Below are 72089 nucleotides of genomic sequence, written 5' to 3' on the forward strand. Positions count from 1 at the left end.
TCAAAACTGTATCTAAAGAATGTTTTTCTTACTTCTCTTATTGGTAACTTCTCATCTACCATCATTGTGTTACAGTATAGCAGTTTAGGAAGCAAACGTTTCACAGTGTAGGCTGCTAGTCAGGGGAAGCTGGCATTTTCAGGGTTTAGCCTGTTCTAGCCCCTTGGGTGTAAAGTGCCCAAGGGCACCCAATCTCCTGTGTGCTGTGACAGTGGCTTCTGACAGCTCTGGAGACTGTGCCTAATGGTGCTAAATGAGGTCTACTGCTGTGCTGGTCATCAACACAGTTCAGCTCCCAATTGAGGGATTAGAAAGATCCACATAACAAAGAGAAAACAACAAAAGACTGTGTTAAACTGGGATTTAACAGGTGTAGGCACGCATTACAATATACTATAGTATCTATACAGTGCCTTGAAAAAGTATGTATGTCTTTCGATATTGTCCCTTTTTGTTGAATTACTATACAAGTATTGTACTGAATATCCATTTACAGCATAATTAATATTTCTATTGTAAATTCAAATGCTCAAAACTGAACATGAGTGAAAGACATTTAATTTCCACAAAACTGCAAAGAAAAAAATTATTTGCAAATGTTTATGCTTCATTTAAAATTCAATAAAAAGGGACATCGAGGGAAGGGGTGAATATATTTTGCAAGGCATTGTGTGGGGGATTATGTAACAAATGTACTCACCTTACTATAACCAAAGATTAAGATACAGTAGTTTGTTCAGTGAACAGCATGGAAGTACTAACTCTAACATGTTCAAAGTTTAAATAATTTAAACATTTATGATGTATCAGCCTCAAATTACCAAGGACAAAAGTAAATCTCACTATCTGTAAGTTTAAGCTCTACAGTACACACTCTCTATACATTTTAAGATGGTTAATTGCTAATCAGAAAAACAAGATGGAGATCCATCTCAGTCTGCTTATACAGATAAAGGTTGCAGCTGAATAAATGGGATAAATGGGAAAGGCTTGCAATAATTTAAATTTAATTCATTTTGTACATGGAATAAATTGTTTTGTTTACTTGTAGTAAACTTCTTTGGTACATTCAAATATATATATATCTATAGGTTTTAGTTTCCTGCTGTATGGATTTGTCTACCTCGTTTTACCAGAACACTGATAGATAAAATAACACACGTAAACACTTGGGAAATAAATGTTAAAAAGTCACTAAGAATCTCTATGATTCAGTCTGTCAGATTTTGCTTTGTCTTTGTCTGTAACTCCAGTGAAAAATAAACTTGAAATGAAACTGAAGTCCAAAACAGAATCTTCTTTTGTAATGGTTTAAAAAAAGTCCTCCCTGTTTTAAATTATATCTGGCAGTTTAAAATATAAGCAGGCAATCCAGACCTCTCTTGTGTAGAATGTTAAGAATTCATACTGTAGCATTCAACTTTAGTTTGTATGGGACAGCAACAAACAATAACAACAGTATTGTATGATTTATTCTGCCCTTTGTTATTCTAATTTGTAAGCACGTCAGTTGTTAAGTAATAAAAACATGATTTCCAAAGCATTTGATGTGTACTTTAGAAAACTGAAAATTGATCAACCTACTAATAAATGTCAGGTGTAGAAAGATAAATACCCAGCACTGTCAGTATTTTTCTGTTTGCTCATCCATGCTCAGAAACCTTCAGAAAACCCATGTACAGTATGTACTTTAATGTTCCTTTGAACTCTAGGCATCGAGAAAATAAAAAAAAATCAAAGATAAGGCAATGCTGTTCTCCAGAAGTATCGAACATTTGTTCTGTGAATAAAATATCAAAATAATTATGAAAAGTAATGTATGGCATACACAGTAAAAAGAACAAAAGTTAGAATGGGAAAACCGACTTCAGTCCTTGAGGGTTATTCATGTCTTTTAGCAACAGGAAAATTCTTGCAGTTACCAAAACAGTACATTAGATAATGCTTTCCATCTTTGTTTTTATTATTAAACAATTGTCTCTCAAAGAAGGCATCTTTTGTAGCACTGCACTGTTGCTCTTACAGTTTTGTTCAGAAATTAATTATAAAATTAAGATAAGGTGCCTAACAGGAGTGTGGGCATTACGGACTTATTTTTCTGTTGGTGTCTAGTATATCACTGCATCTAGACTGCCAATTTTTCTCACCCAAACGTCCTGCTTTTCCAGTGCTGAAAGACATTTGTTAAACAATACATTGCCTACTGTACTTCCTGAGTGCATCTAGCACATTATGATTTTAAATTTGGAGTTTTGAAACTTAAGGAACCAATAAAGGACTTCCTAATCTATGCAACTTCCAATAAATGTATTTGCAGAATGTTAATACTAAATAAGTCATTTCTTAATAAAATAAAACATAGTTTAACTACATTTCAAAGGAAGTGGTTATACACCTTAAACAACTGCATTGGAATAGATTTAAAGGTTTATTACTTACATGATGAACTAAGTCGTCAGGAAATCTACAGATTGATATTGCCTGTCTAATAAATATACTGTATGTAGAACACAGAATGTTTGTTTAAATTGTTTAGTGAGGATAGGTTAAACACAGTAGCTCTGATAACACAGATTAATCTGTTAGAGGGCAAGTTTTTCTTATCATCTAACCATCTAACTCTTGAAATACAGTTTTAGCACTAATGAAAGTGAACAGTATGGCCAAGTAAGTCTAAAATAACTATGACTGCAATCAATAAAAACTGTTTATTTATGGAGTGGCTTCTTTCAAATTTAATAAACTATGAAGGCAAAAATCTGGCAAACAATTGAGTCTTAAAAATAATCACTGCTCATCAAAATGCATGGGTACAAATTACTGTGATTCTCTGTAGAATTGCATAATTCCTTACTATCATGTAATCAGTTGCCAATGTTATTCACTGCATAAATATAGTTTAAATATTTATCTGTTGTAATTAAGTTAAGGATCTTACTGCAAGATGTGGATTGGAAAACAAGAAAAATCTGTATTTAATTAGAAATACAATTCATTTCAACAACCAACATTGAAAGGTTTAAACAAAAACAATATTAAATATACCATCAACAGAGACTTTGGACTCAAAATTAAATCCTACCAGCACTGCACACTTGGCTGTAATTCATGTAAGTTAATAGTAGCAGGAACATGACATCAATAATAGAAAATGCCTAATATTATTTGCCAACAATAATTACTAGTACGATGCGTTTTGAGCTCAAGTAACTAACTTTTATTTTGGATTGGACCAAAGCACAGATGAGTACAGTACTGTATATCACAGTGATAAGGGAAACATGTTTTAAAACATGTAACTGAAAATTCTAGTAGCACATGTTGAGGTCTGGGGCATCTAGACTACTGATGGTTTTGGTAGATTGCAGTTATCTAGGAAACAAAGAAAACTAATTGCAATCATACTGTATCCAGTTACCCACCAGTTCCCTCATGCATTCAAAGACCATGTAGGCTAGGTTACCTGATGTCTCTATATTGACCTTATACTGTACAGTGTGTCTGTATTCCTGTGTATACAGTGGGTGTTTTCCCTCCTTGTGTTCTACTGTATGCTCTGAGATAGGGTACAAGTTTTCTTGTGATAACGGATTGAAAGAAACAGCACAAAGTCAGATCATCCTGCCGATCAAAACCCAATGCTAAATGATGCCAAAATGACTGATAAAAATATTGTCTTACTACTTCATAATTATGTTCAGAGAAGTTAAGTCATTGCATCTTAGGTTCACCTGAATTTGGAGGAGTTGAATTGTTTTCATAAACACCATATTTTATCAGTGTTGTGTACAGCCAAAAATATATTTCATTATGCTTAGACATTAATAAGATATGTTCTGAAACAATTTTTAAGCCATAAAGAAAACACTGTACACTTTTTGTTTTCCAAGCACCGGAGATCACGTTCAAAATGACTGAAAAAGATCTGTTATTAAAAGCCAATTGTTTCCCCAAAAGTAACATGCCGTATACACCAGTCAGAAAGGGGGGGGGGAGACTTCTTTAATTTGAATAGGTGTTTCAAATTAATGTCCTATGAGACACAAATCTTATGCTAGAGAACTGTTATATTAGTTCTGCATTCTGTGAAATATGTGCTTACTGATATATTATTATATATTACGATTGTATGTGTCAAATAATAACATAAAATGAAAAACATCTTAGAGTAATACACTGTCTTACAGAGGAAAAAAAAAACAGCATTTTTAGCAGGATTCAAAATCCAACACATTCCTTAAATACAACACTTATTAGATGCCATAAAAAACACAGGTGTGACAGACACAGGACTGCTGTTGACCTAAATTGAAACTCACATCTTGCACTTATTGCAGATAGAGGACCTACCTACAGTATGCAGTATATACTTATTTATACTCATCTGAATGGTTTACCTCATACACCAAAGAATTCCAGTACAGAAAGCATTTTTAGCCACACAAATCAATGTACAGTGTATACACTATATATGAATTGTTCAATGTATATTCAGTTAATAATTTAATAAACACATATTATTCAGATTCAGATGTCATTTTAGACTGCTAAATTCCAGGGTGAAAAAATCAAATCAAAGCACATCAGGTTAAAAAATATTCCACATGCGTTTGTTCTTATACAGCAGAGAGTTACCCATATTTCAGTGCTAGGAAGTGTTTACATTTAGGGAATATTTTATGACACAGAGGGAGAAGTACCAGATAAGTCTGTGTCTAACCAGCTTTTAAAACTAGCTGTGCAGTCACTTAAATTCAGGGTTGTGCAGATAAACTTGAAAGGCACATTTATTTCACTGCAGTTAGTTACAACACACCAAACTTTAATGCCTGGTATGATGAACTGTTGGAACTTGGGAAAATGAAGTTAGGCTCACTACAGCATCACATTACCCTAAAGCAACTAATTTTTATTAAGAACATATTTATGGTTACAAATGAAAGGTGGACATTCAGCCCATACAGTCAGTTGGTAGTTAGTAGCTAATAAATTCAAGGACTAGCCATTTCATAAAAGAACAGCTTCTTCATCTACTATAGATGCCTTGTTCCATACTTCCGCAACACACATATAGATATAGACAATATCAGTGTTATCCTCAAAATAACCTATAAAAACTTGTACTATTGTAACCTTGCACTGCCTTGTATATTACAATCAGCTTAGCTTCATATTTCAAAGCTCCTGTCATCCACCACAGACAGATCCCCACACACAGGGTAAGCAGGTACAAATCATTTTATAATGACAATGTACTGTACACACTGACAATGCAAAAGGAATTGCCTGCAAGGTAATTAACTTTCTGTGTGTGCATAAAACACCGAGGCAGGCAAGACTGCCAAAACATTTGTCTGCTGAGCAGAGCTTTCCCAGATGTTCATGTTTATGGAAGAATAACCCACAGCATTATCATGCTTTTACCTTTGTACAGCTTCTTGAACATATACCCAGACTCACTGTCTGTACAATTAGAAACAAAAAGGATAGTAAGTACAAATCTGTACACATACATTTGCTGACAGACACATTTATGGACTACAGTGCAAATAGTGAAGGCTGAAAACATTTCACAGTTCTGTAAGCCAGGGTTAGAACAGCAGTTTGATAGTAACAAAGCATATCAGTACATAGATCTCATTCTCTGTAAATAATATTTTCAAAAGATTTTTTCATTATGATTAAAGAGATCAAACAATGCTCAATGTATGTCTACATAAAGGAGTAATAAACAGATTAGATTAGCAAAAAAAAGACTAAGGAATTTGAAGTGACAAATGATTGGCATTCTGCAACTCAGTAAAACGCTTTTTTAAAATAAAATTAACCTGCACTCAAGCTGACTCCCCTGATTGAACCTGCAGATACGCTAAATCAATGTCATTGGATGAACAAAGTGGGTTTGTTAACCAGTTCTTTAGGAGGTGAAGCTGTCGGTGTTGATCTAACTTGACGAGACCTCAGATTCACCCCTAATCAAGTATGCAGCTCAAACTGCAGGCTGTGCAATCCCAGAATGAGAAGGCCTGGGGCAGATGGTGCAGGGTTTTTTAGGTACTTCAAGGAAAGAATCTGTGCCTGTTTTGCTTTGTTTACCTCCTACTCCACCCACTCGTTTTTAAGGTGTTTTCTGAACAAAGCATCACGAAGGAAGTAAATAACATTTTGTGGCTAGTTGCACCTGCCCTCTACTGAGAGTGTTGAAAAGTACTGCTGTCTTTTTATTTCATAAACATATTCTGGTTGTAGTTTCCTTACTTTTGTAAAGGTTAATTGTTTTTTTTTCAGCATGTACCTTAGCATCAGTGTTTTGACGTTAAACTGTGTACACCAAGGTAAAGAACACTTGGCAATGCTTCTTGAAATTTTCTAAAAAACGAACAGCATACATTGTGTGTAAGACATCCTGCCATACACCTGAAGCGAATGTGTGGTTAACTGTCACTAAACAATACACAGACAAATCAGAATTTAGGTGCAACATTTACTCTCAAAAAAAGATATTCATTTTCCATTGGAGCCTACACATTATTTCAGAGTTGAGAGCATACGGCCCCTGCTTTGGTCTTTCAGATTATATATTTTGAGGTTTTCTAAGCACTGAACAAATGAATTCTCACAAATGAACCAAATCCTGAAAGTTTTACACCTTACAATGTGCCAAATATGAATCACTGCAGTTGAAATGCCAGACAGACTTTTCCTGTGTTGCTGGGAGAGCCTATTGGATTGAAACAGTCCAAGAGGCAGGGGGTTAAGTGTTTCAGATTGCTGTACAGTTTTACACATAAGATATGACTCGATGGTCTTTTCTTTCAACTCCACTTGGGTGGTCCTATGCTGAATTTTATACGGCCACCTATTAGCGCCATTGCTCATTGATTTATGCAGCTGCCACCTTGACTTCATCAGCATCATCAGTATAAATGAATTGTGGGCACATTGGTTATGGTCTATGCCTTCCATATTGTGACTTAAATAAACTGCCCTTAGAGTGAAAAGGAAGGGGGGCAGTCAAGGGTAGTCAGTGATAGTCTGACACACAGTACCAACCATCCATCTTCTTTGCTTTCTGTAACAAATTGCTTTCACAACCTCCTAAGTAAAAAAAATACAGGGAAATCAGGATTTACTGTATGTTTACTTGATTTAATTTTTGTCTTCTTACTCAACGTAACATTTTTCTTCTCGCTCAAAAAAGACGTTACAGAGACAATTAGCTTAGTTTTCAAATCATTTAAGAAACCCACCAAACTAATGGACCTATTTTGTAAAACATCAGACCCACCTCCAAAACACATACTGTAAATGTCAAATGTGTTTGCTACACATCCCAATCATTAACATTAACATAGTTTTTCAAAAAATATGCATTGCTGCTTTAACTATTAAATCAATATTCAACTGAAAGGTATGCAGTCTTTTACAAAACTAAAAGGGGGCAGAGAACCAACGTATGCTGGACTTCTAACATTGACTTACTTATACCTTGCCCTTAAAGTAATTAAATCCATTTCTACACTATCTCTGTCATTGCAATCCATAGGCAAATCTGGAGGCATAGGGATTAAGGATGGATTTAACGAGGGGATACTAGTCCATTGCATGTCAAACATACAATCACTATTTAGAGATGCTTACGAAAGAAGTGTATTTGAAAGGTGAGAAGAACCAGAGTACCCAGAGAAAGTTCTCACATGCGGTACATGGCAAGATGAAATCTTTACACAGTTAACAGTTAAGTCAAATATCAAACCCAGAACCTAAGAGCTGTGAGACAACGGGTCCAACTACCACACCACCATGCACCATCATGCTTGTAACTACAGTAATTTGTCATGATATTTTGTCATGAGTATTTTATATTGTTAGAATGGTATGTGTGCTCATACTATATCCTTTTTTTCTTTGACTTCACCTACAATATGTTGTATTCTCTGCCTGCTTTGAATTTGCAGGATGCTTTTCAATTTTGGGGGGGTTCATACTGGGTTTCTGCTTGGATGACTTAAATGAATCGAATAATTCTTAACATAATACTGGACATGTCAAAAAAGTCCTGTCTATCAACAGCTCTGTTGTATTTACTGTATATGTATTACACACATGCAAACCAAAATATTAGAGAATGGAAGGTTCCATAGCAGCAATCCATCCTATCCCATTATCATGAATGGACCAATAGTCAGTGGATCACAAAGGAGTAGCAATCTGGCATTTTCTGTGATGTGCTGTGCTGTAGGAAAGAAGATCACTACAGGTGACCTTACAACCCTCATGATTGTTGGTGCATGTGCATTTTAAGCATTGTTGAAGGCAAAAGCAGACTTGGCTAACATACACTTAGACAACCTTAATGAAGTATTAACTTGAGGTGACTGTCAGCTAAAATGATTCTTTTATATAAAGAACTGTGACAACTAACACTTTTACAGTAAATCTAGTTTTAGAATGTTCCTACAATTCTGTGGTTATACTAGATTTTATTGTTTCACATGCTCACTGGATTTCATTTGCAGTTTTTAAACGAAAGTTTAAAGTGGAATAACAGCAGCCAAGGTCTCTGTCACCTCTGCTACTTATACTTTAAATTCTCCATGATGTGACTTCCAAAAATTGACAAATATCATAATACATCTGTGTCTCTTTTGCTATCATTTGCCTTTCAGCATCCTTCTTCCACCCCATCTTCATCTTTGCAGCTGCCCCTAGGTTACAGTACCTTCTCTCTCTGTAGGGGGATCTTAACTTCTGTGTTCTACGGCTTGGTGTTTGCCCCTCAGCCAAGAACATTAAGTCAATATTCCTTATGCCTAACTCCTCCATAAACATTCCTTAATGCATTTACCTACTGGGTGATGTTATTCCTTCTGAACTGCAATTATCTGTTGTGTCTTTGTATGTACTGTCCTTTGAGCTGTTTTGACACACTTCTTAAAACAAATAATTCTTAATAAAAAAAAAACACCAACAGGAAGCACAATTCCAGCTGCAGGAAGTTACTGACCCCAAGGGACAGACAGCTGAGTATGTTTATGAGATGACCACTGAGTGGCTTCACACTTCCACATCCATATGAGTGGAATTGATGCTGCAAGTGTTAAATGTATTATAAATGTGCTATATATAAGAATATTAAAGATAAAAAGTGTTGAACAATGTTAAAATAACAAACTGAAAGAGTGGTGATTCTATTTTAAGTTGCAGCAGCCTCATAAAGAAACTAGCAGTCAAAACGTTAATCCACTGAAGACCAGTCTTGCCCTGATTATGGCTTCTTGGGTCCATGTTACTTCAACTGTCAGAGCCAGTAACTGGTAAGAATGTAGACCCCCCCCCAAAAAAAAAGACTGTTAATGGGCATTTAAGGGAAGAGTGTATTTCAAAGTTGTGCAAATCCATAATACCAGAACACATCATTTAATAGTCTCATCATTATCAATAAATTATAAACTAAAAAGCTGATGTGATTGTTGAGGCACTATATTAAGTAAGATCAAGAAATTAAATAAAAACAGCTGAAATAAACAATAAAATACAGCTCAAATCAGAAAAAAAGATTAATGAATAATTTGTTGAGTGGCTGTTTCTTCTTGAGGCACTCAAGTTTCTTTAATTACTGTATATAAATGGAGTTTACATATACTGTATATGGAGTTTGTTTGACTGAATGCACTGTACACTGTATACCATATATTTGCATTAGACAGAGTTTACAAATATGATCTTTCTAGATAAAGCCTATGCACAATAACGATTTAAGGAACAATATATACTGTATAGAATAAGAACATAGGAAGTGAATTGCATAGTCTCTGTACTGTAAAATCTGCTGTGACTTTATGTTTTCTTGATTTCTCTGAAAATGAGATTGAGCCTCACGGGACAGAAGAACAAAGCAAATACTCTATAACAGAGCATTGTTCTGTGTCAGAATGAAGCAGTAGAACACAAGGAAGCACATGACAAGAAAAGGTAATTCATTTCACTTCCCCAGTGCTTGTCCTGTTTTTAATCTGTTTCTCTCATCAATCTGAAGAAGAATCAAAACTATATCATGTAGAAAGGGAAAAGAAACCACAATCCATCAATTATGTTTACTTTACACTCACGTTTTCATAACTTTGGGATTTCTAATTGGTATGTCCCTACATGCTAGTATACAGAATGAACAATCGAAGAAGAAAATATGTTGAATAAAGCATGGGAGACAACCTTTAATTAATTTTGTATGACCCTCAGTTCAAATAAAACAAAATTAAAAATAATCATAAACTTTGAGGATAAATATTTTTTATTAACTAGCTTTTGACTAGATGGGCAAATGTCTAGCCCGTGCCTAAAAATATTTTAACCGAAATCAGTTAAAGATTCAAAGAAGATTAAATATATGATTGACTGTGATTAACAAATATGGGCATTAGGACAAAAAAAAATATTTGAAATTTGAAACTGTTCAAAAATAAAATATACACATAATATATATGCAAACACTGTATGTAAGTGAAAAGACACAACTGTGCCACATTTTTGTGGCTTTTGTGGATCCAAAAGAATTGTGAGCAGAAGGATTTTCAGCAGCAGTCCAATGTCTTAGTATGCGTATTGCCTTTACTAAACATGTACACTGTTTCTAATGGTCTTTTGTAAATTATGCCTTGACAAATGTTTGAACCTGTAACCTTTGGTCTGCAAGTGGCTGTCTTTAACCCTTATCCGTATATTTTACTGCCATTAGTGGAGATTTATACACATTAAAAAGACAACTTCTTGTGGAGCACAGAACATACTTTCCTGCTCATTAATGGTTAGGTGGTTTCACCCAGGGGGGATTGAATAATTGGCCTACAGATGCTTATTATAACCTGATTTTTAGAACTAGGCTGCAATTAAGAAACAGCTGAATATCATCTGACAGCGTTTTTGGATGTAGTTTTCAGTGATTAACAGAGAGCAGCTTCATGTTAGGTGATTTATGTACGTCATTTATTGTAATCGGTTCTTCAGACTAGAAGGCCTGAATTATAGACCCTGTGCTGGGATGCCAAAACTCAGCAAACCATACAGTGTTTTTAGATTTTGCTGTAGAGTAAACTTGCAACATGCTCTCAATTTACGCTGTCGCAACTTTAGGCAGTCAGCTCCAGAAAGTAAAAAATTGAAAAAGTGCTTTATCCTCTGAAAAATTAATCATGCATGCCTATGAGAGCTAGTTAATGAGCCTAGATAGTCATAGTTACTCTTATTTGCTGTTTTTACACTTATATTTAATATCTTGAATTACTATAGGAGGTTAGTAGATACAATTTGATAATGTGCAAATTTGGCTTTATGCGCTACTCAAAATCACTAACCTTTGCCTAAGTCGTGAGGCGGCTGTATTTAACTTTCCAGTCTAATTTTATTGTTATCATTTGGCGATGTAAGGTGCACGGTAGAGACAGAGTTAGTTATCTAAATAATTCCAACACATTCTAAATATTTCTACAACCCGTACAGGGTAAAGAACAGTATTAGAATATAAAGAAATTGCTTATATTTTATTAATTTAATACATATGTCTGACAATGGCTTCAAAGTTTTTATTTCTGTATTTTTTTCCTACATAATGGGACAATTTGCTGTGTATTAATTTCAAAAGAGGGAAACATTTAATGAATTTCATAGTCTTTAAAAATTAAGGACTGTTGTATTCAGATACAATTATGCATGAAACATACAAAGGTCAAACAGGACAAGGAAAATTTAGTTCCTTTGTTGAGTAGGTTTGTTGTGAATTTGGTAAACATTTATAACATTGTAGTATGCATTTATGTGTATAGATTGAGTTTCATATGAAATCTATTTACCTACAGTACAACCAGAAATATTGATGTTATCAGGAATACAGTACATATGCTGTACTGTACTGTATACTACTCATATAGCTGTATTTTGAAAATGTTGATGTGTGCATGTCTAACCTAATAAACCTACACATCGGGTGGTTGTAACAAAAAGTATTCATTTTAAATGTCCTGGGTCAATATCTGTGGTGAAATCGTCTGACAAATTGTGCAATACACCAAGTAATACAAAGTTTAAAAAGCAAGAATTCTAACAGCACATCTTGAAAGACAGGTTTGGCTTTTTGAGGAAATTAATTCTTAAAAAAAAAAGTTAACTTCATATTGCATATAGTATAACACCTTCCAAATACCTGGACAAATAAACAACATGAAAGTGTAATTAATATACTGTACTGTACACTGTAGGAATATTAGTGTAGCTTGAATCACACACTTGAATGCAAATATTCTTGCAATGTTTCCAGAATTGTTATGTTTCCATCATGCAATGCTGGTACAGAAATACTTAATTTTCATACAGTTACAAAGGGGTTAAACCCATCATAAAATCTAAATTATTTTTTTTTTCTGGCACAGTCAAAGGGTGTGACAGGGAGCAACCTTTTCTTGAATGTAAAGTGGTTTGCTTAATTTATGCTGGGTCAGAAGTAAAGGTCATACTTTTCAATTCAGAAAAGGCTTCCTTGCGGTCAGAAGCTGAATTTCCAGATGCAAAAGCGTACGATCAAACAGTTCATAATTAGAACCATATAATTTGGAAACATTATGATATTAAAGATGGCAGCTCGGTTTCACTAGCAAAACTAACTTCATGAGTGGCTGACCATAATTTAGGGTTTCACTGCATCTGTGTGAAGAACAAAAGGAAATGCATTGGAAAAATTGGCCAGTAGGTATTCCAGTCTCAATTCTTAAAAGCCTGAAGCGACAGTGCTGGGAAGTCTGTCGTCTGCTGGTGTGTCAAGTTGTCTATGTCATGAAGAGAAGGTTTTGGCTGGGAATTGAAAAATGAATAAAAACAACAATATTCTTAAACCAATGGAAAATTAGATAATGAGTTCTATTGTTGCAAAATATCTGAATTGCATTGCAAAAGTACAGTTTGTGAAAGAAAAAAAATTGTAACATAATAAAGAAATACGAAAACAAAGACTGTTATGTTGAGTGATCAAAGTCTTGTAAACATGCTTTCAGCATATACATACACTTTACACACATACTGTACCTCTAGGCATAGCGATTTTGTGGTTACTAGTAAGCAAGAGCAATAACATTCAGTTGCACTGTAGACATGGCCAGTCAGAAACCAAGTATAAAACAACATTAACTACTGTCTGCGTGAGGAGATCACATAATGGTCTAAATTTAGAGAACAAAGAAGTGATTCTTAATACATATGATCCTTACTCATTGAAATAAAAATGCCTTTTCTTAAAACTTGCAATCCTTAAAATCATATTGCAAATAATACTGCACTTCAATATAGTGTTTTCAAATCAATTAAAATTACTATCTTAGGGCTTTACTTTTCTCTGAACATTATTTTGCATGCACTTTTCAGTGAATTGATATGAAGTAATTGATGAAATGCTGCATTTTTGTATAGCATTTTTTCATTGGAAACTTATGAAACATGAATCTGCTTTTGGTATTTTGTGATTTTAATCTATTCATTAACATGAACGTGAACGCAAACACAACTTTTTTTTTTATCGTACTAACAGATGCAAATGTAGGAACCAGAAAGAAAATGGTACTCTTAACACAAGCTAAAAAATGCGCCTTTTTGTAACTGTACTATGGAATCAGTTTCTTAAAATGCAAATTGAAATGTCTTATTATTTATTGTAACTACTGTAAATTGAATAACTTTGAGACACTGAGGAGGACATTATCAAATAGTAGACTAACAAGTGAATTCATTAAACTATATCTTATCATTACATGATGTGAATTCCTTTACGATTACTGATTAATTCAGTATTAATGCACCACCAGTATGGCCTAAACACCTTTTTGTTTAATAGAAAATAATTTTAACCAATATTGATGATAATCCACCCAATTTTACCAAATGTGTATCAATTACTAAGAAACTATCCAATCTTATCAAATTTGTATCAATTACTAAGTCTTGTCACTATCTATCCAAGGGCAGAGTTTCTAAATACAAATTAACTTTGTAAGTCCAAGAAATATATTTCCTAGTTCCATTGTGCTTATTTGAGATTTGAAGGACATTTATCGAATCATTCATACTATAGAATGAGCAGCTTATGCATGCACAGTATATACAGTACAATGTTTCACTGTAAACTTTCATTAATTACTATCAATTATTTTTATCAAAACATGCAACGTTTGTTCAGCCTCTGGGTACACACAGGCCACAAAGATTATCTTAGCCTTTCATATTTTTTAGATGACAACACTCTTGCTTATGTGTATAACTTAAAGCAGATAGATCTCTGAACTACTGGAGAGGATGCCATATAGCCACATAATAGCTACTGATCTTTTGATAAGAGTCAGTATTTTAGTACTCTTATGGAAGCCAGAATAAACTGATGACTATCAAGACTGTCAGGTGATAAAAATATTTCGAACTGAGTTTAATTAATTTATTACGGGAAAATAAAGGTTCTATTCTTCCGAAGTTTATGTAAGACTTGCTTTGGCTAAGAATTGTGAGAAATAACTATCACTATAATGAAAGCTTAATCTCAACTGAGGTTTTCACATTTCTTTTCTAATTTTGTTTTAAGATGTTATTTAACTCTGTTTCAGAAGAAGGTTAAATTATAGTCTTGTAGTTCCACTCTCCTATCTATAAATATGAGTCAATTCCCACAACTCCGCACACACCTTTTTTAGCTCCCCAACTTCGCCATTGCAGCTGCCTCCCAGGTTCATTCCTCAAAAGTAAAGGGAGTTGTGACTTCCTCACCCAGGCAACTTAATGCCAAGGTTTTTAGGATTTTTCTCTTGTATTTCATCAGCTCATTACACTGTATTTAGAATTTTCTCAAAGTACTGAAACATCAAATGCATTGTATTGGCTTCTTGTGATCAAGATTATGTTCAATGAAACCATCTTAATTTCAGGCAGCATGTGGGCATGGCAGTGAATTGCTGCCTCAAAGTTCTGGGGTCCTGTATTTGATTCTGAGCGGGAGTGCTTTGCATGCTCACCCTATGTTTGAGTGGGCTCTGAATTCCTTCCACCTCCCAGAAAAATACAGGTTAGGTTTGATAGGCCACTCTAAATTATGCCCCTGGGGTTAGTTCTCTGGTTCTCATTAGCTGACCACGTATGGCTTGGAATGCTGTATATCAGTCACACATGACATACGCATTACATAGCTCACCAGTCCAAAAATCGTTGCCACTTAAAAGCTGTGCTCTACTGCCATAAATTAAAATGAAAAGAACAAAATAACAGTTGTAAAGCCATGAGGTGCCAATTCCTGGTACTTTCCATGGTACTTTCCTCCGCAAACTCGTACTTTTTTAAAGTTTTTTCCCCCTGCATAAGATGGAGACATGCATATCACTAGTGATTTGACAGGCCCCTGCAATCATTGGAATTTTTAGTATTTCTAGTATTTCAGGATCAGCTGCGCATCTTGCTCCACACAGTATAAATGCAGCACCAAGTGAAGAAGGAGAGATGATGCTGACAAGGAGCTGAGTCCAAGGATGAACACTGTATGATCGCCCAGCCTTCAGTCGGCATGGACTGCATCTGTTCCTTGTCTGAAGGTTTGCTACTAAACCTATTATTTGTCTCCAGCTCCAGCTGAAAGGGCAACACTGGTACTGGCTATTATTTCAGTCTCCATCTGAGTCATATTGAACTATTTCTCCCATAGTACTGTGGAAAGAACTCTATTTTTTCCCCCAGCACAGGTTGTTATTTTTTACTCTAAATCTTGGATGTGGAGTGGAGCTGTGCACAGGGCCCACCTAGAACTGGTGCCCCTGTTGTGCACTGCCCCACGTGGCATCACACCAAATAAAGTTTTTGTTTCTATTGATTTCATGCAGCAGCTCAAATACCTTTGCAAAGGATGCCTCAGCCAAGACCTGAAGACATCAACAAAGTAGCATGGAAATAGGTATAAACTGTATTTAAGTTGTTTGTGCCTTGGCAAGACCTTGGCAAGGTCAAAAAAGCGAAAAATCTTTTGTTGAAATGATGAAGAAGTTTCTGCATCTGTCTGGGACTTGAACAAGAGCATGAAGTTCACAAGGTCTCTGGTCAGAGAATGTCTAGACAGCTATTGCGAAAACACAAACAGAAATAAAAAAGTTTTCATTTTTTTAATAATTTAACTGCTGTTTTGTACAGATATAGGCCTATAAGGGCAACCACAAAATGACCATGCTTTTTGGAAAACTACTGTTTTGTTGAGGGCACAAGGCTCATGGATGGGTAACAGACAAAGGATGTGGGAAGCAGTACTACAGTAGGTCTTAAACCGCAATTCTAAGGTCGAAATAAATCTAATCTTTTGGCACATTTTTTACTCAAGAAGTTTTACTTTACAACATAAACTCTTCATTAAACATTAGTTAGGGAAAATATAAATCTATAAACCCCTTTTCAACATGCATATTTGTAAGTTAAGAGTGGGGAACTACACTACATTAGTGTGCAAGCTGGTAAGGAACAAGAAAAGCTGTTTACTATCAAAGTAGGAAAATACAGCTTTTCAGCAGTGGAACCTTCTTTGTGTGTTATTTCATTTTCTTTTTATTACTTACAGGTTTTTATACTAACATTTTTGTTATAAGCATGACTGTTCTCTCAATATAAAGAAGATTAGTCTGCTAATAAAGTTCAGAGAGCATCTCAATTGTGTAATAGCTTTGCATACTAGCACCTCTAGTACACAAATTGACCTACCCACCAATTGCAAATTGTAAAACCCTTTCCTGATGGCCTCTTTCTGTTTGCAGTAGACCTCTTTATTCTATCCAAAGGAGATCTGCTGTTATGTACTTTTTTACTGTGATGGCCAGGTAGGTTGACGTTTGATTTCCTTTGGGAAATGCATTATTTGAAATGGGAATGGGAACAGAAATGAAAAACGAAAGGACTGCAGAAAATCCACACAGAAATAGAGACTCGACCTGTAAAACACAAAATAATGACAACAAACTGATGCCAGCAATATCATAAAACCCACACCAGGACTGAAAAGGTAAACAAAGGTGAAAAGAAAAACAGCACCACCAGTGGAGATGAAAGCAGGGATGACACACGTCAACATGCGTAGGCTGCAAAGGAACAATAGGTTTATTCCATGCTGAAAAGAGAAGAAAGAAATCACAACATTTTGGCTGTGGAGCCTTCTTTGGGTGAAAGCCCGGGTGTATGCTTACACCCGACGAAGGCTCCACAGCCGAAATGCTGTGTTTTCTTTCTTCTCTTTTCAGCATGGAATAAACCTATTACTTGTTCCTTTGCAGGTAAAAGAATAAATACTGCCTATCCATCATCAGAAACTGGCTTGTCCTGGTGATAGTCGCAGTCAGCCAGAGTCTACAGGAGAAGCATAGGGCACAAAGAAAGACTGAGCAACATGACTACTCCTAACTTGGATGGGATGCTAAACCACAACCTGGGCCAGAGCAAAATTAATGATTTAGAACAGATAGTCAGACTGGGATGTAGGGAATTAAAGCACCCAAAGGAAACTCCAGGTGACAACATGCAAACTCCATGCAGACAGATAGGAGTAACCTGACTTACAGAACCTAAGCCATTGTGAGTTATGAGTAAGCACTATCATGACAAGCTTCTACTCCCAAAAATGTAAAATGTAAATGTAAAATATAATGAAGACATAGACTGAAACAAGACCGTTTGTGGCCTCAAGTCATATAACCAAACAGACGTGTACTGTATCATGCTCTTTCATATGTAAAATAAAAATCTTCTCTGGTATTTTAGTTAAAAAATATATGAAGAGAAAAACATGCATTTCCTTAGAAATGATTCCAACAATATTTACATTTTATCACCGAGATGTATTACTGACCATTTTAATTATATTGTTCTTAGATAAACAATGAGTATACAATGCACAACATAGTATAATACCCTACACAAATATCTAAGTCTTTTACCTTTGCTGGTGTTTCTTCTACGCACGCTTGACAATGAAGCAGACATTATTGGCTTTAGACAATATGTTTCATTTCAGGTGCATAATTCATAAAAAGCATGCAGTTTTTCAAATGCATTTAGAAATATGGCTTATGACTTACATTTTAAAAATAGCACATATAGTATTGTAATGATAGCTACACCTTCACAGAGCTTATATTTACCCTACTGAAAGAGAGGAATTCTTGATAATGTAACTCAGCAATCCTGATATAAAATCCAACCCAAAAGGTTGTACTATGCATTTTTAATTTATGTAGCTCTGGCTATTAAAACATGTTTCTTTGAAAATGTTTACATTTATAAAATACAAGAACATCAGAACATACTTCACTTACATGATTTTTACCAATGGTGATAGTGGAAACCATTCATCTAATGACATTTGCTGTAATTTGGAACTGTAGACTTTCAGTGATTAAAACTCACAAGAACAAAAAGGATTAAACATTTCAGTGGTGAACTGGCTCATTTTACAGGGTCCTACTAGGACATCACAAATGTCTATGTGCTGATTTTGGCCACTTAAAATCCCTGTCTGCAAGGCTCATAGACCTTTTCATTGCATGCTTTTTTAAACACACTTGTCTCAGATGGAAAATTAGTTTGTTCAATTCAATAGAGCATTTTGACCCATAATGGCCATGGGCCCAATGAACCATATGGTGAAGATCTACCAAGATGAAAATACTACAGTACTTAAAAAAAGACTGTGGATTCATAGAAGTCTCTTGTGCATATGGTAATGACTAAAGGTTAAATATAGAGCAGCGCTGTCTTTCTTCAGACTGTATTGCATCTGCTATACTGTCTTAAGCCACTTTTCAAATTAGCCTTTACATAAATGTTATTCTTTCCCACACTCTATGAAAACCAGCTTTTCTGTTTGCCTTAAGTAGTATCTTGCCACCTAGTGGCAGTGAGTTACAACACAAGGCTGCCTCCCTGTTCATCTGTGGCCACTCTGGTCATGTAAAGAGTAATGTAATGTTGTAATAAAGGCCATTTTGGGTGGAATTTCCGCTCCACAAATATATATTTTTTAAACTTTAGTCATGATATTTTTGTACAAAAAACAGATATGGTTAAACTTAGTACTCATAAAAAAATCAATTTAACTTAAAATTGCTAAACTGACCCTGTCTGGTATTTTCAGTGTCTAACTGTAATACTGCAATAGAAAACAGGAGATTTTTTCTTATTTAACATGGGCCACAGTTTCATGCTATATTTTATTTAAGCTGGTCATCTGTGTGTTTATGTCACCTAACAAGAGAAATGCAAAAGCCACATTAACTGGAATTACATGAGAATAATAAATGACTATGTTCACTGGCTTGAAACTCATTTATTTTTCCTTTTTCTCATTTAAGAATTGACATTAATAAATTCTTTTAGAACTAATCTTTGGGTGGTTTTGTGAAAAAAGAAGTCCTACTGTCTATAGCAGTGTGTAGTCTTCTCACATTTCACAGGTGGGTTCAACAATTATAGTTTTTCCTATATGGTAAGTATCCATGTAGTGTGGTAATAATTTTAATAACAAAAAAACAGTTTTTGAAGGTTTAAAAATGAGTCCTAGTTACAGTTATTTCAGGCTTTATTTTACAGTATGCTAAACAGAAAAAAAACATACATGAAAGGGGATAAACACTGCATTTTAATTGTAAAGCAAACCAACTCTGGTACACAGGAGCTGTGATATATGCCTTTAGGGTTGTCTCTTTATGTGTGAAATTAACACAATGCATACATTACCTGGTCTGTGTGAACAGATGTGTGATTGCTCACCAGTGTGAAGTGTTGCCTTTTATCCAGAAGGGGGATCTCCATAATTAATCCCATGTGTTGAAAGCAATGCCTTTTTCAAACTACGGTACCTACTCAGCATTATATTTTTTATAGTTTATATTATGTCCTGTCCTTTAATCTTGATTTTGGAAATTTCTGTTCTTTCTATTAAGGTATCAAAGTTTTTCTTATTTGATTTTTTTTGCAGTTTGACAACACTGTATTTTCAATTATTCCTACCCTGAGCACTTTCACTTTTATGTCTTTTTGCATTTTTCTGGAGAATAGTTTTTTATATTTTACAATGAAATTTGTTAAATGTATTGGAAAAAGCTCTTAACATTTATGGGCAGATGAACACATTTGAGAGGCTTCTCCCTGTCTTTTTGCTATTCATAGTGTGTGCCACTATTAAAGGAAAAATACTATTTACAGGAAAATGTGTTGCATTTTAAATGATCAAACAATTAGTATTTTTATAAACATACTTCTTTTAAATTGGAATATAAATCAGGACTGTGTATTCATTTGAACAAGACTGAAAATTATTTAGATTACTGACACAAGAAACAATATTCTGAAGTGCATTTTTTTGTAAAAGCAGTGTTGGCAGTATTTTGTTTTTATTTTACCTTTTATTGTTAAATTACATATTAAGATATTGATCTTGGTTTTATGCAATAATTTACTAAATCATATCTGCTATGAATCCAGCGTAAGCAGAAAAAATATTTAATTTAATGAACTGTAATCAGAGATATGGTGAGGTGAATTAAATATTATCCCAGTGCAATTACTTTATTGGGTGGGTTTCACAGATGCCAATTAGCACTAAGCCTGGACTTACAGTACTCACTAAAATTAAGTGCAATATTGCAAATTAGGGTTTCTAAAACTACTGTTTTATAGGACAAATCAAATTTGAAGACTGATTAAATTGCAGCATGTTGGTGTAGTGGTTGTCCAGCACTGGAGCCCTGGGTTACATTCTGAACCTGGGGTGCTATCTGTGTGGAGTTTGTATGTTGTTCCCCTTTTTGCAAGGGTTTCTCCTGTGATTTCTGGTTTCCTCCCACACTTCAAAAACATACTGGTAGCTTAATTGGAAAATTGGCCCTGGTATGAGTATGATTGTGTCTGTGTCAGTGTGTGCAATGGACTGGCATCCCTTCCAGGGTGTATCTTGTCTTGCATCCTTTGATGCTGAATTGGATAAAGGAAAAAAGGGTGGATGAACTGAAATTTAGCCAGAGAGAACATTTTATGAACAAAGCTTCCTTTTGAATGTAAGAACCCCATCTAGTGTTCACAATGTAGCATGTTGTTTAAAAGATTCTTCAAAGCCACATAAACTTCTAAGAGTAGACCGCTCATAAAGCACGCTTATAAATAAAAGAATATGAGTTTTTAACTTTTTTTCTTAGAGCATTAGAAGGGCTGCATGCTGTTAGCATGCATATACAGGAAACATGACTCTATTTTTAATTAGTACAAAAAAAATCACTTCTACCGAATAACTGATGGCTTCTCATTCTCTTTAATTATGCAGGACCTATAGCTGAGCCAAAAGTAAACTTTTTATTGGCTAGGTTTCAGTTTCTGGGCAGACGGCCCATTAAACAACTTGGAAGAAATGTACCCAGCTAATTGTCTTCACTTAGTCAAGCAAATTGCATCTTCTTTGAGAAAACAAAGAGCTTTTATTATAACATATATCTAAAATTCCAGTGGGGATACAGGACATTTTTTATTTTCTTTCTGTTTTAACTAACTTCAGTTGGGGTCTTTTTTACAAATAACAGTTCCAATGACCAACTTTTTTTTTCAGTCAACAGCAATTCATTCCTTTATTTCTTCACAGCAGTAAACTGTTGGTATTACTGTAAGTTTTTATTTCTCTGTAACCATCTCTGATATCCATAAAGAAATAGCACACATTACTAATCAATCCATCGCAGCCAGCAGCCATATCACCCTGCAACTCACAACTGGCAACCCACTGAGGCTAAGCAGGTGTGACCCTGGTCAGTACCTGGATGGGAGACCTCCTGGGAAAAACTAAGGTTACTAAGGGGCCAGCAGGGGGTGCTTACCCTGTGGCCCATGTGGGTCCTAATGCCCCAGTATGGTGACGGGGGCACAATACTGTAAAACAGGTGCTGTCCTTTGGATGAGATGTAATACCGAGGTCCTGACTCTCTGTGGTCATTAAAAATCCCAGGGCATTTCTCGAAAAGAGTAGGGGTGTAACCCTGGCATCCTGGCCAGATTTCCCATTGGCCCTTACCAGTCATGGCCCCATCTATGAATTGGCTACATTACTCTGCTCTCCTCACCACTGATAGCTGATGTGTGGTGAGTGTTCTGGCGCACTATGGCTGCTGTCGCATCATCCAAGTGGATGCTGCACATTAGTGGTGGTGGAGGGGAGTCCCCATTACCTGTAAAGCGCTTTGAGTGGAGTGTCCAGAAAAGCACTATATAAGTGTAAGCAATTATTATTGTTATTATTATCAATTATTATCAATTCGTTTGGGGTCTATCCCAGCAAGCAAAAGGGACAAGGCAGGATGAACCTGAACAGGATGCCAGCTCTACTAATGTGTATTACATTTTTTTTATTCTATAAGCCCCAATATTACAAAATACATAAAATGTATACTGTAGGGTGGACAAATGAGCAGTTATTCTAATTCTGCTGTTTGTGCCCAAAGCGCATGTTACAACCAACACTTGTTTAGGCAAGGTTTGCCAGGTCCTAATTAAATAACTGCTTGCACATTATTTCAGGTTTAAAGTTCTACAAGATTTTGTTGGAAAACTTAATAATTTAATAACCTCAAAGATTAGCTGAAATCAATTGGAAAATACACAGGAAAGCTGTAACAACGATTGTGAAGCATGTGAAGCTTTTTACTATTGCCTGACATCAGCTAGGGTCTATTGCATCCATTTTATGACACATTTAGCTGTCAAGCTATTGACATTATAGGCTACAAATCATAAAATGAACATTCAAAAAGCCAAATAATGTGTTGTGCAGTGTTTCAAAAAGACAAATGTCTGCTAACCAGAAAAAATATCAGACACCAATGAAACACTGCTTTGGCCCCAAAGCTGTAACTTTAGTCTGGATATTTGAAGAGCAAGAGGGCATTTGTAGCTGTCTTACCAGTCACAGATCCCTAAGGTGTCACTTAATGATGACTTCTCTTTGCCAGAGGCGAGATGCACCTACCTGAGTTTTCAGTTTATATTTGGTGAATTGGTTAAAGTTTGGCTATAGTTTGTATTGAAGTGTCATTGGCAAACAAGCCAAAAAAAATAATAATATCAACCAGTTTAGCCACAGATCATTTATGTTTGTCTGTTCTAGGGCTATATTTCATACAGAAAGTTAAATGGGACTGTGGTTTAATATACTGCTCGAAGTTAACCTCTGGGATGACGTTGTTACTCAGGGTCTAATGGGATCAGTTGAGTACTTAGATTGGTGGTTACATCAAGGGCTGCCATCTCGCTCCATACCTAATCAAACCTTGAAATCAAACAGCGGAGATCAAACTATATACAGTGCTGTATGAAAACATCAGTTTTAATAGAAAGTTTTCTGTTCCCCTTCTCTTGCTGTTATTTAAGAACGTCTTAAAAAGGCAGAGAAGGGACCCCAAACACTGTCTGCCAGAACACCCCACCCCTTCCAATTGTGCAAAGCATGGAAAAGGGTTCCTCCAAGCTAAATGACGCCAGAGGGACCGATCACAACTTATCACTCCCTCCAGAATAAATGACTTTCATGGTCTTTGGCACATTTCAATGCTGCATGATCAGGCCAAACACATTAAGAACAAGTTCAGTGCATTTGGGTTTGTTTTTGTCTCCAAAAAATTCTAAGAAAGCAAACAAATCTGTAAATTCAACAAATCTAACAGGAAAACCAACTATATACAGTATTTCACTTAGCCAATGTGAAACTCGCAAATTGTATTTGAATTGAATGCTTTGTGAATGTTTGGAAACTTGGTGAGATAAGTTTGGCTTAATCCGCTTGGTTAACAGAGTGATGGTGTAGCTGCAAGTGTAGATGGGGTGGAAGAGGGATGTCTGAAATTAATGTGAAGGGAGGTATTTGAGTTCTGTATATATACTGTAGATAATTTCACAATGGTACTATGGACTAGGTACAGTTGTGTGAGATTGACTTCTCATTGTTATCCTCAGGAATTTCAGTTAATAACTTCCATATAATACAATATTATCAGAAAATAAAACTTATGAAATGCTTAAAAGCACTCAGAATTCTTCAAGAGAATCTTTTACATAAAATAATTAAGAACATTTACAAGAAAAAAGAAGACTATTCACAGAATTAAATGTAAAATGTCCAGTACAAAGACAATTGTGTAAATTACATTTAACTGTTATACTTACAATCAGACTGTGTAAAAAAAAAGATGTTCCTGTATTATACTGTACAATAGGCACTATTCACTATCGTGAATATATAAAATGATCTCTATCATTTTAGCTCATTTTAAAGAAGTAATAAAAGCAAAATATTTTTATATATTATTATGTTAAGTTTTGAGGCCTTAACTATAATGATTATTCCAAACTCCACATGACACACTGATGCTAATCATTTAAAAAGTGGTAATTACATCCTGTACATGCTATTTTCCTATACCTTTTATTAAGAATGGTCCACTAAACTAAAAATGTGCAGGAACTTCCTCTGCATGAATCTTCACTACAACATTAAAGAAACGTTTTGGTGATTTAGATTACAAAGAGTATGATGCCAGCAAAGTACAGTACATTCTCTTCAGAACTGATAACAAACTAAATTTTTATCGTATTTTTCAATCCATGCAACACAAAAAAAGATATGGGCTGTGAAAATAAAAGCATATTTTTCATCTAAGCATTCTGGGCCATTTATGAAACACTCAAAATTCACTCTGGTGTTTTATCCTGGTTCAGAGCTTCTGAATGAATGGGATGGGGAATATCTGCAAAACAATATGCTTTGAGGTGTTGCTGCATTAGAATAACTAAATACTAAACTCCCTTCCTGCAAAATATCCTAGTTGTTCTAGTTTTATCTTTACTAAGATTTAATTTCCTTAGTAATTTCCTTTACTTTAGAAGAAAAGACATGTTTAATGTACTGTGTTTTTTAAAAAGCTTGGCCTTTTCCTTGATTATTCATTTGGAGTTTATATGATCATATTGGCCAAACTTAAAATCTTCCTGCATTTTTCTTACATAAATTTAATAAAACGCTGAGTGAAAAACGATCAAAGCAAAAACCAGGAATCAATAGCACCTCTTCTGCATTTCCAGTTTATGACAAAAAAAAAGATACAGGGAAAATTGACACTAAACAACAGGGCGACAAAAGTTGAGAGTTGAAAAGAGAATTGAAAGCAGACAAATGAGAAATGATTTACAACTGGCATGGACACAGTCACCCAGAGGTCCTGGCCAAATAAGGCAGGAACACCCTCTGGACAGGACACCACTCCATCACAGGGCACACACACTCAAGCACACAGGGACAATATAGGGATGCCAATTAACCTAATCAGTGCATCTTTTGAAGGTGCGAGAAAAGCACCTGTCAAAAACCTCCCTGAATATTGGGAGAACCTGCCAACTCAAGATTTGCTTCAGGCCTGATCTGAGCCCTGAACTCCAGTGCAATGAGTTAGTAGTATTAACTGTAATGCCACTGGGCTGTCTGCTGTATACATCATCCTGTGAGAAATCTTAGCAATGTATTTAGGTCTCAGCATGCTACTATGAGTTTGTATTTTTACCTAAATGAGTTGGCAGGCACATATAAGACATAATCCTTTCCAAGATTCTTATTTAAAACAGAAGTATTCTTGTAATCTAGTAGAAAAGTGTCCTGCCAGTTGTGGCTTGCATTACTGTCCTTTGCTAACAGTTCTCAGCCACCTTGGGTTTATTCTCCCACAGTAAGCATTCTGTCACGTCTTATTGCATACATAAAGTGGTGGAAACTGGTACTAATTTCATAAAACAAAACTTATGAAACCCCTTATGAACAACATTCCCAAATTAAAAATTGAACTGAAACCAACTACTTCCTTGCAATAGCAGAAAGAAAGAAACACATTTGCAGGCAACAAAGACGTTAAGGAAATATCAATATTTTCATATGCCTTGCTCGTGTCTTGCTTGCAACACTATTGTCACAATCATTTACAAACTTAAAACTAAAAGGCCCATCTTAGGCCCTTACTTTGAAAATATCAGTTGATGTGCTTGGAAGTCAAACACCTGATCCACTTTGTCTGTTTCAGATCAAGTGGAAGAAGGCCCTCTATTGCAGATTATAAACAGCATGGGTGTGACATTGTAAAGAAAAGTGTCTGACAAACTTTTGTTCCAATGTAAAATACTGGAACTGTTATTACAGTAAATATGAAAGAAATAAATATTATAATTTGATAATGTTGTTCAAAACTGTACCACAAAAGTCCTATAATAGATCTGAGTCAGTATTTATAAATAACACAACAACTGTAATCTTTATTCTGGAAAAACATTATAGGAAAACCAACATAACGAAACAGATCTGTACAGAAAATACTAGTGGCACTGTTCTCACATGCATTTTCGGATATGTGAAACTTTATAAATCATTCATATCTGAAAAAAATAAGTTGCACATTAGGAGACAAGTGTCCTATTGAATGTAGCATTATAGTTATAGCATAATAACAGTTTTTGAACTTGTACAATTCAAGGGAAGACTCTTCATTTACACAAAATCAAATACAAAAGGAATAGCAGAGAGTCACAGCAAGTTGGGTACCACTGAATCCACAGCAGTACAGGCACTTACAGTACAATGCTGGTATTAACACCTGTGTCAAGGCAGCATTTTGCATGTCCAGAAAAAGAATAGACAGATGTGGCCAAACGGCAGGTCCGAAAGTTCGGGAGGGACAACAACAACCAAGCTCAAATGTACTCAGCTGTCAGTAATTATCAATCGCTCCTGTCATCCTTCCTCTACAAAATGCTATAAATACCTAGGTGATCCCCATCTCTCCCTCGCGTACGTCTTTTGCATCCCACCTCCACTTCATTCAAAATGAAGAAATACTGCAAAAACAATTCTCATGTTCCTTTAGGAGTGCAGCGTTGGTTATTGTTGTGAAAACTAGATACCACCATTCCAAATCGGAGCCGGGCCATGAACTCAAACATCCATTCTTCAAGCACACTTTGTGGCTTTGCAAGGTCATGAAGACATTTTTCCAGTGGTGAAAGCGTTCCATCATCTGAGGCCTAGAAAAGTGCAAACAGTATATACATGTAATTTTTTGCACAGTAACTAATTTCATCCTCATAAAATGAGGTAGTCATTTACTACAAAAGATTACATTTTGTATTTTCAAGCATGATGGTAACTGACTTTGTGGGACTGTTTGACTCACAACATTAACAATTAAATCACCTCCCTTTTAAAACATATTTTTCTCTGACTGGAAAGTATGCTGTATGCAGATAAAGAAAACATCTTTTGTGCTTGTTGTGTTTGACCCTTAAGTTCAATGAAAATCTTTATTGATGGATTGTGCATGAAAATATCAAGAAAAAGATATTGATTAAGAAGATGCATTACCGTGGATAAAATTAGTTCCAGCCATATTTTCTCCTCTTCGCTGAAATCCATTATAAACCAGGTGTTTTACTGAAAACACAGTAAGTACAGTTATTTAATCTCATTTTAACTGCTTTAAGACGTGTTCTAAAAAGGCACAAATTAATTCACATAGTCAATACAAACATGAAAACTAATGTTCTTGTTTTGTAGAATGTCAGTTGATCTGATCTGTCACTTCTATGCAATATTCAGTGTAAGCAAATATCCTACCTTGCCCTTCTATGAAGGAAATTATGTTAATGCTTGTATAGTAATGATAGTATTTTTCCAGCAGCCATATCACAGGTGGCAGCCCACTGAAGCTCAGCAGGTGTGAGCCTGGCCAGTACCTGGATGTGAGACCTCCTGGGAAAAACTAAGGTTGCTGCTGGAAGAGGTGTTAGTGGGGCCAGCAGGGGGCGCTCACCCTGCGGTCCATGTGGGTCCTATTGCCCCAGTATAGTGATGGGGACACTGTACTGTAAACAGGCACCGTCTTTCAGATGAGATGTAAAACTGAGGTCCTGACTCTCTGTGGTCATTAAAAATCCCAGGGTGTTTCTCAAAAAGAGTAGGGGTGTAACCCCGGCATCCTGGCAAAATTTCCCATTAGCCCTTACCAATCATGGCCTCCTAATAATCCCCATCTATGAATTGGCTTCATTACTCTGCTCGCCTCCCCACTGATAGCTGATGTGTGGTGAGCGTTTTGGCGCACTATGGCTGCCGTCGCATCATCCAGTGTAAGCAATTATTATTATATACCTGTATATTTTCATATTGTAAGTTCCCTAAGCTTGTTGTATAGTACAGAAATTATTTTAAATGATAAAATTATTAATGTCTAATTGAGAGAACTAATAATTCAAGTGTTCAATTAAGTATCAGTGCGATGTTACACATAAAACAGGAGCAAGGATGTTCTGGAATCAGGTTTATAAAGCCTTGTGGATTTTGTTTTGCCTCTAATGTAAGTACTAAGCACCAGCTATCAGCACTAGATGGTGCAGTTTTCTAGTTAACCGTCAGGTTACAAGATTAAAAATGTCTTCAAAATAGCTGATATGAATTGCGTCATAAACTTTAAACGTACACAAACTCAAGACTAAGAAATAAACAGCTAATAAAATTCAGTAAAAAATATATATTTTACTCCAGAACACACAGATACATACATACAGTACGCAAACTACAGTGTATGCTGGCAACTGAGGTGTCACTGAATTGTTTTTGCCCCGATTTTCTAAGCATTCCTGAACAGAAATCCTAAAAACATGAATTTTAGTAAGCAATTACCTTATGTTCAACCAACACCTACTCCTCAGTGCAACACTTATTTTATATAGCGACGGCCGCTGAGGTGGCATTAATTACATTACAGTAACTATTATCTTTTACAAAAGGTTATTAGCAATGGGTAGATCCTATGATCCGTTAAATTGCAAATGTGTCAATTGCAAATGGTATGGTTTTAAAGAATATCTAAAACCAATGCAATAACAATAAAACACTGACTTGGTTCCACAGGGAAAATATTATTTTTCTGTCTGTCATGTATCGGAAATTGTATGCTTAGCTACCTAGCGCTACTTAGAAAGATAGACGTTTTTAGAAAATAGTTGTTACCATATAGAACTGAGTACATAGTCTTGTAATCATACATTTAGAAGCATTATTTTGACATTATACACAGTGGTTGCATTGCACTATGATGACCTCTAAACTCGTCCAAAATACTTCAACACCATTTTAAAGTTAGGATGATACTTCTAAGTATAAAACGTATACCTTTTTGTCCATAAAACAAATAACTGCATTTGTTTCCCACGCGATAAATAAAAAGAAAGTTAAGTACGGTATAACTATGGTTTACCTTTCAACATCAGAAGTCCAGAAAAGTGCGCTTGTTAAAATATCCGATTCACATGAAAAGACAGAACCAACCCTTTCCAAGAAATAATGCGACTGTTTCACAGTTAAAAGCGAAAGTGAAAGTGAACATAAAAATGTCTGTGAACAAAAGCAAAACAAAATCGAATCTATGTAAAAATCTGTTGTTAAACCCGTGTGTGAGAAAAGAACGCAGAACCTTATACTGTACATAAATAAACTGGCCGAACGTTTAGTCATCTGGTGTTAAACATACAGTACAGCATTATCACAAAATGATATATCCTGTCGTGTGGTGTTTCACTGTTGGAATTCATTCTACAATTGTACAAAACACTCAGAAATCTCAAATTCCTCCCGTCTCCCAGGACTTTGGGCTAATACAGTACCTTGCTGGTTGAGTGCAGGTTAAATCCTACAGGCCCAATTTCACTCTTTCCAGACTTGGCTATGGTATTGGGCATCTTCATCTGATGCTCCCCAAGTACCAACAAACACCAGCCAGGTGCCAATGTGGCTAAAAGCACCTGCATTAGTCGGGATACTTTCATTCTTTCGTGCCACAGCAGTTTCAGTGTTTTGTCAGCTGTACATTTGTCAAATGCACACAATGGAGTTCCTAGAGCAAAGTCTATTTAGTATAGTTTTATAGTATTGCATTAAGTCAGGGGTCACAGTGTCAAAGTGAAGGTTTTGTTTGTATGCAGCCAAACAGCTGTATCATGATGTCTTAAAGTATTCCAATTTCCCGTTTTGTTGAATTACAGATATATACATTTTTGGTGAATAGCAGTCAAAACTAGTGCTCAAATTGTGGGGGAAAGTATTTAGTTGTTTTATGACATTTAAAGAAAAAACACAAACTAAAGTGTTAATGGCAAAAGTATTCACCCAAATGATGTGACAAACTCAAATTAGTTCAGATGCACAAAATTACTTTGACAAATCACAATTAGTTGATTGGCCTCAGTCTACATGCAATAACAGTGGTTCACATGATAACAGAAGAAATTACATACGTACCTCTATTCTTATGCATAACAATGCATACATATTTAATCTAACAAAAAACATTAATTTTACTGAAGTGTGAGAAATCTTATGACACATGACATGCAAACATATGTTCACATTATCACTAAAATAATACACAACACAAAAATGCAAGAATAATCCTTTACTTTTATTTTCCTGGGATGTGAACTGTTAAATCTGATATGTTAATGACGAAGCAAATCCTCGTTAGAGGGAAGGAAAAAAAAATGTTCTTTAACCTTACTCCTATTAAAAGGTCCCTTATTTCCATCCAGATCCCAATAAATTATGTCTCCAGATACAAAAAACACTGTAAATACCCGTTAAAAACTGTACTGTACAGCATCTATTTTGCAGAAAATAAAAAATTACATTAAATTCATTGACATGGAATAAGTCACTGAATTTTACCAAACATTTCTTAAGATGTAATTTTAGAAAACCTTTTTGTACACTACCACTCAGATTTCCAGTGTATTCCCAATGACAGTGCATTGAAAGGTAAAATAGTTCCAGCATTTAACTGCACGAGAAAGATGAAAGCTACAAGCACTGGTAATCCCAGTTAATTACTGAAACTCTGCCCTTGTGGCCAGACAGAGACCCCACATTTTAACACAAAATCAGTCAAGAGGATTAGATCATCACTTCACAACTCTGATTCTGTCCTTCCAGCTGGAGTCTTGGTTGCATAACGGAACCCTGGACTGAATTAACATGTTTGATTTTAATCAGTTTTATTTTCTGCTCCTGAAGATTCTGATTTAATGTTCCTTATAAATATTTAAAATACCACATTTGATGGACATGAAACAATTCAAAAGTGTCTAATCAGTAAATCAAGTATGGATTTAAATTAAATAATCAAGAATTCATCTGGAGTATATTTGAAAATTGAAAGCCATGGATAAGAAAAAGAAGTGTTGACAGGACTCAGGACCAAAGTAACCCTAATAAACCACCCTAACATTGGAAACCCAACACATTTTTAAAGGCTGCAAGGAAAAAGTAAAGGTTGTCTTGCACAATGTAAGTGATGCAAAAATGATCCGTTGCAAAAACAAATTGGCTGCCTGCACATTTTCTTCCTACGCAATTGCATTGCAGCAAACGTTTAAGGCAGTTTGTTCAGAACTCCTCTTCTGCGTTTCTGGTGCGGATGGCCTTGAGGTGCTGCAGGCGCTCGACACACTCCTGCAGGCCGCGCTCCCCATGAACTTTGTTGTCTCTGGTGCGCACATTCACAGTGTCGCTGCTCTTCTCCTTCTCACCCACAACTGACAAAGAAAAACACAACATCTCGCCAAAATCCTTGCGTGCTTGATGCGTCAGATCCTATTCACAATGTACAATTACACTGTGTGTCAATGAAGCCACAAAAATACTTGATCATATTTTAGAAGGCTCATTGTACTCAATGTCTTTAATTGTATTTATTATACAGCTCATTAATACAGTGCAAGGCCACATGCCTTATTCATATTATCCATGAAAATCTTTTTTAAGGTAAAAAAAAAATTTGTCTGCTACAAAAGTCAGTCATACAAGCCTTCGATTAATACTGAAATACACTCACAGTTTAAATGTCCTGTATCAATATTTGTATTATCTACAGTTGTAAAATGCAGTTTCTCCTATCAATTTTCCACCATTACTGTAAATGTGAGGAAGTACGGTGTTAATCTATGAATACAGCTGTATGCATCACACTTATCTGCGTTTACTACTGTATGTCATGTCAACACGAAGTGTCATTTTAATAAAATGAATGAAATTACTCAGTTTTCCTGATACCTAGGTTTTTCAAAAACTAAATGTAAATGTGCTGTTTGACAGTATCACTGAGGTCAAGCAGCCCCGGTGCACTCACCCAGGATGAAGTTGTACTGTGCCAACTGTGCATTTCTGATCTTTTTATTAAGAGTACAGCTTGGATCCAAGTCCACATCACACATCAAACCACCACTATAGAATTGGTGCCGCACCTAAATTTTGAGGAGAAAAACAAATAGGCGTTTATGAGTAAAAAAACAATGTTTTTAATGCTACTTAATAACTGGCATTAAAGTCTACTAATTAATGTTAAAATGAGTAATCAATCATGACGTAGCCCAGTTGCAGCCCTATTACAGTCGTTTCTCTTTAGGAAATATCAGACATACTGATGTCTGAACCTTTATTACTGAAGCAAAATTTAATTTAGGATGGACATCAAAAGACTGCACCTTAAAGCCATAATCGAACTCTATTGACAAATGTGAGGAAAAAAAGTTAGGTTGGAATATCCCTGTATAAAATTCCCTTTAGTTTGTTCAGACTACATCTACTATCTTTGCCTTGCAATGATGGGGTATTTCTTAAAAATCATCCTAAACTGCTGAAATCATTTGAAGGCACAGACTGCAAAACTGAGAAAGAGAAGCTAATTTTTCTTGTGTTTCCTGTTCACACAACCTATGCAGTTACACACTGCACAAAATGTTGATCTATAAAATAATGGCTACACAAGCTCAAGGTCATATTTAAAAAACAGGCAAATAAGGCATTTGATGCCAGATATTCATTTGAACTTTATTTAAATGTTAATTTGAAAATTAACCAGAGTACGAGGACTATTGCTTAGATTCTACCTTTTGCGCATACTCTTCACAAGTGGGTCCAACTGGTACAACCATCACCTGACGTGGAGATAGCCAGAGTGGCCTGTTCACGGAGGACATAGTTCATCATTTCAACAGATACAATACAAATAACAGCTGACATTAGCAAAACCAGCACTGAAATTTACATACTGTAGATGCAAACATTTGATTGTATTGTATGAAATAGTGGGACAGAATAAGATGTCTGAATCTGGAGTAATATCAAGGTTAATTTTCAAATGTGACTTGTCTATGAAGCTGCAAAGCATGGATATAAGTAAAAAATGGGTTTAGCCTGTGATGCGGCTGCATTGTTTCTCATTTCCCATTTAAGGAGACTTCAAACAGGTCAACTTAAAGAAAACATCAAAAATAGGTGAAGAATAATTTAGGGGATCTTTAATCAGACGGATTAAATTTGAGTTGGTCTGGTATTTAAGTTTCAGATATGTAAGTTGTCAAATAGGAAATGTGAAGTGCTGGCATAGACTTTTATACATTTGATACAGTAAAAACATTTCTTTTTACCATTTTCCACCGTAATTTTCAGTCAGAATAGCAATCATTCTTTCGACAGAGCCCAGGATAGCACGATGAATGATAACTGGTCTTTTCTTGTCATCACCATCATGGCTACATGAAAAATAAAAGAATATCTAAATTGCTGAGCTGCAAGTGGAAATTAAAAACTATGTATCTAGTTCACATAGGTAGCTGTGTCAGCATGCAAAGGCTACAAATGAACAGGTTAGGGTTTATTCCATGCTGAAAGAGACAACATTTTGGCTGTGGAGCCTTCTTCAGGTGTGAAAAATCCATTCCTGTACTGTTTTTTTTCTGTTGTTTATTTAGCCATTTATCAGTTCTAGTTTCTACCCTCAAACCCAATATTACTTGAAGAAAGCTCCATAGACTAAACTTTGTCTATCTTTTCATTTTCTTTCTGCACGAAACAAACCGTAACCTGTGGCTTTGCAGCCTATTTATCTAGTTACAGCTCTTTACATTAACTTGCTTTTCAATAACCCAAGACATTCAGTTAAAGTTCAAGTACAAGCAAGAGAGTACTGAGAAAGCACCCCAATAAAGTCATTCAATGAACCTGTATAATACTGGACAAAGCAGAACAGTTATAATTTCTCAACGTGAAAAAATATGTCAAGACTAATATGTATGTTTATTATTATAAACCTGCTTAATGCTATTAAGAAAAATAAAACTACTTACCTCCTAAAAACGCTGTTGTAATGTGTAATTAAAGACTTAAATGTAAATGCATTTACTTTTAAAAAAATTCAGTTTTTAAAAATAAATACAAACTATGTCTGAGAAATTAACAAAATATCCTTTTTAACAAAAAAATATTCCCCATACATATACAAGTAATTAGTACATGGTACATCTGTTTCATTAGAGTGTTCCATACCTCACATAGGTGAGATTAAACCTAATTGGAAGCTGAAAGTCCAGCTGGATTGTTGCACACTGATGGTACCTTCCAATGGCATCCTTAATCTGAATATCAATCTGCAAAAAAACATGTTTGATTCAATATTATTTTTTATATTAACAAGATTTAATTAAAAATGTGAAGTCTTCCCAGATGTAAACTATGTGTGTTTTCTTAGTAGGTCAACCAGGTACAGATTGACTCTTACTTTCCAGATGTCATTGATGCTGGGTGGGATATTAGGCAGCTGTGACCAGGACTCGGATTTTAATAGCAGGGTATCCTCAGCCTGCTACACTACAGAGGACATTGTCCCTGATTAAATGCCTGTAATTTTGCCATGTGCTCCCCTTTTTACAGTACTAAAGAATCTACTTGATTACTTAAACCTTCAGGAAAACATACAAAACCAAATCTCCCCTAATAACTATTTTAAGTGTTAAAAATTAAAACTGTGAAAACAATTTGACAATCAAGTGATTTGTTTTTGTTTTTGGTGAAAGATGCCTGCAGCAAAATGCCTACTTCACCTTTGGTCCATAAAATGCTCCATCACCAGGGTTAAGTACCCACTTCTCTCCAAATTCATTCAAGCTGTTCTCAAGTTGCTAAAATCAAAGAAGTAAAAGCACAACTGTAATTGCTTATACACCATTTTCTGTAACTGATTTATATAAAGAAGCATCTTTCTCTCTCTATATATATATGCTCTCCATACTTTCTCTGCCTGGTTCCACACTTCGGGTTCACCAAGGAACTTCTCTGGTCGAGTGGAGAGATTCAGCTTGAATGTGAATCCAAACACATCATAAACAGCTCGAAGGAAATTCAGGCAACCCTTGATCTCCTCTTCAATCTTGTAGATAGAATAAGAACAAAAAAAGAATAGAGATATTTTTAAACAACTACAGGGATAGAGCTATCCAAAATCCATTCCTGTTCTGTTTATTTTTCTTCTGTTGTTTATTTATTCACTGATCAGTTCCAATTTCTACCCTAAACCCTAATATCCTTAGCAATTAAAAGATAAACACGACATTACAAAACCTATGGTATCAGGCCCTCCAAGGAGCTGATTTGCAGTACTTTTCAATAACTGGATTTCAATAACTGGAAACCAGGACAGTCAAACTAAAAATGGTATGATATTTATTTTGGCATATTTGCTAATTTTATTAGGCCACATCTTCAAAGATAATAAAGTTTTCTACAGTTCCTGTAAAGTTAGGTCTTGTGTCGGCAAGATAACTGAGAGAACAATGGACTGTTCTGTGGTCCAGGTTCCAAAATAGCAGATTAATCAAAATGGATTTGACCATTTACAAAACAATCAAAAATGTAAAAAAAAAACATTCCCACAGACTGCAAAATGCCTGAAAGAATTGGTGGGTAGCCTTTTTCTTTAACTAACTTTTCAAAGATTGAGAACTTGAAGTCCCATGTCAAACTTTTTTTTAGTGATTTACAACCTTTTGCTAATAACTCCTCTTCCTGTGACCCTTCTCTTGTTTTTAGGTGGTGGGAAAAAGAACAAAAAATGCACTATCCCTTTGTCATACAAAGCTTCCAGTAAGGATATGTTTTCATAGATGGCAAGCAACACAATATGATGATATATTAGGGCATCAGAAATGATATCTAGGAAATTAATGTAGGGTGTGGTGGTGAGCTTACTTTCTAGTACCTCTTCTTTACCTTAAAAACAATTACAAAACCTTGCTCGGAAGTATTTAACCCAATAAACCGTAGCTTTGAAAGAGGCAGCTCAAGCAACAAGGCACTGGTGTGTGCTGCAACCACACCTGGTCCATTGAGCAGAAGATGTGAGCGTCGTCCTGCTGAAAGCGCCGCACACGGGTGAGCCCAGTCAACGCCCCGGACAGCTCGTTACGGTGGAGCACGCCAAAGTCCGCCAGGCGCAGGGGGAGCTCTCTCCAAGAACGTGGACGGTGGTCAAACATCAGGCTGAGAAGAGGAAACATCTGGTTACTACGGTTTAAAACACAAGGTTACCACAGCTTTACACTGAAATGTAACAGAACTTCTCCAATAAAGACCCACCCAAAGGGTCTTTACATTAACAAAAAAGATCCAATTTCAGTTATTTGTTGTTTTTACAAAGTAATGCTTTATGCTTTTAACCTTAACACTTCAGATTCTGTATCTTTTCTAATTTTTATCTAAAATCCAACTAAATCCAAAACACAGGACCACAAATTCTGTAGTATCAGTCCAGTTCACCAGCAAAGGCCCAGTGAAGAGTGTGTGAAAAGAACAGTAAAGGTCTAATCTAATTAATGTCAGATCTCCATAACTAAGTAAGAGGGGTCTGGTCATCAAGAAAATCAAGTAGTATTGGTGGACCAATGTTTGGTACTCTTCTCCCTGGACCAAAACGTCTTAACTCCTTAAATTTAAATAATGCATCTGGTGAAAGTAGTTCTACTGCATCTTCTGAGCAGATCACATTTGACAAAATCTTGTATCTCTGCCTAACTAATTTACTAGAGTTCTTTAATTACTCAAAAGCCTGTTTCATGGTCTATCACTATATTCTGGTAGACATCTAAGTTCTTTAACCTAATTCATCTACTTATTGGTTTATATGGAGAAAGTGTTGAATGATCCGAGTTCTTTAGATGATGCCGATATAAAAAAAAGCCTAGAGCCAACCTGCTGGTTTGCCTCCCCACAGTCTATATGCTTTTTAAATGCACAGACGTTACCCTGACAAAACGCTTCACTAAACCAAATCCTCCAGTAATGCTGAAACTAATCTGCTTTCAAAGTACTTTATTTTTATACTCATCCCTTATTTTTCTTATACAGTTTAAAAATCATGGCTTTTTGACACTGGTATCCTATTGATAGCACCAACACACTCTGCTTAATGACGGAGATAGTTTCAACATTACACTGCATTGTTTGCAGTTGGGTTACCAGTGGCCTGGGCAGTTCATGGGCTTGAGGGCAAAGATCTCCTTCTCCACCTCAAAGGAGAACATGTTGTCGCTGTAATGGTCCCAGTGGCCGGAGGTCTGCCACAGTTTGCTGTTGTAAATATTTGGGGTCACCACCTCCTGGAAGCCTCTCTTTCGGTACTCACTCTGCAATGAGAGAAAAGGGAGGGCAAAATTAAGAAATACTGTAAATTGAAGGAATTTGTTCTATTCAGCATTTCTCAAGGAATATCTTGTTTTGGTCCAATTTCCTCTTGACACGAACACAAAGCTTAACTTTCTTAAAGCCTGTTATTCCTATTAAAAAGATGTCCAACTGGGCTAGTGAAATTCTAATAAACAAGCCTATCATGAAACAGGGTTCCAAACAGATAAGAAGAAAAACAAGACAGGAAAAATAACCATCACCACTTATAACATGCCCTATGTTTACAATGCCATTTATTAAAATGCACAAGTCTAAAAGTACTGAGAATATACAATTAATGAATTCATTTGTTTTCAAATGCAAGGCAGTAGATAAATAACTTTTAGACCTTTACAATCTGTGATTTACCTTTTAATGTCAAATCCTTATATTTTTTGTATAATTTTCAATCATCAAATAAAACAAGAATAACATAAGCTCTCCCCTATACTCCCTAACCCTTAGAGATAAAACCCTCCAAATCCCTCCTGGACAGGCAGAGATTTGAGTCTTCCGTTAAGAACACCAAGTGAAAAAGGAATATCCTGACACAGAATAATGGTAAAAGAAGATAAAACCTGTGTTCAGAACTTAACTAGACTTATGCCTTACTGGAACATTCTTAGTATTACTTTTGCATCACCTACTGTGAACTTGGGGCAGACAATCTTGCTCTTGGAGAAAATCTTCTGTTTTTTTATCCAGCTCTTTGTTAAAATACCTGAACCCCAACCTGATCTGATAACAGGATTAATATGAACTCTGTAATCGGCTCTTAAACCTATATTGAACGTTGCCTTTCTTACCCTTCTATTTAATCTATACATCCAGTTTAAGAAACCACTGTATTCCTAGGTTATTCCTAGAGTCGATCTCTGCAGTCACAGGACACAAGTTAAAATGTCAATCCATCACAATGCACACACATCAATTCACGCATACAGAGGGCAATTTATGGACATCAATTAAACCTTTGACCAGGACAGTACATCTCTGGACTATAGGAGGAAACTGGAGTGCCTAGAGGAAGCTCATGTGAACTTGGGAAAAACATACAAATTGTCCCAGAGTCAAATTTAAAAATAGGACCCAGGAGCTCTGAAGTGCTGACACTGTGCTGCAACATCATGCTACCTCTATTGTGTTACATATACACTTGAAAATCAACATAACTCTTAAGGAAACAATGCAAATGTAAAAGTCCCGATCAAGCACTCTGATAGTTTAATAAAGAGTTAAATTTAAAATAAATTTAGAACTCAAAGTAAAGAGCTCAAATAAAACAAAAATCAAATGTGTGGACTTTCAGGACCAAGACTTGCAATCCTAGCTGTAGACTGTAGTTTTGTATCATGAACTGGTCACTGTATTTTGTGGCATTTGTACTGTATCAATTTCTTTCCAAATTGTGTTTTGCGCTATTGAAATTTCACACTTTCTGGGTTTACCTTGATTTGAAGGAGTTGTTGAATAAATAATGCTTGCAATGCGTGTAGCTGAAAAGTGCACATTTTCTTTGAACTTTCAGATGTGAAATTACAGTTAAGAGCATTTTAAAAACATTTAAATCTAAATCAGTAACATATCTTGGGAAAGATACTTTTAAAAGCAATCTTCTTCTTAAAATTAAGAAGGTGAGGGAAAATTACTTTAATAAGTCCCAAGTTATAGTGGTCTTTATGGTGTGTGTACAGTTCCTATGTAAAGCAAAACATTCCATCCTAAAAGTAATTTCCCTTTTCTTCTTAGTAGCTTAATAAGTAACCCCTTACATACTGTAGGTAACTTCCCCATTCATAATACACAAACAAAAAGCAATCTTGCACACTCCAGTGGTTATTAAAAATAAAAGTTGTAAAACAGACTCTTCTTCCAAGGCATAGTAAAGCTTGCTAATCTTTTGTCTTCTCTCATGTGCAGCAGCAATGCAGCTTAATTGGTGAATGTATAGCCAAAGGGCACCAGACCTCATAAACTACTGTACTGTTAACCTGGGGAGCACCCAGAATTCACTCCCCTCCCTCCAAGTAATTAATTGTGACCAACTGAAAACTGCTACTTACCCTGATAAATTCAATTAGAGTGTTATAGATATAGGCTCCTTTTGGCAAGAAGAAGCAGCTCCCAGGGCTTAGGTCATGGAAGAAAAAGAGCTCTTGTTCCTGTGAGAAGAACACATGGCCTCATTTATGAAGCTATTCCTATTATAGAAAGCATAGCGCCTTTCAACAAGCAGTAGCAGATGGTATCATTAATGATGTCAAATTTAAACAGGTTGATTAATCATTCTGCTTACATTATGGGCATTGATCCTCCTGAATTTGTAACCATCCTCATGCACATTATGTCAAAAGATCAAGGAAGACCCGATCTGGTTTAGCATAGAAAATTATTAGAGCACCACAGAGTTCTTGCTCTAACTTTTTTCCAAAACCGATCACTTTTGTTTCTAGGATTTGCTGATAACATTAGTGCATACGTACATTTAACTTAAAACTTTAAAGAAAAATAACTTGAGTGATGAAATGCATGTGACTTTCTAGAAGACTGATGCTGGCTAGCTTTAAAAATACAGGAATTCATGAATCACCATTAGTCCCCCCATTAAGAAGAATTTCAATTTTCCAAGTCAAGTGACACAAGTAAGATAAAGCTGTCTTTAGTCCTGATTTAGGCCTAGATTAAACTCCAAATCTTAACCTACAGTACCAGTCAGTTAAGCTCTGTACTTTAAAACAGCTTTCCCTATGAAAAAAAGGATTCTGGTTGCTGCCTACTAGAAAAAAGCTTTCAAGGAAGGCTTAATCTGAACATTAATCTAATAAAATTCCTGTAGCAAGTAAATAAATCGAAGTTCAGTTAGTGCAGCTAGTGATTTAAGCAAGCTGTTTTAAATTTGCAGCAAAGCAGCCAATAACAAGCTTCCAATTAACACTTGGGAAACTTATTTCCATCGGTTAAGAATATAGAAAGGTTACAAACAAGAATATGCCATTTGGCCTGTTTTGCCTATATGGTACTTAGTTGTTAATCGATCCAAGGACCTCATCCAGCCACTTCTTGAAAGAAGCCAGGAAAATTACTTCAACAACACAGCTAGGTTGCTTCTTTCTACAACCCTCTGGGTGATGTATCTGAATAATCTTTCATCTGAATGAACCCCTTGATTACTATACAATCTGCTTTTAACTATATATCCGAGGATTTTGTTTGTGGTTCCCATGTGATTGGGCTCATGTTGACAATGTACAGCTTCTATTACCAGAGTGTCCTCTCACCTACCCTGCCCAATTTCCTGTGATCTCGATTTTTAGCCTCCTCTTGAAACCTCTCCCATTCCTTCAGCATCTTGGGGTCTGGAAAGGAAATCCCATAAATCCTCTGCAGAGTTTCCATATCTGCTTTTCCTTCCCAGTATGTAGAGGAGTTCTGAAACAAGGTGGAAGAGAAATGAATCACATACTTCAATACATCTCCCCCCCCCGTCCACGAATGAAAAACATTTTAAGAAAAAAAAACATTTTAAGGATTTTTCTGTGTTTAAAAGCTTTCTAGTCAGAGGGCTTAAAACAGGTGCAGAAGCATATCCTCAAGGTAACAAGCTTTTTATAATGCAAGAGCCATTATAACAACGGGTGTAACAAAGTTCGCTGTGGCTTGATCCCTGTGACTCCTCACTGTGGTTTGTGCACGAGCAATTTGTTTCTTTGCCTTCAGTGCTTTTCAGAGATCAATTAGATGGTTTAGGAGTTCAATTATGTAGAATTCACACTGGGAGAGAAGGTTCTTTTAGCTGCTGTATCCTGCTGGAATCAACATGGGAGTCTCATATTGACCTCTGCAGGCTTGAAGCACAAAGTACCTGACAGATTGGCTCCCACTGGCCCAGCATAACAGAATTCTTACATTCCCACTTTGCAGACCTAAAAAGGGATGTGAGTGGGCTGATTTTTTTTCATACTAAAGCACTGCAAGATATCATTAAATTCTGAAATATAGAAATTGGGGGAAAAAAAAAATACATGTCTGTGTCATTGGTTTTTGGCAATTTTTTCACAGGATACAAAAAGATTTCAGTGATCCATATTTGGTTGCTCAGAACAGGTGTTTCATTGTCCTGAAGCCTAAACCAATTCTAACCAAGTCCACTGAGAAAGGCAGGTCAGCCACTGTTAACAGGACACGGTCACTTCCCCACTGGTTCAATTGTGAAATTTAATTATACATCAAAGAGTATTCCCAAGATTTTGTAATACAAACAGAAACCTATGCTTCTGGCTGTTTGAGGCTGGTTGTTCCAGTGTCAGCACTGGTTTTCAACTTGTTGCAAGGCCCTTATAGGACTATGCCATATGCCTGCTGTCTGGCTGGCACTATTCTGCTTCATTTAGTTTCACAATAGCAACAGGGCAAGTGGTTCATATAGCAGCTCATCAGGGACTGCTATATATGTATATATGTGGTTTCCCCAGAAGTACTGGAGTGCAGCACAACGAATGGAAGCTGAGAACACAGATGTGGACGTGGAGAGAGCAAAGCTGCTTTCAATTCTAAATTTAAAAAAAATCAGAAGTAAAACTTACCTTGTGTATCTTCAAGGTTTTAATTTTTCCAGTGTGTCTCACGTGAGGGCCCCTACAGAGGTCTATTAATGGCCCACACCTGGGAAAACAAAAGTATTTATTAATCAGAAAAAACCTGTTTATGGGTTTTACAAATTATTCTCTTTTTTTATTCTCTAATTTATTACTTAAACTTTCAATCCATTACTCAACTTTTCTTCAAATAGCAAACAAAGAATTTAAATATTTGTGATCAGTATACAGTATTTTAATGTATAATACATGTTTATGGATGCATTTAACTGTGACTAAGTTTTATCTAAACATGCATGAAAAAAGTCTAGTAAAGCCTATATTGTCTTTCAAGGACTGAATAAAAAATAAATATATTTCAGCACTCTGTAGCTAGATACTTATTCTACTCCCTTGTCTGACTCAACAGTGCTTAGGGCAAGAGGTAAAAGAGAAGTCTTTCTTCAATTTCAAACACAGACTTCACCAGCAATTTATCATGACTGCTTGTTAAACTGATACATCTAGTCAGCTTCATAATTCGGTGGCAAAAGGTCTTTATCCTCTTTGGGTTTTAGATGGAGTTCCTGATATAAGAAATACAAATAAAATTCATAAATCTTGTTCAATTTGTAAAATTAAGGCACAAATTAAACATTTGGCCAACTGACCAATTCATCCAACAAATCGAATTTGCACATAGAAAAATAATTGTCATTATTCATAAGCTTAAGAAGCAAACTAGGTTTCTTTTTTCTATGGAGAAACAATCCTGAACAGCTTTATGACTTGATTAAATACGAGAGAAATCCAAGTAAAACCTCACAGAAGGAAGCCAAAATGAGTCTTCTTGTTCTTTTATCACCACAAACAGTGTGAATGCACATAGTCAGATGCAGAAACAAATAGCCTTACAAAGCATCAGTCATATAGTGTAGCCATACTGTGGCGGACTTGGCTAAACATACTCCAGTGTCATGTGCATAAAATAAAAAATGCAAAGAGGTTAAAATAAAAAGAAGCTGTTCTGCATCCTACCTGTACACAGTAGTAGTTGGAGTCTGTACCTTTTCATTTAAAATCCTGCGCTTAAACTCGTTATACTGCAAAATAAAGTAAACAAAAACATGAGGTATGAATGAAAAGGTTCCCTTCTGTGGCAAAGTCAGTGACAAGTATAAGCAGGACACGCAAAACATCGAATTTACCTTAAACATTTCAAGCAGCGTTTCCTTCTTGACCTCCAGCCTTTCAAATGGCTGCTTTTCCTTTATGATCTTCTTGCACAGGTTCTCCAGGCAGGGAAAGTCATTACTAGACACACCTCTGTAAAGAAGCACTTCTTTAATAATGTGCTATGTAATCAAACAAACTGTTCTGCTACCCAGGTTCTGTACAACAACCTGGGTAGCATGACCTTGTACAAAATCCACATTGAGAGACTGCCATAAAGGATGAGTGTCTAATTTGGTACACAACAAATAAAAACCTTTGGATGATTTACAACAACACATCTTCCTCACTTAACGCTACCTTGAAGAATTATAACCAGGCAATGCTTCTCATGAAAGTCCATGACACACACAGTACATTGCCCACTTGGTTCAACTACTTATTTAGTAGAGTGTATAATAGTCCAAAAGAGCTGGCCTAACAAGGACAAAACTATAAACAATTTGTTGTTTCCATGCAATCAAATTGATTAGTTAATATAAAATATATCAATATTCACATTAGACAAACATTCCATGTAACACAGAAACATATGCCAACACTTACTCATTACTCTCAAGGAACATATCATAATAAAAACCATTTTCTATGGGAGGACCATAACACAGGCAGCCTCCATAGACCCTCTCCATAGCTTCACCCATGATGTGAGCGCTTGAGTGCCAGTAAACCTGAAGAAGGACAGTAAACAGAACAAAAGCGCTTGGCTAAATAATGTAATCAATTTTCACCTTCTTTTTAAAGCAGGACTGTTATGGTTAATGCCAAAGAAACAACTTCCGAGTTAAGTAATAGTTCCCCTATACAAACTAAAGAAGCACACAAAGCACAAATTAAGATTCACAACACAGCTTTCAGGACCAGTGACTTAAGGGTTTTAATGGAATGCTCTCTAACATTTTACCCAACAATAATAACATTTTAGAAATTCTCAAAATTAGGGCAGTGGTTCTGTTAACAGAACCAATTATTAACATAAGTGCTTGAACTTAAAGTACAAAGTGTGTATTTGGTGATGTTATTTTCTACTTTCTCACACAGATGCTGTAGTTAATTGTAAGCAGAGGTACTGGAAATACTTACAGCTTGTGCTTCTTCATCGTCAAACTTGAGCAGCTGCAAGCTACAATCACTCTCCAGAGGCCTGTCCAGGTCCCAGACCTCATTGTTAACTTTCGCTATCACAGTGTTGTCAGCTAGACCTTGGCTGTAAAAAAAATAAAAACTTCCTGAAAACCAACCTTTTGAGAAGGTCAAACGTAAGCAATGCACAACAATTCAGCAGTGCTATAATTACTGAACCTCTTTGTTTATACCTACTTGTGTATTTGTTTATAATTACTTGTATGCAGCACACAGAATATACAGGTACTAGAGAAATTAATGGCAACTCAAAACCAGTCTAGTTTCTCCACAGCTCACAGATAAGTTGTCAATCCTATTAGGAAAAGATGGAGCACTTACACAAAGGATTTAGAGCTCTAGTAAATCTAAATCTAGAACATTCCATTGTTTTTTTTAAATAAAGACTTACAAAAGAAACTTTTGTTTTGGGGCACTGGAAAACTTCAGCAACTTGGTACTCCCCACACTGATTTCCTTATGTGAGATAAGATATAGCAGACAAACTCAGACTAAACTTACAAAAATCATTGATCATTAAGGTACAGTATTGGCAAAATACCAATCTTGTATTATACTGTGTGGATAACCCAAGCAGTCCTGGAATACAATTTATATGAGATACTCCTGGAAGATGGTTTGCTTGGATACTGATTTCATCCACACAATGCTTATGTGAAGAACACTGGCCAAGAATAACCTTTGCAAAAGGCGTACATCACAAAATATTACATATTTTCCAACTTCTGTCTGAACTATGCATGGCCAATTAAAGTCATTAAAAGAGATTTTTCAAAAGAGAGGCATTAAACATGGTATATGGGAATAGCTAATTTTCCTTTCATTGATTACATACAAAATTACATTGCAGATAGATGAAGCTCATATTCACAAGATGAAGTGGTCTGACCATTTTGTTTTTTCTAAAAAAGCTAATCTGTTACAGACACTCAGGTGTCTGAAGTGTGCTCACATTTTCTGGGCTTTTTGTGCACCAGTAATTGGTATAATTCAGATGCAATGAACAAATAATATTTTTCAGACTGCAGAGCATTTTTACTTACCAGGAAAGGCTTTTCTATTGACTTATAATCACCTTTAGCTGTCATCCACGAGCGAGCTTTCTTAAAGCTTAATCATGGTACTTACAGATTGATACAGAAGCACGTTGCTGCCATCAAGGAAGAAAAACATTCCCGAACCTCATTATTACAAGATAGCGTTGATCATTTCAGTGTATGAACAACCTGTTACGATGTGATAATGGGTAACACTACAGAATGTGGACCAATGTACTTTTCACTGGGGTTTATTAAAATGAAATGTTACACTTTGTAACATGAACTTGAACTAACATGAACACAGTTCTAACCATGAGGACACTCACACATATCCTTAAACAAGGACAAGTGTTCCGTGGAATTGTTTCAATTGCTTAAAACCAAAAGTCAGCTAACGATAATGTTGGTATAGTATGACAATTCCACTATCGAGTGATGATCACATAAATTACACGAGAATGTACTATCTTGTAATTACAAAGAACTTTCTCACAATTATGAGATCACAGGATTTGTTTCATTGGTAGCGGCAATGCACTTCCGTAAACTGAAGGAAGAATAGTAAAGGCAAATTTAACATTCGTCTTGCTGAGAAACACTGCAAAGACTGTCCCTCCACTCAAAAGTTTTATTAGGACCACAGATTTGAAAGTGATAAAGTGTCCTTTTACTTTATCAGAGCCGCTGACTGATGCGGGAAGCTTTAAATTGCAAGGCAGGCTGTACAAAGTTCAGAAATTTAATTCTAAAAAGCCAGAAAACTGTCTGGCAGTGCTGGTTTCGAACCTTTCTGAAATCTGTGAGGAACTTTTGGATGCGAAAGATCATGCAGGCCTACCTGATGCCAGAAGCAATTTGATAAGGCGTGGTTTTCCATGACTCTGCCTCAACCACCTTTCCGTCAGGAAGGGTCACTTTAATGGGCTTACGTTCTTTCGCTGCTTTTTCCACCATTAGGGCATCATGCTCCTCTTTCAGCTTATTGTAGAGCGCCAAACGCTCCTCGATATATTTAGGCCAAGGATGTAACTACAAAGCCAAAGAGAAAAAGAGGTGCAAATATATTTTAGAAAAAACATCTTCAGTTAATATCCCAATTAATAATAATGGAGTTAGTATTACAAAAAATCAATGGGAATTTTAAAATGAAAGTCAAATTAAAAGAAGAAAAAAAGGTCAACATTAATTCCATACTGAAAAACAGAAAAGAGAAACTGTTTTGGCTGTACAGCCTTCTACAGGGGACTCTGCAGGCTCCACAGATGAAATGTTGTTTCTTTTCTGTTTTTCCAGTGTTGAATTGACTTTTACTTGCTCCTTTGCAGCCAACGTACACAGCTGCACAGCTGTACAAAGCCGCTACCCAATTGAACATGAATAGAAATGAAAATAGGAGGTAATTCTCGGATCAGTAAACTAACATTCAAAAGCCTAATATTTTATGAAAGGGCCTCTTATTAGTAAGGTTTTACACTGTAAAGTGCATTTAAAGGTAGGTCTGCACTAGACCTTACCTGCATCTGTTGTCAGAGTACAAATTCAGTTTTACCTTGTAAACCAATTTTACCATCTTTTTGCTCCTGGTACACACACTCTGCAACCCACAACTGAGTTAGCCTAATTTTGGAATTGAAAAAAAGCTTGATCTAAGGGTGCATCACATTTGACAGCCCTAATTTGTAGTGCTTTTTTGCACACAAATAACCTGTATACTTTAATTTGATAACTGTAATAAACTGGACCAATATTCCATAGAAAAAAAATAATGTAATTTAATTTTGGGAGCAGCAATTCACAAACATGAGGGAAAGCAACATAATACTACTATTAGACAGCTGAAGTTGGTGAGCTTGGAAAAAAGCGTAACTTTTTAATTGGTTGTGTGCAGGCGTGTACCATCCCTAGTAAAACTGTGAATTTATTTAAAAATTTACCTGGAATTCATGTTCTTCCACAGTTTTAGTTTGAACACATTATCCAAATGTATTAAGTTCTCACAAGTCATTGGGCATATAAAAACACAGGGAATAAACACTATATAAACACCCTTTGCTTTTCATTCACATATTCACAAAAAAAAAACGAAAAACGACAATTGTTTGTTTCCAATCTTGAACAATTACAAGAAAATGAAAATTTGAAGGAAAAACAGGGACATATTACAGCAAGAAACCCACAGACTCAAAACACAAAATTGTACCTTGTTTTTATTGGTGTTTCCTTAAAAATGAATTATACTGTTATAGCCTGGTGAGAGGCTAATAGACTAGGCTGGGTTCTGAGCTTGTACAGCTGGTAATTTTAAATGCCTTTAAATTATGGAAATTTGCATGCACTAGGGTGTGCCAAAATTAGTTTTGCAACCATTTACTTGCTGTAGTGTGTTTTCTGATCTACCTTTAAGTAGGAAGGATGTTTTCCTTAAAGGGCACGACACAATAAACAACTGCTAATACTACCAGTAGCTTTGTTAAAAAGGTTTGTATACTGTATGTGACTCTGCTAGTTGCTAAAACTGAATTACTCATGCCCTTAAATACCCAATATCTTTATGCCGTTTATGCTTTTCATTTCTCACGTAGACACTACTAATGTCATGTTTTGATCTTTTAGCAACAATGATTCCATATTCCTCACTGTTGGAACAACCAGAACAAGCAATTCTGAACATAAACAGAATTTCGATACAGCATACTTGATACACAAATCTTCTGGCAACGAATACCAAGCGACAAATTAGAACCAGTGTGTGAAGACCTCAAGCTTGCTGAGTCGAGGCAACAATTCATGCTCTTTTCCCACACAGATTACTTTATTAGAACAATTAAGCACATAGACGGAAAGCTGATTTTGAGACTTCTGTGAAGGATGTGATTTGAGGTGGCCTAACTCAAGGTGAAGCAGTTTTTTTTGGGGGGAAATGACTTTGTCTTTCAGAATTCACCTTTAAGAAACCTGCAGGTTGCTGTTTATTCTCCAAAACCAGTTCTAGAAATACTAAACAGAGGCTTATCTAATAATTGGGCACTTATTTCACTGGTGTTTGCCAGCTCAAAAACAGAAATTCGGCCACACAGACGTCATTATCACTCACCTCAGCCCTGCCATTAGAGTCACCACCTCCTTTAGTCTTTTTCTTTCCTCGTTCTTTGTTGGATTTTCCCTCTTCACCACCCTGAAATGGTATGTCATACTTTAGTAACAGTAAATAAGTATGCATTGCAACAGTCTTTGTATTTAAGCTACCTCTGCTAAAAAGGGACAATATGAAGCAAACACCCATTGCAATGCAGGATTCCTCCCAGCCCAAACAGACAGCAAGGGCATTCAGCTACAGAGTTACTGGGAAGAAAATGCTTGCATTTTACAATTATGTATTTCCTATGTCCTTTTTCTTCTTACAGTTCTTACAGTCTCGTGCCCCTGCATTCCAAGAGAAACGGTCGGGATTTTTCTGCATGTATATTCTTATTGATTATATTGATATTACAGGATTGGGGGGAAAAAAGTAGACTTTTAGAATATAATTCAAACAGGCTATTGTATCTTTTACAAAAAGAGACATGGTGTCTTCCTGATTCCCACAACAGAGAAATCGTACAATATAAAAATAAAACCAGACACCCAGTAGCCGGTCTCTTAAGATTAACTGACCTCTGGAGCGATTTTATGATTTATCGTGAATATTCTTTCCTGGAAATACAAACTTTATAAAGCTTTACCCGAAGAAGGGAATACATGAAAATGACTTTTAATGACTTTTTCTTTTTTTAATGTGATGCTGTAAAGCGCCCTGGGATATGATGCATCTTGAAAGACATGGTTATTTATATAAAAGATTACTGTTACTTTGTCGATTGTTAGGTGAGGTTAAGGCCCCAGGTTGCACACAAATATTATAACTTTAAGACAAATGTGTATACATATTTAATAACTATGTTTTAAACGATTTGTTACAATTTGTTCTCTATTCAAGCTCTAATTTCAGTACCTGCTGCATGAAAAATAAAAAGTCATAATTACTGACCACTTTTAATTTTCATAAACCAAAGCATTAAAGAGAAGCATCTTTCGTCGTTTGATTTACATTTTCCTTCCAACTGTAATAATTCTGCAGGTTTCGAATGAACTATGTATATTTGACAATTTCACATATACAGTACAACTGCGAGACCCCATGGAGTTGAAAGTGTCACACTATCTGTATCTCACTGTTTACCTTCTTTCCCTCGTCTACATGCAATTCCTTCATCTGCTGAGTCACGTTTTCTTCAGCCATGTTCTGAATTATCTTCTTAACGGGGAAATTCTCCTGTTTTATGCACTAAATGTATAAATGTCTCTTAAAAGAACCAGAGTATGTTCCTGCTTGTCAGTACAATTTACGTCTCCCGGATGTTGGAAACTGATGCAACACTGCCGTAATAGGTGACCATGACGGTCACCCAGTTGATTGACACTTGTATAAGCCTACCAGCAATCACAATGTACTGTTGTGGCTGAACTTTGACTAAGGTAGGCGGAGTTGTAGTCTGTATTAAATCCACGATAGCACTTCCTATTCGCCCACGTGCTGCAGTTTCAAGACTTGTAGGGGGTACTGTTACGGATGTCTGGTAGCAGATATCTGTGAAAACGATTTAATATTTTTTAAACAACCTTTTTGAGATTATTGGTTTTGTGGTGTAGTAAAACGTTGTTTTTTTTACCTTGCTTACCTTAAATTACGAGGAACAGAATTATTTGATTAATAATATGAATTATTTTTTTCAACTTTGGAGAGTTACTCAAATTAATCTCAGGAATACTTCTCACAAAAATAATTCAGTCACTTTTTCATGAAGAAAATGTTATTTGGGGTTAAAATCATAGTTATAGATTTTATAGATTATAGAGTGTTTATTGTGAGATTTCCAAGCCAGTTTAACCTAGATTTAAAACAAATTGTAAACTTAAATCCCACTACCTCTAACCTTCACCCCAGTTTTATACATTTGTTTGGACTAGTGCGAATCCATTATTAAATCCTGGACTAAATTAAGGGTGGAAAGTAGAGTTATTTTAGGTATTTTAGGGTGAGGGTCCTCTTCAAAAGGGAGAGATTAGGGATGGTGTCGTGGTGTTAAACTCAGGTGGGAGGCAGTGGATTTATGCTTGATAAAAATCCCTTTTGTTGACACCTCTGAGCCTGTGGAATTAGCAGTAAAGGTTTAGTCTGTCGTTCAAAGATGAAAGAAAAATCCTTCAGATTACTGCAAAAAGAAGAAAAAGGATGCTTAAAGGTGCATGCTGCAGAGGGTTTTCTTTTTTTTTTTTTCAAGGACTGGTGAATAGGATTTTGATAAATTGTAAGTATGGGGTTGTTAGAAATTAGAATATCATAATAGGCCTCATGGGATCATTGCCACAGTACAGTGTGAGTGTTCTTATGGGCTATGAAATGAATGGTGCAATCCGGAACCATAATGTGTAAACCCGCACACTTTAGAGGTAAATCAAAGTGACAGATTTATTTCACCTCAGTCTGAGAATCCATTCAGCAGAATAAACAAACAACACAATAAACATACAGCACAACATAATTCCAGTCAGGTCCTGCAGTGTTTCTAACTCCCTCAGCAGTCTGAGGTAAATCTTGTAAAAAGCAATTGAGCCATAAACACGCTTGTTCAATTTTGTGCTTTCCTTGCACTTTTAAAAATGCATGTGTCGAGCCACATTTTTATCTTTAAAAGTCATAACTAACTTTAATGTTATAGAAATTTTATTGAAAGCAAAACTTGTTTTCTAGCTATATGATAATGACAGAGAATGTTAAGTTTAATTCATGGTAGTTGATTGGTAAGTTATTAATTCAAGTTTAATTGCGTTTTAGTGATTAATGTTTTTTTTGTTCCGCAGAACAAATGGGTTTGTATGTACAAGTTTAATGTTTGATGCAATGGTTTATGAAGTAGAAAAAATAAATAATTGTTAATAATTTAACAGAGGGTTTAGCAGCAAAGGTGGGGATGTGGTGGAAGAGGGATGCATAAGACGAAATGCAAAAAGAGGGGTTTGCTTATGATACATATAACTTTAGAAAAATTACGCTAGAAATGATTATGATTTAGAACAGCTTTTGGATCAGATAGGTGTTGTTTTAAATGAGATAAGCTCTAGTGAATCTTAAAGCTACCTCTCATCCTTAATGTCTCTGAATCCCTGTGACCAGTCCAGAAGGAACCACAAAGCTCTACAATCCTCTTATATGATTTAAGAGGCTTTTACAATGATGTATAGCCATTTTGATCCACCCCGATGTACGTGAGCTACATTAATTGCACTACTTTATCAGGAAACTTCCAGTGCTGCAATGAAACTACATAAAGTGTGACTTTACTGTTATCTTACTAGAAGACCACAGAACAACCACAGCAGTATTGTTTGTTTTAGCAATGTAAGGAACACACGTTGACATACTAAAATAATGTCGGTTGTGCTCCTAAATATGTACCAACCAAAAACTTGTATTTTACATTAAACTCTGCTTGATAATGTAAAGCCCACAGACTTCCAAGCAACTTTGCCAAGTAGAATACCTTTGTGTCAAGAATCTCATGTTTGAACCTGTACTGTGTCACTAACCAGCTGTGGACAGGATGGAGCACAATTCTGGTGTAGTCAGTAAGGGATGTGTTCTCAAGTCTCCTTAAAGTTACTGTTGACCTTGCAAGCAGGTTAAAAGTGCCAGAGCAGGTGCACTGGAGGAGAGCAGTCACCTTCTTCTCCCTGTTCTGATGTCAAGATCATGGTGGGTGGCCGAGCTGATGAAGAATTGGTGATTCTAAAGTGGAGGGGCAGAGAAATAAAATTAATTGGTGATTCCAAATTTAAAAATAGAAATGTTCACACATTCAGTACATAAAATATGGCAAAACTAAACATGCTTAAAAATCAGATTCTGCAACATAGTACTAGGAGAATATTTTACATTTTGGCTAGCCAAATCTCTGTCTTCAACTTAACATTTAAATATGAATCTGCAGAAATTGTTTAGGGGGAATTCTTACTTATTCATTTGTATTATTCTTGCTTTATTCATTCGTATTGGTGTGTAGTATCATTCATTTCAGTTTTGTATTCATTTGAAATGCTAATTTGAGGGCCCTTTTCGTTTAGTTTATATGAATACAGTGCAAGATCAGAAGACCTTTAGATACTTTAGGTTACCCATGAAATAGTAAGAAGTACCAAAAAAGAGAAAAATAGGCTTAAGGTGAAAATACCTTTTTTTTCAAATATGTTATACTGTTTCAAAATATGTTCAGATGAATCAGCAATGTTTCTTCAAGGATCTGGAAACATTGTATTGTCACTCCGGGCCAGCTTCATTAATATTGACATGTTATGACTTGTATGCTCTGAGGTCACTCCAAATACAGAAACTTACAAAACTATGGAGAAAAATAAAGGAAACAGCTCATTATTGAAATATAACATGACTGCTTGACTTTGCACTATTTACTTTGCTGAAATTTATAGTTCTTACATACAGTATATGGGTCTCACTTCAACAGCCTTCCTCCTTTTCTTCTAGTCTGATCATTTCACCTATTTTTTTTCAGTATCTTTGCTGATCCCTGTCATCTATCCCTCTTCATTTTAAATGAAGCTCTTTATTTCAGGAAGGTCATGGCTAGCTGAGCTATTAAAGTCAATAACCACATCTGGAAGAATAAGCCTGTAACAGAAGTGGCTGCATTTAAGCAGGCTATTGGCATTGTCTTAGTAGCTTTGGGATGAGTTTCTCAAAAGTAAAGCCACCTGCACTGAGATTTGTCAAAATTCATTACATACCAGAAGAAATGTTAGGAGCACACAATATACTGTATGTGTAGCAATGTAATAAGATCAATATACTCTGTATATTTCATCACTAGCTTTCACACTGCAGGCAAGATAAAGTGATATTAAGGAGATGTTGGGTCAAGGTTGAAAAAAAAATAGAACCAACACCTCTTTTCTGTGAAATTCCTAAGATGACAAAACAGAAACTGAAAAGCCAAAGATCGGTTTCGCTGTACTTGATGTGTCAAGCTAAAGCACTATCTACAAGAGAGTGAATAACCATACATTGTCTACCTAAATAACTAGAGGTTTATGACAAAATGTCCATCAGTTATGAAAAAAATACAAAAATCTAAAGCAATATAAATTTAACATGTATTAAATGTCAATATAGATAGTTGAAGAAGTTGACTACATGGAGTTTGTATGTTATCCCCGTGTTTGAGTTTGGGTTTCCTCCAGATGCTTTGGTTTCCTCCTTCAATACAAAGACATACTGGTAGATTTATTGGCCCAGGGTATGAGTGTGTGTCTGGCTTGCAATTGACTGGCGTCCTGTCCAAGGTGTGCCCTGCCTTGCACCCGTTGCCTCCAGTTCCCCCATGACTCTGAATTGTAAAAAGCAGTTAGAAAATGGATGGATGGATTGCAGCAGTGATCTATAAGTACAGTATGCTGCTGTGTCTCTATTGTTTTGCAAACCAGACTTTTTTTTTTCTAGACTAACCAAACATTCCAGCTGTGTTCATGAAAGGCAAGCCTCTTAGAGGTTGTCAGACAGTAGAGGTGGAAGAAGCCAGAGGCATGATTCTACAGACCACTGACTTACACTCTCAACTACAGATCCAACAATTATTAGACTTTCTATTATAATTAGTAGTACTGTAGTATTATTTTCTAGAGTGACGCAACACACATGGGATATTCAATATATAATATGCCTAAATTAATTAGTTACATAATTAGTTACTCCTATAGAATATCCATCCAATAGACCAGTTTCAGTTGTGACAGTAAGTTCTCTCAAACATCTGACAACTTCTCTATTGTTATTCTTTATAGGTATTGCCACAAGTATGTGTGATTAAGCTCCTGACAGTGTATTATATCACCCAACTGAAAATTGTGTTCCATATACAGGAGTCTATCAGAATCTACAATGTAATAGAGCAGTAAGAGTGAATACATTGGAAAATGGTTATAAAAATTTCAGTACCAGTGCCATCCACTGGAGACTTGAGGTGGTGTATGATTGATGTGAGCTAAATAAACATGATCTGATTTTTTACTCAAATCGTGTGAATAGAAAATATAGTTAGATTCAAGACCACCTCTAACACAGAACAAGCAAACTCTAATAAATTTTACAATCTGTTTAACCAAGACTGTTACCATTTTGTTGTGTATTTCTCCAATTCATGAACAGCATTTACTGGCATAGTTGTTGCATTATCGTAATGAAAGGTAAAACTGTTAAAATGCCCCTTTCCCTCATTTGCATAGACTGAAATTAATTCACAGAATCACTATGGTAACTGAGTGTATAGGTTGCATTTCAGTGGCTGAGATGGTTACCCAAAGTGTATGACCATCCCCCTTGTTTTCCTTCAAATGTGGCTCTAATGTGATGCATGCAGCTACTGTATGCAGTATGTTCGTGTAATTGAAAAACAAATCTATGAAATTTAATTGTGGGACTCTGGAAGGAATGAGTGAATTATGTACTGTATGAGCTTCAGAAACCTTCTCTTCTGTCAAGAAAAATCTGGGTGAGATCCTTCGATCAATTATCTACTAGTAGCCAAATGAGCAATACAGACTGAATTTCCCCCTCATATTGATGATCCTTCTTACATACTCATTGAAATATGGTATCATTTGGAGAAAATTCCCCTGGCCTTTTTTTTCCAGTCTGTGGTACAAATGTAAACAAATTCCATTTTGGTGGGGATAATCAAACAACGACATAGTTAGATGCACTACTACAGTACTTCATCATTCTGAAATCTTTAACAATCAGGATGTACCACTAGATTACTGGAATGTATCAAAGCCTTTTTAGTTTTTTACAAGTGTATGAAATACAGTATATACTGTAACATGCTTACATAGCTGTAAACTGGAGCCTTGATGTTAATTCCTTTACAAATTTACAAATCATGTGAAGGCCAATGTGTGTGACCATGTCTGCTCTGAGATTGTCAAATGTGTTCTTCCTCTCTTACAGATGCAATTTAACTTCTGATAAAGTACTTGCCATTTAAAGGCTACTCTCTAAGAATATGTTTAATAGTGGAGAAATTTAAGATATTTTTACAGGATTTCTACATCAGCCATTTGATAAGGGCAATGTTTTCTAAAAATCCCTACAAGAAAGAGGTGCATATGTGTATCTTTCAAAGAACACCTTTCACAATTATATTGTCTTTAAAGAGCAAGCTGGCATTATGGCTGCCAAGATGGACTTTAAAAACATGTAGCAGAAATAAAAGTCTGTTTAGATGGTTCCTTCTACCTACACTTAATGTGAATTTGCTGTTTTAAAGTGCATGGATAAAGGCATCTGCTAAGCAAATTAATAAAAAATAACTGTACTTAATTTGAAATAATGAAGTACTGTACTCTTGCTTGTTCAGTGTGTATTAATTATAAATGAGATGTCAGCCAGAGTAATCAATTATACATACAATCATGTAGTCATTTTATTATAATTATTTTACTACAGTACGGCTTGTTTGCTCTTTCTATTTTATATATCTCTTTGGACCGGTGATATAATTCATTGTGTCTTGTATGAATTATAAAGATATCCAAAGAGCAACATGAGATATAAGTGCACTCTTCTTTGCTGAGTTATAAATGGCAGATATTTCTATGGTTTGCTAAATATTCATCCTTCCTTTTTCCTTTTAGATATACGTTTTTTGTCTATAACGTGCATTCCCTGCAGCTAGAATTGTCACTTATAAATGACATTTCTTTTACAATGCAACAATAAAGGACAAACTATTCTGGCATCTGGTGACTTACACTGAATAGCCCTGATAGAAGGTGTGGGCAGTTCCATTTACTGAATTAAAATCAAGCTGCTAGAGACCATTGGTTTGGAACTGGACTTATGGACTGGGTTTACAGATTCTGTTTGAGGAGTTACAGCTCTGTGCCGTTGAGTTATATTGTCTGTTTCAATTCTCTCTGTCACTGAAAGATTCTGTATTGCATAGGAAAAAGTGGTATTTCTTTGCTGAATTAATGATTTTTAATAGTTCTTTGAGCTTTGAGTTGAGAAACATTAGTTCTTGTTGTGTATTTCTAAAAAGCACAAATTTGATCCTGATTTGCACTTGTAAGGTGATTACCACTGGCAGGCAGTTAAACTATAATACAGTATGTTAGATCACCTTTGCGTACAGTACATACAGTAGCTGAGGTAAAAGCAGATATCTAAAAGCAGATAAGCTGATGATTAATAGATATAAGTGCATAAACCTAAGAAATTTAATATTTTATTACCACTTTTAAACCAGAATGCTTTATGTCTTATTATTTTTTAATCATAAAGTATTGCATGTTCATAATTTTATCTTCGGCAAAATACATGATCTAAAGATACGTCTTAATTTCAATGTCTAGACTGTCCGGAGCAGACTGAGCCTCTAAGTCTCTTAATGTTATTTAAAATCAGTCTTTCTTCAGAAGTGGTACAAAAAGCCATTCACATACAGTAAACACATAACAATACATGAAAATGTGTATTGTTACTGTATGTCTTTATACTACAGACCTGTTTGCCAAGTTCAGTGTAAGTAAGCATAAGTTTAAATTTGTTATATATATTTTAATAATTATCATTCATAGTGTCTGTTCATTTTTCTCTACACATGGAGCTGCAGCCCTGTCCCATTGTGCTTTGAGCCAGATGTTTGGTTATCTCGTCCTAAATGATATGAAATACAATAGTTATTATAAATCTAACGTTGATAGCAATTTTGCACAATTGCTTTCAAATTTTACTAAATATAAAATATTCTTTTTAAAATGTTCACTAAAATGTTTTGTTTGTTTGACAGTGCCTTTTTACTACAAAAGCCTCGCCAGATGCAATTTTCTCACCAGAAAAGATGTCAGTGTCTGCTCTTTTAAATTTAATGCAATCAAAAATTGATTGCTGTTTTAATCGCAAATTATAGACTAGTTTTGGCACTACAACACAGAACCAACACCTACTTATGATAACGGCAGGGACAATAACCTCATAATTACACACTTCATTTAAAAAGGGTTATTTTCTACTTATTTTTCATTTTGCAGTTGAAAAACTGAGTAGTACCCTGCTGTTTTTATAGTACAGCTAAATCTCAGTTTTGCTTTGTACCATACTTGTTTTCAAAATAGTTCCAAATTTGAATTGAAAAACAGACATGCCAAAAAACATAATTGGTAAATATCAGTTCCTCTGAAAACATTTTGCTGCATTTGAAATTATAATTTTTTTGCTTCTGTCTTTTTGTTTCATTACAGTGGTGTCAAGAGTAGAATGAGGAACCTTCTGTTCTTTTACTATTAATGGTGAAATGCAGGAGTGCACTATAGCTGAGAGGAGGGTAACATACAGTAATTAACATGTCCTCTGTCCAGTGTCAGAATGCAGAGAGCAGCTGATTACTGTCTGTCTAGGTAGTACAGGCCTCTTGTTGGTGCCTGACTTGCTTATGATATGCGATATATCAAAACTCTGTTTTCACGGTTATAGAAATAACAATTATTAGTTGAATTTAAATAGAATGGGACCAACATCAATCACCACTGAAGAGCAGACTCTTTTAGGGTGATATGTGGCAGCTATTATGCACCACCTGAGAGAGGATCTGCTTCTACAGTTATTAAAGGAGGCTGTGCAACTCAAAGAGGAATTTAGCCAAAACTCTAATATTAACACCCCTACTTTAAAGGAAGAGTGCCATGGGATCTTAATGACAAAATAGTCTGGACATTAGTTTCATCTAAAGGACAGCACCTCCTACAGCACAGTGTCAAAGGTTATCATACTCCGGTGTTAGTTTAGAAAGTCTGGTCCTGAGAGACGACTGCCACTTACCAATCCTCCAACACCACTTACAGAAGCAAGCTGGTTTATCTTGGGAGTCTCCCATCCTGATATGGCCAATCCAGGCCTCGCTCACCTTCTGTGATGTGATGAAGTCAGAGCACTTTGTGTACTCTAGGTGGAGAAATGCCATGGAGGAAGATCTTGCATTAAGGGTATAATATGGTTTATGTTTTTTTTTAAATAAATGACGTGACGGTCTCAAACATTCACCTTATACACCTAAAGCTTTTTCTGAATTGAACCTAATTTTCATTTTTCTGGAAATGAATGACAAGATTGTTTACATGGCAAGAATTAGATGTCACTGGTTTAGCAGACAGGCTTAGAGACTTATTATTTGAGGTTGGGTTTTATCTAAAATTATCATAAAATGTAATAATCCCAAAATAACCATCATCCCAAATACCATCAGATGATGGTGCCAACTTCTACATGAATGAAGCATCATTTTTAAGCAGTTAATGAATGGGATTTGTCAAAATATCAAGAGATCATTCAGGACTTTGCTTAAGCCCTGCAGTTTTTACAAGTCTACTTTGAACTTCTGAACAAAAGCAAACTCACTCTGTTACATAAAAGGCATCAGTTGAATCCTTTTCCATTTATTTAATTCCACCATTTAAATAATTTTGTGAAGATTAACACTGACTGGTGACTGCAAGGAGGGCTAAATTCAAGTTAATGTCCAATTGAGATATTAAAGTAGTCTTATCTAAAGGAAAGGCTGACAGCATATGCAAATATATGTTTTATAAGCAGTAAATTATTCTGAGGTTGTTGTCACAGGATGCAGATTTACTAGGGCCTGCAGAGAGAGCTACTCTTAGACAACATGTATGAAAAGCAAATGATGTTTGGGGGGATTCATTTGCATGTAAGGTCATTATGCTAATTTCATAACTTGGCTTGTCACTTTCAGATGATTTTTTCTCCCAGTTTGAGGATTAAATTGTTTTGCTAATCTAGCTACTTATAAACCTGAAGATTCAACATACACTTAAGGAAGAATTCATAATCAGTAGGTGGCCTTTTAACTACCACAGTTCAGGCAGAGTAAAGGAGAAATGTTACAGCTGTATATTTGTTCATTTGTTCACTCTGCAGTTCAAAATCCTGCAAAACTACAATGTAAATATGGGAAAGCTGCAAAAGGTTCTCAGTAATCTATAATTTAAATGTAATTCAATTTAAACAAAAGCCACTGGGATTTGGTATAGGGTAGCATTCCAGTTTCTAACACTATAGTGCAAAGAGACGTGTCATTTTGAACATAATTCGATTTTACCATGTGTATGTATGTTAGCTTAAATAGTTTACTCAAACTTTCCAATACTATGGTAAACTTTTATAACTTTGTTATAAAATAGAGTTATTGATACAGTTTAGTTTGGTTGAGAATAAACCAAACGTGTCATTTGGGAAACTCTGGTCAGAATCTTCAGTACAAATTATGGTACACAATATATGAACAGCAAGTACTGTAGTAGCTGAAATATCACACTTACTTAACAAATTTAACTGACTTATTGTTAGGTGTCCTTAATTATTAATATCAGTCCTGCGTTTCTATACAGTACATCTACTGTATAATACTTAAAGGCTACTTATAGCCTTTATACAGCTTACAGATCAATCAGGATTTTTACTATTAACTTAAAACACTGGCTTATATTTCACTACAATATCACTATGGAATTGTAAATCTGCATAGAGAAGGAAAGCCACGAGTGAAAAGAATAGAGCAATGCAAAATTTCCTTGTATACACTGCTGTGCAAAGATGTTTTGAAATACTGCTCAAGATAATTAAGGGAGAAAACATAAAATGTTGCATTTTACCTAAAGTATGATATTTAGAAGGTGAGGGTGACTTACAGGACAATTGACATATGTTTTGGGCAGAATCTGCTGTTAAGGCATCATACAGTACATTTGTATGAAGCAAATGAAGTACGACATTCAGCCAATGGGACAGGCTACGTATGGGACAAGTTCTAGTCCCTGACCTTTTTTAATGGGCATTTTGTGAAATCTGCTGTGACAGTGAGATATAGAATATGGCGGACATCACTGCTGCTGCTATCGTAGTTATCAGGTGGATATAGAGTCTTTCAGACTATCTGAATGAGTGAGATGTGTTTAGAGCACTTATGATGATGAAAGTTGGCTATACACAGAAGAACTGTAATTAACAGAATCAATGATGGTGGCTTAGAGGGTAAGTATGTGTAGTGAAGGTCTCGAGGAGGTCATTTCTGTTTGGCAGGACTGGCTACTCTGTTACTGGTACCTCAAGAATTGTCAGGAATGACATTTGCCCTAGAAATTGACTTTCACCACAAAATAGCATGCACTTGTCAGGTATAACAGACACCCTGCTGTATGTCATGGTGAGTTTACCAAGCTGAACTTTGGTTGTGATCCTATTAAAATGCTGTTACTGTGTTCCAGTAGTGTTTATTTATAAGTTTCCATGTATGTGGAAGAACAGAAAATTCAGGAAATTTTACATTAGATGAGCTCTGTTTGCTTGTTCTTTATGGTAAGCAAGTAATGGCATGCCAGTGCTGTTAATATTAAAGGTAACTTTGTTAATAAAATAATTTGTTTCTTATACATTTGCCCAGTCTATTTGAAAGGTTGCTAATCCACTTACCCACCTTTCACCAAAAAGACAAATCTTTTCCAGCAATATGTTTCTTTTAAAACCAACAACACTTTCTTACATTGAAAGAATATCCTGGTTATCTTTGTGGAATTGCTTTCTGCTGACAGTGGGCCCCAACAGAGCATTTATTTTCTTTACTTTCAGCATGGAATGAACCTTTACCTTTTAATTTGCAGCCTACGTTTGCTGATGCAACTCCCTACTTGAACTTATTCTCATTATAGTGCAAGACACTTCCATACTGCTGTGGTGTCCATGATCTTTATGGTGGAAGAGCTTATCACAGTTGGGAACTGGCCTACAAAGTCACCAAATATTAATCCTATTGAGCATGTGGAAGGGATCCATGACAACAACTAGGTAACAGTACTTAAGCTAATGAAAGCTTGATTGAGATTCCATGAGGCCTTTCAGAGCCTTACATGACTGATCAAACGTATGTCACAGTGTTGCCAAGAGAGACTCAGCTGACATTTTTCTACCTTCACTATAAAGCTGCCAGTGTTCTACTCCAAAGCCTTTTGAATTAGTTCTTGACAATATGTAATTAAAATGAGCCTTTGTGAACATATTGAGACTTTCTGTCCAAATGTTCTTCACAACAAAGAGATTAGAGTACTTGAATAGGATATGCCTGGCAGAATTCTGCTCACTTTTTTCAACCCAACGCCAGAGAGAGACGGACCTGTTTGAAGTTGCAGTTGAATCAGCACGAGATGAATATTCATAATAAGTGAGTGAGTCCATTATCTTTTTTTAAATTGCTGCAGTATAGGGAGCAAGTGTGGCTGTTTCAGAATGCCTTAGCTCAGTGATTCTCAACCTTGGTCCTAAGGGACTGCGGTGTCTGTTGGTTTTCATTCCAACTGGGCACTTAATCAACAGTGCTAATTGATGCATGTAATTGATCTGTTTGCTTGTTTAGACTTATCTTTTGCATGCAGTCCTTAGTTTCAAAAATACATATAGTATTTCCATCAACTTTAACACAGAGAACTTTATGTAGTCACACCTTATGCTGCTGATTAAGAATCCTGGTCCCTTATTTCTTATGTTCTTAGCTGATAACCAATTTCTAATGAACGGACATATGTCAGAATGATATTATGAAACACATCCAAAAGTAAGTGTTTTTTCCATCAGTTTAGTTGGTTACTTTAGTTGGTTACTACACAACAGAATTAATAGAGTTCTGAAACTCAGGATCTGGCACAGGGTGGATAACAACTACAAACCCTATACAAGTTTTTAAGAGAGTTAAAATTTAACTTTCTTTTTAAGGAACTCTTTAAATCAGGAAATGACAAACTTATTTACAGTATTTACTTCACACTCTCTGAGGTCCTCTTTTATTATTTCCTTTCATATTGATTTGAAAAATAGCAGCACGATTATGTTGCTAAAAATTAAATTTAAAATTTCATTCAATTTACATTTTCTATTTTTCAATTTTAATATTAAGCCAAAAATTAGTGACAATCATTTTGCGAAAAAAATATTAAAATCTGAAAGAAGCATAGGGTGTGCTAGAAAAAGGAGAGCTACATTGAGCTCTGTGTAAAACAGTACTAATAATTACAGTACCCCCACCTCCCTGCCCCCAGAGCACCTTCGTCACACCTCCCTGTTCGTCTACCAGCCCAGATCCTCATCTCCTCCCCGTGTCTGTTCACTCCATTTTGGATTGTGCTGTCTGCATAGGGTCCTGAAAGACGCTTCGTAACAGTTACAGCTGGATTTAACAAACTAATAGCCTAATGGGAAAGATGCATTAAATCATGTATACAATATCTTAAAGTACCAATGAAACAATTATTACAATAATAAATCAATCAACAATTAAGGAATTAAGGAGTATGTGCAATAAGATACTTAAACAATAATGAATAATATAGCATGTAATGTACAGTCATAATACTTTTAATTTTTTCAAAAACAATGATGCACTGTTCAATTATTTAAAATTAAAAATGTATTTTGTAAGTTTTAGTTTCTGATTTGTGTTCAAATTAACACATTTTCTTTTCTCACCACTGTTATAAGCCATGATGGATAACTGTCCTGTACTCTCCTCACACCTGCTTAGAACACACACATCCATGAACTTTCCCCATTGTTTCTGAGGTTTGCTTGTCCTGGGTCCGTTAAACCATGTATGATTGAATGTGATTGAATTTGACTGTGTCCTCAGCAACTACAATAGGTACAGAATGCAATTTAGTATGCAAAGGATTTATAGCATAGGCTATAGAGTAAACCCTCATGCTGTATAAACAGGCTTCACTTTACCATACTTCAGATTTCGCAGACAAAATATGCTGGAAGAGTATTTTGTCTGTAAAATCAGTAATATCAAACTTTCAAATTACAGGTAAATGCACAAATATTAGCATAAAAATAGTACATATTGTAGGTTTACAATTCAGGAATATCAGTGGTGCCTTAAAGGGGTAGGTCAGTTATGATGTGCTTTTTTTGTTTAATCTAATGATTAGATTATGTGATAAATTAAAACTAAATTAAGTAAAGTTAACTAAATTATAGGTTAACTACCTTCTAAGTTAAAATCTGATCTAAGCAACAAATCATTTATAATCATCACCAGTGCAGATAGTTCAGGTGGGTAGCTGCGTCAGTATGCGTCGGCTGCAAAGGAACAAGTAATAGGTTTATTCCATGCTGAAAAGAGAAGAATGAAAACACAAGAAGAGAAGAAGGCTCACACCCAAAGAAGGTTCCACAGCCAAAACGTTGTGTTTTCTTTCTTCTGTTTTCAGCATGGAATAAACCTATTACTTGTACCAGTGCAGATTGCTTCTGTGGTACAACCAGAACACGGACTAGCTAGACACAGCACAGGTTGAAGGACAAAAATGGAGCAAACTTTAAAAGGACATAGAGTATGAAGCAGCATCTTCATGAGCAGGGACATCAAAGCCAAATATGACAGCAGTGCCTCCAGTGTAACCAGTCGAGTTCAAGTACCTTATGAAGGTATTTGAAATCAGGAGAAGTAACCAAACCCAAATAAGTGCCATTACAGTCAGAGAACTCATAGTCAGTCATAGAGTCAGAGAAGGCTGCAGCTGACATTAGATCTTTAAAAAGAGAAACATGTGGATAGAGGCAGAATCAAACAAACTATCTCAATGTCTTTTATGAAGTGTGACTGTCAAGACCAATGGGATGGACAATTTCTAGGCACTGAGGCTATAGATGAATGCTATACAGTAGGATGTTATTGTTTCCTGAGATGTTCACATTCTGTACCTTGCAGCAATCCAATTATAACTCTTTGAAGTTTTCTGCAACCCTTTATTTTTATGGGTTGAAAACTATTGTCTTTTACAAGGGAAAAAAATCCTGAGTGTGCTTTGTTATTTTTGTTTTGAAATGTTTTTTTAGAGCACAAAGAAAAAGTGGGACAACATTAGAGCACTGCAGCAGGACGCTAGGATGTTACTTTGGAATTCATTTATTGTTTGTCTTGTTTATCTGTTGTCAGAATATGTTTGAACATTAATGATGAATGAGCTGGTTGTAGAGTTTGGGGATAGAAATGTTTGGGTTTTGCATATAAATGATTAATAAGAACATTTTATGAATATATTTCTTTGTTGAATAGATTGCATTTTTCATATTTGACAAGATCTTTAAATAAATGGCTGGCACTATTTTATTTTTCTTTAGTTCAACACTAAAATATTTATAGGTTTTGTTGTTTTTTCTACTGTACGTGCAAGCATTTGAACAGCAATTCTATTTGAATATTTGAAGTCTTCATTATATTTCTCTAAATTAGCCTCAGCACCAGATGTATTAGGGTGGGTAAAATCCCCAGACAATTATTTGGGTGATCCTGGTCTCAGCAAAAACAGAATTGGAGACATGCACATGAAACTCTGAGAAGAAGAAATAGGACTCCTTCACCACTTAAACTCAATAACTTTTCTGCAGTGCACTCTTACAATTTGCTTCAGGAAACGTAGGTGTGTCTTCAGTTTTCTCAGGTAAAAGATGTGAACTGACAAAACAATTGTAATAACAGTTGAAATAACTCAGGTAATTAACAAAAATATGTGTGTTTTGACATCATGGGTTATAACAAAGTCTTTCTAAATAAGCTATAGTTCACAGTTGTTTTTCTGAATTTGTCTTTAACCAAGAAGAAGCAGTTTTATTACATACAGTATACGGCAAATAAAGAGCTAGTCTGGAAACTTTTTCAGCACTGAAACACAGTCTCCAGTTAAACCTGAAAAAAAGCTGTATTGTAAGCACTTACCAATGAAAAGGTTTGGCTCTGGCACAGCTACTGAAAATTGTCAGAGGCAAAATCCTCAAAAACAAGTAAACAATTGTCCGAGCAGTGTAAGGCAATTGTATTCTCTGTCAGTTGTACATGTATGATCCAAAACACAGACAAAATCCAGATAACCATTGAGAGTGATAAAATGTGAAATGCTTCAAGCAAGCCTTTTGTTTCCAAGAAAAAAACTTGGAGCATGCACATACTGTAGAAAGAGAAAATATCAACAAAAATGAATTTAAAAAAAACATGAAATGACTCCATAGTTATAGTAAGACAAACACAAAAGACAGTCAATCTCACATGTCCATGAGTATTACTGTATGGAGGTGTTGACATATTAAGGTTTAATTTCATTATGAATCCTATCACTTAAGGTAAATTATTAAAAAAAACGAATTAACAATGCCTTAGCACCAGCAAATGACACTGTAGCTTTATATACTGTATAGTGTTATTTGTAATTAAATATATACATAATAGTCTATAGTATATGTAATATATTGTACAGTACTGGAGAGTGGCGCAGAACTAAATTGAATAACCTTGCAGTTTGATCACACACCTGTTTCAATTTGCCTGTCTCCCTTGCCTGTCGGACAGTAGTGCAAGTCAGTCCTGTTAACTGTTCGGTTTATGTCATCCTTTTCTTTTTGGAATGACTTTAACAACATTTTGGCATCTCAAAAAGCAATTCATATACTACCCGTGTACTGACTAAACCCATTTTTATGAACTAAAGGATTGTAATGAGAAATCTTAACAACACATCTCTCCTCGTCTTAAATAAAATGCCCTGTCAGACGCTTCTGTGAAAAAAGAGAAATAGAGGTAAGATATGATAACAAACAGAACCAGAATGCGAAAATTGGAGGAACATATAAAAACTTGTTAGACACAAATTAAAACTTTCTTCCAATTGAAGTACTAGTGCCCCTTAAGACCATGGGATACTGATGTGTTCAAGTCTAAACAACTATACCGCATCTACTTGTTTTGTCCTTTGTGCAAAACAATGAAATTATCCATTGAACTGAAACTAATTGAGCTGGCTGCTGGGCATTACTGAATCTGGCATTACATGTTTCTATAGACTTTTAAGGGCTATCACAAACCATTTTTTTCCACTACATTCTAATTATAACATATGCAAAAGAAGACAAGCTAATTGGTTATCAGCTTATACAGTGGTGTTATTTGCATTCAAACAAGAGGCATTGTAGTGACATAATTACTGTGCTTTCCCCCTCTTAAACTCATTCTATACAAATATCACAAAGACTAAACTGTATTTATTTTGATTTTGTGTGTTGGTATGGCATTATTTTGCCAATATTAGAATTATTTTTTAAGCATTCTTGTACACACATTATCTTGCATTTTTGCTAAATGGCCATATTATTATAGAATCACACAGTAAAGGGAAAGAAGTCCATGCATTTGTGTCTCGTTTTCTTAGTATTCACTTAACAAATTACATGTACTGTAAATACAGAATATTGTACAGTGGTTGTGATTGACGGCTGGAATGGTGTTGACTGGGTTATGTGTTGCATTGTGTTGGACTTATATGGCCAGCAGCCATATCACCCACCCATACAACTCACAGCTGGCAACCCACTGAAGCTAAGCGGTTGTGAGCCTGGTCAGTACCTGGATGGGAGACCACCTGGGAAAAACTAAAGTTGCTGCTTGAAGAGGTATTAGTGGGGTCAGCAGGGGGCGCTCAGCCTGTGGTCCATGTGGGTCCTAATGCCGCAGTACAGTGATGGGGACACTATACTGTAAACAGGTGCCATCCTTCGGATGAGACGTAAAACCAAGGTCCTGACTCTCTGTGGTCATTAAAAATCCCAGGGTGTTTCTCGAAAAGAGTAGAGGTGTAACCCCGGCGTCCTGGCCACATTTCCCATTGGTCCTTATCAATCATGGCCTACTAATAATCCCCCTCCATGAATTGGCTACATTACTCTGCTCTCCTCTCCACTGATAGCTGATGTGTGGTGAGTGTTCTGGCGCACTATGGCTGCCGTCACATCATCCAGGTGGATGCTGCACATTGGTGGTGGTGGAGGGGAGTCCCCATTACCTGTAAAGCGCTTTGAGTGGAGTGTCCAGAAAAGTGCTATATAAGTGTAAGCAATTATTATTATTATATGAGAAACAATTCTTTGCATTTAAACCTAAAAGACAAATTTTTGCATTGTCTGATCAGAAAGGCTTCTGTCACATGTCTGTAGTATAATTTACTGTACATGCTTTATTATAAATTATTGCCACTCATCCAAATAGGTCAGGTTTCTGTAAGGACGGGGATATATTCAATGTATAAACACTGTGTTCTTAGACATAGAACTTTGCAAATTTTTCATCACTCTCACTGTTGACTTTACAGAGACATCCTTAGCCATTTTCTGCTAGCTCAGCCAGTCAATCTGAAAGAGCAGCCTGGTGTCTGAGTAATAAGATGTACTGTACATTCCACTTCTTAATGATAACCAGTAACTTTAAAATTTCCATGTAACATTCTCCTGCTCTGTGCTCCTCTACCACTCTATCCCTGGCTTGTTTTGAAAGCTCCTTGGTCTCCCTAGTTGATTTGTTATGTCATTATGTGAGTTGTAGCTTAAAATTCAATATCTAACTGACAGAACCTAAAAAGACAGATGCATTACTCCGAAGTTAAACCACTTTGACATCCAACAGATAGACACCATTACACTATTTTTATGACATCACCTAAGCTGGGGTATCAGTAGCAGAAAAGCTGAAAACTTTGAGAATCATCTAATACTTTTCTAACTTATTTACACTGACTTGCATAAGTATTTTATTTTCTATTGTTTTGCAGGGCACTGTACAGTACATACCGTACTACTGGCACTTTACCAATATGGAGCACATTGTGTAGATAATAACATAATAAATCTAAAAATCTAAAATTATATAGAATAATACTTCTGAAATTTAAGTACTACTTGAAAATATCATGATTGCAAGCTCAGGTGGCAATAAAATGTAGTTACCTTGCAGGGTTGTGAATATGTTTTTGTAAGACACTGTACAGTATACCATATACAGTAAGCCATAAAAGGAAGTTCACAATAGTAATTAAGCTCTCTAGTCAGGCATGCTGGTGACATCATGGTGTAGCAGAACAGTGAACTAAGAAATGTGCTATCTGATCAGCTTTTCAATGAATTAATTTTAAAAGTACACGCTTCACATTCATGTTTCAGTTCTTCTAATTTCATTCATTTATCGTTAGCATTATAGGTCATAACCTCAATTTTTAACCTAGAAAGACATTGCATCCAAACAAAGTTCTTCAAGGATAGGCCATGATCTGGAATATCATGAGTCATGACACCTTACCGTGGTTGACATCATTGTGCTCCATATTCAGTCATTTTCACGCTGCCTGTTCCATTGCATAATAACCAAAAGGTCGCAACAACCCACGCATCAGCAGATCAGCTGAAGTGAGGAAGGTGGCTAAAGAGACAGCATTTGCTGATGACTGCACCAGTGCCTAGTGTTCAGCAATGTTAACTGACAGAACCGAACGAGGGAGTGACATCCCAGGTAGACTTGACCGCTATGGATCCAAGGCATCTTAAGTGATGAATCAAGGTTTTGTGTAGATCACCTGAATTGCTCTGAACAACAGACTTAATTGATGGGGAGGCCCAGGTATGAATGTTTGGACAGGAAGACTCCTGCACACAATCATAACAGAACTCCTCTTGCATTGATTGACTGCATGACAATACATTCTTTAAGTCCAAGTACCTCACCTGCTGCCCTTCCAGCGGGCTCATCTTGATGTGACAATATTGCAGCAGGATAGCATTGAGCCTCATGCTGCTTATGTACTGCAACAATGGCTGTTTGGCAAGATGTGGGGATGTGTGGGAATTTGACAGGTAAGCTATGGATGTCTTTGTTGTTTGTGGTATGAACCAAAAAGATAAGCGGTATCTAGGGCTCAGAGATCAAGTGAACAGGTAGAGGACATTGCGAGAAAGATTAAATAGAATTCCACAAGACAACATCTGCAACCTGGTTTAAAGCATGTGTTGTAAATGTGCAACTTATATTTCTTACAACTATAGCTGCAATCATACATTGAAACATCAAACATTTTTTTTAGGTTCTGTTTGATTGACTCATGTGAACAATAGACTTGCCTCAGCTTTGTTGGGAAGAAATATACAGTTGTTAAAATCATTATGCCTGAGCAGGGGATGTGTATACAATACAGTGTAAAAAAGAAAATGCAAAGAAAAAAACTATTTCCCATTGTGAGATGTAGCCACGTCGTCACTTGAGTTGAGATGTTTCCCACACCTCAGCAGATGAACATTCATTTGGAGTGCAGTTGGAAATCTGTGTTCTTGAATGCAATGCATTTCACTCTTTCATTTTTCGAGCAGCTTGACATATAAAATCACTACGTGTTATGACTCTAGTTTATTGATTGCCAGTGCTTCATAAATGCATTCAATAAAATGTGCTTCATGCATAGATACAAGTGTTTTAGGTATCTTAACACCAAGCATTGCTAATGGATTTACAAAGAATAACAGGAAAGGATGCACTTCTCTGTTTTATGAGCCATCCATCCAAGTGATGAAGTGCTGGTAGGTGGGGGAAGGATTCCAACAGAAGAAAAAAACAAGAGATGAGATAATTTGATAACCATCATCAGTAAACACTAGGGCACACAGTGTGGCCAAATCCAAGTGTCTCAACTCCTGATATTTATTGCAAGACAGATTATATATATCTTAATGCATTTAAATATATCTTTAAGTGCATTTAGAGAAATGTATAAATGATAATTTGGCTTGCCAAAGGGGAGATATTCTAGAGAGAACTGAAACACACTCCATTAAATAAAAAAAAACCTGCAGGCAAATAAAGAGTATTTTCTGCCAGTATCTCCTTATGAATGGGTGTTTAGAAACTTAAATCACTCATTCATCCTTCTAAACCAATTTTATTTAAAAAAAATACAGAAAGATGTTTTTATAACTGAAATAAGATGTGGATTTTAAAATGTCACAGTTTTTACAATTTCTTAGTGCCTGTGCGTGACTGTGTGGATGCACAGTTGCTATCATACATTGTTTGTTCCAGGGCTGGTTTCACAATTGTAAACTGTGCCTTGGGATGCAAAGAAAATTGATCATTCATTATTTATTGTTAATAACTACAAATAAAATGAGTGACTAAGTATCTTGCATAGTTATCTTTTTTCTCATGTTCACATACTGTATCAGCTTTTCCTTATCTTTGATAACTCCTTCAGGTTTGTTTCCCCTTTTCAATCTTTTAACAACAAGAGAAACTTTTCTAAATCTTACAATTTCTTAGATTAATCTGTAAGGGCTGTTAGTCGTAGCTATGTTTAAAACAATACATTTAAATATAAAATGTTTTACCTCTGAGGCTTGTGTACAAAGCTTACATTACAGATACAATACATTTTTGGATTATCAACATGTAAAAATCAATTTACGTTTTAAAAATATAAGCTTATTTAATCTATCATTATTGTTCTGGTATCCACTTGGAAGATTTAAGAAAATGTTTAAAACCTTCTAGCCTGCTTTAAAAACACGGCTGGCCCACTACCCTCTGGGTAAAGAAGTAGCCTCAGTTTTTAGGTTTTAAATGCATTCCCATACACTTTTCACCTGTGCCCTCTGGTTTTTCAATGTGGTGACCTAAGTTGTACACAATATTCTAAATGGGGCCTTACTAGTGTATTAAACAATTTTAACAAGACATACCATGATATAAATTCTGTGCTCTTAACTATATATTCTAACATTACGTTTCACTTTTTAATTGCTTCCCCACATTGTCTAGAAGACAATATCTTAATCTCTCACTTTTACTTGGATTCATTGCTACTGTATATGGCCTTAAATATTAAAGAAATGGAAAGAATTTTACTTAGTTTTAATAATGGGAAAAGCATGGTTTTTAGACCGTTAAAACATTTTTCTAGGAAGAACATAATCAAATGTTCATACTTTTGAAATCAAACATAATGTCCTTACCATCTTTGTTATGCAGAGCTGAGTTGATAATTTCCCTAATGTTTTACCCTAGTGAAGTAACTAAGTGAGAGTCCACACCGTGTAGGACTAATTAAGGGATAATGATTTTGTTGTGGTACAATGCAAGGTAATACACTTAAGTTAATAATCCTTGAAGCTTGGGAATTCAAAGAAAAGCATTATAAAGGTATCATTAAGCTACTTTATTTCTTATTAAAGCTAGCTCTTTAGCTTTTTGGATGATTACTTCTAAAGGTGCTCTAAAAAATAAAGATGTTTATTATTTAAAAAAAGTAATAGAAGAATCTTGGGCTGTTAAAATTATGGAATAAGAGGTAAATCAAATACCATATTTTCTGTCATCAGCTTGTTATTCATATACAGTACAGTATATACAATCTATAACATGGCACATGTTCTTTGTTTCTCCAGCACAGCACAGTCATAAC

General features: G+C 35.7%; 1 protein-coding gene and 1 long non-coding RNA gene across 2 annotated transcripts; both read right to left on the reverse strand.

Moving 5' to 3' along the window:
• Nucleotides 1-26356: 26356 nt before the first annotated feature.
• On the reverse strand, nucleotides 26357-29737 carry LOC148672969 (uncharacterized). Its single transcript, XR_015935903.1, has 3 exons — nucleotides 29373-29737; nucleotides 27479-27547; nucleotides 26357-27141 (listed from the first exon to the last, which is right to left on the reverse strand). It is a non-coding gene; the product is annotated as an uncharacterized LOC148672969 (long non-coding RNA).
• Nucleotides 29738-30551: 814 nt separating this feature from the next.
• On the reverse strand, nucleotides 30552-50062 carry tars1 (threonyl-tRNA synthetase 1). The gene is made up of 19 exons (XM_088629060.1): nucleotides 49873-50062; nucleotides 48748-48828; nucleotides 46492-46682; nucleotides 44554-44677; nucleotides 44017-44141; nucleotides 43446-43563; nucleotides 43276-43340; nucleotides 42247-42325; nucleotides 40946-41092; nucleotides 39727-39825; nucleotides 37457-37623; nucleotides 36319-36481; nucleotides 35235-35372; nucleotides 35047-35124; nucleotides 34493-34593; nucleotides 33595-33699; nucleotides 33055-33127; nucleotides 32295-32409; nucleotides 30552-31701 (listed from the first exon to the last, which is right to left on the reverse strand). The coding sequence occupies exons 1-19, from the start codon at nucleotides 49930-49932 to the stop codon at nucleotides 31553-31555; spliced, it is 2178 nt and encodes a 725-aa protein (XP_088485186.1). The 5' UTR covers nucleotides 49933-50062; the 3' UTR covers nucleotides 30552-31552.
• Nucleotides 50063-72089: the final 22027 nt, after the last annotated feature.

This window comes from Lepisosteus platostomus, chromosome 4 (genome assembly GCF_059453375.1).
Source record: "Lepisosteus platostomus isolate fLepPlt1 chromosome 4, fLepPlt1.hap1, whole genome shotgun sequence".
Lineage (NCBI taxonomy): Eukaryota > Metazoa > Chordata > Actinopteri > Semionotiformes > Lepisosteidae > Lepisosteus > Lepisosteus platostomus.

What these genes read in the sequence shown, in the direction of transcription:
- tars1 (XM_088629060.1), bottom strand. Translation starts at nt 49,932, where the DNA reads ATGGCTGAAGAAAACGTGACTCAGCAGATGAAGGAATTGCATGTAGAC. An exon ending in ATCACAGGAAATTGGGCAGG is followed by an intron (nt 39,826 to 40,945) that starts GTAGGTGAGAGG and finishes TTCTTCTCACAG; the next exon opens with GAACAAGAGCTCTTTTTCTT. An exon ending in GAAAATTACGGTGGAAAATG is followed by an intron (nt 33,128 to 33,594) that starts GTAAAAAGAAAT and finishes CTCCGTGAACAG; the next exon opens with GCCACTCTGGCTATCTCCAC.